Consider the following 72089-nt stretch of genomic DNA (forward strand, 5'->3'; position numbering starts at 1 on the left):
AATTGAGAATAAAAAAATGTATGGGAAAATAATTTTATATATATATATGTGTAAGTAATAAGATAAATATGAAAATTAATGATCATTGATGCTGAGTCAAAAGTATCATCCCCTGTTGCAACTAAAGAATCAAAAAACAATTGACATTTAATTGTAAATGTTAATAATTGTTGTATCATGTAAATATATGTTTTTTTTTTTTTTTTAGTGTCCAATGTGAATACGTGTAATTAATTAAAATTAATGATATATTGTTACAAATGTATTTATGTGTTGCTTTACTTTTTTTTTTATAAGCTGTTTCAGAAAAAATGATGGGGATCGGTAGCATATATTTAAGAGTAGGACGTTTCTTTTGACGATCAAAGGGGTTGGGTTTGGGTGAGGGAGGGGAGTTTAAAGAAGAAGCTCGCAAACCGCAACTATAATAGTCGGGTAAAGGAAAGAGGAATAACTGGTAAAGTTATCGAACGATCGTGCTTGCTGCGTTCATCCTCGTATTTACGAGAACCGATTTGGCAAAGCATCCCACTGGCTGCAGACGCGAAGGAGACTACGCAGAGGAGTTTTCACAAACTTCCGTGCCATTTTATGAGGAGACACTGAAGAAGACGAAAAAAATATATACGATGAAAGGAAACAAAATATTGTATCTATAATATACGTATATATACCTATATATAAAATCATTATCGATCTAATTCGAATTTCATTTCGTTTACGTTGAGAATATCGAATGATAAAAACAAGGATAAATAGAAATGTAAAAAAAGATCTTTTATTTTCATTACGTTCTTATTCGAATATCGACGAATCACGTGTTTTCGGATTAATTAACGATGATAGGAAGGAATTGATGTGCATTGGTAATGATCATCGAGACTAACGAACCATTCGTCTCTCCTACGTTCAATTAAGGAACCGTTATGGTTAGTTCGGAAGATTAATTTATTAAATTAATGTTTCCTTTCTCTTCGTGCTTTTCGTATTATACGATTCTCGATTAAAATCTACTTTTCTTATATTATATTCAAAGAAGAAATTTCCAACACTGCGTTCTTTTTATACGTGCCGATAATTTTTAACTCGATTTAAAATTAAACCGATAAAGAGGATGATCGTTAAAATGAAATAAGAAAGAAAGAAAAGAAAAAAAGAAAAAAAGAAAAAAAGAAAAATGAAAGAACATTTTTAACAATAATTATAAATGACATTCTATAAGTCTAACAATAATATTATCATTTTATTCTCTCTTTTTTTCTTTTTTTATCATTTTATAATACTTGATTTTTGTTCAACGAATATCTTCGTTTAAAATTGGACCATCATCGATCGGTTATCGTCGTATTATATTTTCATTCGCACACCATCTGTGGATGGCGTAATAATAGTTAGACGATAACATAACTCGTTAAACTAACAATTAATTTATTAGATATATAAAATAAAGGATAATGTTGAACGTATGCTTTAGTAAATTTGTCGTTGCACAGACATTTTGAGTAGTAGCTCGAATTTTATCCTCGATTGAAGGGAGGTGGTATGGTTGTGAGAGAGAGAGAGGAAGGGGTGGGGATGATGATAGTATTCGTTGGAAGAGGTAAAAGGCAGTGTGCAGAGGGAGGATCCAATTTATCAAGGAATTTTCGTAGTTAATCGAGAGGAAATGATAGACGTCCGAAGTGCCCATCAGCTTCTGACATTTTTCGAAGCTTCCCGGTTAGAATTTAACCCCTGTCTCTCCTAGTCGTCGTTCTCTTTTCATGCTTTATCGTCGCAAATGGTTGTTGAAGAACTAAACTTTTGCGTATTGTTCGTTCGTTCGTTCGTTCGTTTGCGAAAAAAGAAAAAGAAAAAAAAATGCAGGCGATTGAAAAATCTTACCGGTGGTTTTAAAATGAACGAATGAACGAACGAGTTCCAATTTTCGCGTAGTTACGCCGATAATCGTTCTCCACTTTACAGCAAACTGTTACGGGATCGAATGTCTTTTCTATCTCGGCAATTCTCTTTTCTTTCTTTCTCATTCCACGTCTTTCTTACGGACCCATTCCTAAAGGAAAGAAAAAGAATAAGGGATGAAGGAAGAGAGAGAGAGAGAGGAAGATAGGAAGATACTGTCGTCGCCAGCCGGTCGGGCGAACGAAATGAACTTTATCACGCAGTTGGAATCTTCATTGGAAACGTGTGCCGACGAGAAACTTCTTCCTATTCTTCTCTCTCTCTCTCTCTATCTCCCTTTCTTCTTCTTCTTCTTCTTCTTTTTCTTCTATTTTTTTTAAACACCTTTTCCTTCGTCCAGTAGAAGTCCCTTTTACTTACTGCTTCACGTGCAACGATTCATGATTTCTAACTCTCTTACATCGTTCACCTTCTTCTTCTTCTTCTTTTTTTTTTTTTTTACATTTTTCTATTGAGACACTTTTTGGCTCGAGGTACCAAATGAAATTTTCTTACTAGTCAATTTTTTGTACCACGTTCCAAGCTGACTTTGATTTTAGTTTTCTTATTTTGTTGTTGTTTTTTCTTTAACCAAAAAAAAAAAAAAACGATTATTTCGTTGAAGTATACGTTTCGTGTTTCTGATACGTTAATAATATTTCTTTATTTGTATTTAGTTCTTTTCCTTTTTGATCAAATCATTTTCTTTTCTATGTCATTTGTCGACTAACACAAGAAGAGCACATTTTTTGGCATCGAGTTATTTCGAGTTCACTAAGTTCCAATTTCTATGCAAATATTAGCATCATCCGGTCACAAATATTTTACAATCGCGTACTTTTCCAAACAAGGAACATCTCTATTGTATTTACAGTGAAAATTTTCTTAGAAGAAATCTCGAAAAAATGAAGTTGAGTGGTGAGGGGTATATGTCGCGTAATAGTACGAAAGAGTAAAACGAGAACGTAGAAAGAAATAGGAAATTGTTTGGAAAGTTTTCACCAAAAGTCCGATAGAAAATGGAAACTGTATAAGTTACGGATAAGATGTTGCTTTGAAGTATAAACTATTTTGGAATAATGCTTAAGGCGACCTAGTAATAGTTAAGGATCATAGTTTCAACGCTGCAATAACATTTTTAACGTTAAATAAATCTTTTATTTATTTTATCAATATTTTAATAATACTTTGCAATGGGGAGAAGGCGTATTATTAAAATCTCACGAAACGTTTGTTAGTAATTATCAACTCTAACAAAAGTTTCACCTTATATGGGATATTATACGTTAATATAAATGATCAAATTTCTTATATGATTTTCTATTAAAGTTAAACAAGAATATAAAGTCAAGTTTTTCGGCTCGTTCGAAGAAAACTTTCTGTTGAAAATAGTAAATGGTAAAGTTTGTTCAAAACTTTTTCATAGAATGTATTAAATGTTCAACAAGTTCATTATTTTCTAATTCATTTTATTATCTACAATAGAAAATAATCATTTGAAAAGTTTTCATAAATATGATACGATTTTAACTTATTATTGATAAACAAAAATATTTAGAAACAAATAAAAAGTGATAATCAATCAGTATGATTGGTTCTTTTGATAATTGTAAACAGATTTTCTTTTTATTTTATTTAATTTACTTGTTACTTTTGTACATTATTTTTTATTTTACTCTCTCTCTCTCTCTCTTTCTCAAAAGGATACAATTATCAGTGGTTGGTTCGTTTGATAATTGCAGACACAGATTTATTTTTTATTTGATTTATTTAACTCGAATAATGTGCTACTTTGGCAGATTGTACTGGTCATTTTTTTTTAATTTATTTGTTATTTTACTTTCTATCCTTCTCTCTCTCTCTCTCTTTATAGTTGTTCGTAGTTGGCACAGTGTTCTCGCTTTGTCTTTTAGCGGTTCTACCGCGAAAATTCGGGCAACTGCTCCAGTTAACAATCGCGATTAAGATCTCAAGATCCCAAGGAACGCCCGAACTACGGACATTAGCGGGAAGATTAACGTCCGTTACGTACTCTCGGTCGTTAAGAGGAGAAAGCAAAATTTTATAAGAGAAAGAGAGAAAGAGAGTAAAAGGTAGAAGCAAACAGAATGAAAGAGAAGAAGAAGAAGAAGTAGTAGGAGCAAAAGCTCGTTTCTGGGACAATAAACGAAGTATGCTTCAACGCGTTCCGATTATGTGCCGAGGATGGCAATCGAGTTATATCGAATCGAAAGGACTACCCAACTCCCTTTAGATAGGATTTTCCTCGAGAGAAAAGACCAGAAAAGGTAATTTTGGGGTTTGAGTTAAATAATACATATGCTTTGGGAGAAATAAACTTCTTGCCACAATTTTCGTTTTTTTTTTTTTTTTTTCATACACATACACACACTGTAATTTTCTTCCTTTATTCGTTATTAATATTTATCAAGAATAAAAAGAGAGAGAGAGAGAGAGAGAGAGAGATATGATGGTTGGCAATTTGATGAAAAAAAGGTCAATCGAAACTATTTACCAATCTCATTCGTCGAATGGCCAATTTCTGATCAAAGGAATAAAACGAAATAGGATTCAACTAAAATAACACGAAAAATGAGAATTGTTCAAACAAATGTCAAAACGTTTTTGTTTTCTTTCTTACGAATTATATTTCTGTATTTTCTTTTTATTGTTATTTTTCTTATCCCTGCGAAGTCTGACCTAAACGATAACACTTTTAACTTGTCGATATTTCGAGAGAAAGAGAATAAGACAAGTCTCTCTCTCTTTGGTGTTTAGGAAACGTTTCGATAAGCCGTGGATTATCCTACGACTGTCTGTTATTCGATAGGATTTTCTAGTGTTTCTATTCACAGTAGCTATGAATAAACGTAGTAACAATTTTCTATGATAATCCTATAATATCAGTTTTTCGTATTAATAACAAATGAAAAAATTAGTTTATAACATTTTGTTGAAACATTTATTTTCAAATGTTCGATCGACAATTACAGTTATGTTCAACGAATGAACGACAGTATTTGGTTTGGTAGTACTGGTTTCTGGTAATGGCATGAAATTAGTGAGAAAGAGAAAGGGAAACCTGTTCGGAAGATTAGAGTAACGATTATGAAATGCGTAGGAGATGTTACTCATGACGCAATGGTTTCAATCAATCGATTGATCTATCGATCGGTTCAAACGATTTGATGCGAATCACTGATCGAATTAATGTCTATTGTTAACCATCTACTATTACTACTACCGGATTACCGTTGGTCTCCTAACTAGCAGAACATAGTTAGAGAAATGGTACATCCGGTCTTTTCAGATGTGAGTCTGTATTACGCAAATGTGACCCCATTCAGGGTTGCGCGTTAATACCTGCATGACGTAATACGATGCACCCTAAGAACGGAACTTGAGACCGACGCGCCGTGATACACGCAAGCAACCCTTCCTCAACAAATCCCCAACCCCATCTCCCTTCTTCCCTCCACCATCATCATGATGGACGAGTGCAATGTTACTACTATGATATTCCGAGTAATTACAGCCCAAGGGGCCTCTTTTGCTAAAACATACCAAATAACTTTTGAACACTTTGATTACCTTAATTATTAATATCGGATCATTAATAGATACTATTAGATGGTTGGTTTACCATCGAAAGCGAGTAAAGAGAATATCCATTTGATTTGTAGTAGACCTTAGTAGTATCCCTTACAAGTAGAGAAAAGTTGATTATGGTTGAACGGTAATCTAAGCTTTAGTAGTAGTAGCAATATCTATATGTGTACAGAGATGATAGTCGAGATACTCAGTCAAGTAGACGCAACCCATGTTATGTTCAGATAGGAGATATCACTCATGTTGAGAAGTTGTTTAATCAGATATGTATAAGTATATATATATTATATAGAGTAACATTACGGTAATAATATTATTATATAATTAAAATTTACTATTATTTTGATATGACTGTTATTAAATAATTTAATATATTGTGTACCTATGAACGTAAAATATATCAAAAATAATATATATATTTATATATGTGGAAGTATTTTATTAATGTTTATGTTTATGGGCTAGTAGAAATCCGGCTTCGTTTTTTATGAAGCCCAGTGCATTATTCGATGCAGTATGTTATGCGATAACAACGAATTATTTGCTGTTTTTCTTTTTTCTTTTTTTGATAGATAGGAATTTTTGTATGCGTCGAAATGGCTCTTGCAAAGAGTGATCGATGAAATAATGACTTTTGAAATACCGACATATATATATATATATAGATAGATAATTAATTTATCGATAAGGTATTATTTATTCGTATTACAAACATTTCATAAAGTCACGCACCATTTAAATGCGTTTAATTATACGTTTATTTTCTACACAGCTTTAAAATAATTTAATAATGCGATTTTATTCTACGTTGGTTTATTTATATATATATTTATATATTTATATACGTGGCTATTTCGAAACTCCTATTACAAATTCCCAGAAGCTTATAGACCGAGCAGATAAAGTTTTGAATGAGAACGCGTTTAGGTAAACGTACCGTGCCGCAAGTAAAATAAATTCAAATCAAGTATTTAAAATATTCAACTTTTTCTGCTGAGTTACAAAAAAAAAAAAAAAAAACCGAAGTTACCGAAGTGAGCTTTAATTGAAACTAAAACGAAAAAAAAAAAAAAGAAAAAAAATAATATAAAAATATAAATCTGTCTTCAGTTTTTTTTTCTCTATCTCTACTTTAAAGAATATTTTATTTAATTTTATGTTATATGTGTTAGTTAGTTCACGAAACAGGTGTTTAATGTTAACAGAACATGCTGAACAAGTAAAATGTTAGAAACTAGAATGATGTTTGTTATATCGAACAGTCTTCATAGTTGAAACCTAGTATAGATTTCTATTAAAATCTTTATCTATACTTGGTTTCCACTAAAAGCCTTAAGAGCTTGTAATAGAAATTTGGTAATACTCTCTCTGTATAATATTTCAAAACGTAACATTAAGTTATTGTTAATATATGATAACAGTAAATTTCATTCTCTCATAAGTAACTTTTAATATATACATGCACACATATATTGTTAAATATATTAATTTAAACATTGATAATACGATTATATGGGCAGGTGAAAAGATTATTTTTATCCGTAAAACTTTTCGCAAATTATTTGCGATGTGAGAGAAATAATTCTAATAAATATAAAATGAAAAATATATAATTTGGTAATATTGAAATATTTACGCATATTTAATATTAATATTAATTTTAATATTATTTCTTTTAATATAATAATATTAATATTATTTTAATTAATTCAATATATTAATATATACAATTTATTTAATTTACAAAAAAGCAAATAATTAAACGTTCAAAATAATATAACAACAACAACAACAACAACAAAAATGTTTTATCATAAACCAAAACAATTTGATTTTAAAAATAAAATATAAATAATAAAATACTTATGTAAAATAATTTCCAATTTTTCATACACAATGTGATCGATCTTCGATTGATAAGAAAAGGTAAAATGTTTGTAAACTTATCGAATGTAAGCAAAATGAAAGACGTAGTGAAGGGGTAAGGATGAATGGGTGGTAGAAGGGGTAAAGGATAGACGTATAACGGGATCGGTAGAGAGGTTAGTGCGGCTTATACTAAACGCTAATTTGCATCACATCTGTATGCGCCATCGCGCATATCCCTGGCTTACGCAGAGTGCTTTGCTCTTAATACTTCGTTAAGCTATGCTGTAGCTATACTCACTCCTAGGCCTGTGAGTGTTATGCCAACCAACGTTATTCGACCAATGGGTGTTTCTTTTTCTAAAAACCGCGAAAAATCTCTGAGAAATAGAACCATACTAAATAAAATCAGCAAACCTTAACCTTACCAGCAAGATTCATCATACTTTTGTGTGTTCTGCTTTTCATTTTACTAGTCCCATCATTTGGTCATTTTTACATAGGTGTTTGTAAGATTCATTTATTGAAATATCGTTGATTGTTTTAAATTGATAGTAGTGGCAACGAATAATTTTGTAATTTTTATAATAATATTTGTTGTTATCTCACATTTCAAAATTATTTCTCATCGTATTCTAATTCATTTTTTCGTATTTTTTTCTTTTCATATTTCATTTCAGAATAATTAATTTTAACCATTTACCCATAAAATATATTTAATAATTCTAAAAAAAAAAAAAAAACAAATCTTTACGATCGTATTTAATATTCATATATTTTTTTTTTAGGGTAAGAAGAGAAAAAAACCCCATAAAACTTGTTTTTCGTTTGAAGAATAATTGATCGATGAAATAGTAGACAGAGAGAAAAGTTAATAGAAGGTGGTAAGAGAAGTTAAAAGATACAACGTAACGTTAAAAAAAAAAAAAACACAAAAAAAAATAGGGGAAAAGAAGAAAATAATAATAATAAAAAAAAAAAAACGAGAGAAGTTTATGGTGTTGAAACACAAGTGGCCCGTGTGATTTAACGGTAGAAGAGTTAGGGATATGTGGGCCCGAGGCAATTTCTCGTTCGCTCGTCAACAAAACTTTTGCTGGGATACGAAATAGGGTCACTCTAGTGGGAGTTCTACTATCGAGGCTGTATAATAAATTCTCTTTGGAATTGGGCTTGGGATATCGAAAGCTTAATCGAATATACACTAGCCCATGGTCATTATATTTCAAGGGGTTTTCCTAATACCATACATACATATATATATATTATACATGCGTGTACATTTAAGTGTTTTGAAAATTTATCATGAAATAAACCAAAAAACAAAATATGTATATATATATATTTCTCCCCATACCTGTTTTTTTTCCCCACCATTAAAATAGATATTGGAAATTAATTTTTATCCCTTGAAAATTAATCACAAAAATTCCACTGCAAATCGGATACGGAAAATAAAATAACAAAAATAAATCCGTAAATCTATTATATTTGTCATTTATTTATTCCTGTTACCACCGCCACTACTTTTTGTACGTTTTGGTAAAAGATTAAAAAAAAAGAATAAAAAAAAAAAAGAAAAGGTGAAAAAGAGAGTAAAGGGTTGTAAAATAAAAAAAAAAAAAAAGAAAACGAAACAAAAGATAATAATTATATACGATAATAAAATTGTATTAAATCTCCAGGTAGGTGAACGTGATATACAAGGCAAAGCTTATTAACTTGAACCGAATGGAAACAAATGGCCTTTAAACGTGACTCCGAAGTTGCTCGGAGAAAATCCTGGTTGGTATCACTTCGATTTTATTTCAAATCCTCTTTTCTTTCTTTCTCTCTCACTCTCACTCTCTATCTTTTTCTCTCACTCTCACTTACTCTCTTTTCCTATCTCAGGCCGTTTCTTCGTTTCATTCGTATTTCGTGAAAGGCAAAGTTTCCATCGAGGTGCCAAAGATCTTTCAAGTCAACGAAAACTTTAAACGAGATGCTTGCGAGGTAAACTCCGTAAGAAAAGGATGAAAGTCTCTCTCTCTCTCTCTTTGAGAAGACCCTACTCACTCATCCACCTTGTACCATCCTATCTGCTTCTTCGAGCTTGACGTTGGTAATTGAAAAAAGTCATATTTCAGTTGTACATTAATCTAAAAGAGAAGAAAACGAATAAGAAAAAATTGAAGTAGAAGTAGAAGTAGAAGAAGAAGAAGAAGAAGAAGAAAATATTCGAATAGATAGAAAAAGAAAGAGTGAAAGGAAGAATAAGTTTAAAAAAAGAAGATGGAAATTAGTCGGTTCGAGTCAAATGCCCTCTCTTCCTCCTCCTTCTCCTCCTCCTCCTCCTTCTCCCACTTCCTCGCGTTCGGAAGTTTCAAGCGTAACGAGTTATGGCATTCCTTCGCGAATTAAGGACGTGCCCGTTATCACGAAAGACGACGAGACTTTCGTTAACCCCATGGAAGAAGTTTTCCCGTAATGATTTAAGTGTTCAGACGATAAGAACCGACGTTTTACCGCTTGGCAAACCATTTCTCTCTCTCTCTCTCTCTCTCTCATTCTATCTTCTTTTCTCTTTTTCTATCAAAGGTATTCTCTTTCTCTTACTTCAAACTATTTTCTCGATTCTTTGTCTCACAAGTTTCCTCCTACTAATCCTGCAACGTGATCGGAAAGATTTTCGTCTGGCACGAGTCCTTCCTAAAACGCTTTCTTCTTCCATTTTCCCTTTTTTTTTTTTTTTATTTATTTTTTTTCTTTTTCTTTTTTTTTTTTTTTAACGCAGCCACACCAACTCGTCTCGTTGAGGAAAAAGGTGCACTCGAATAGAAGGTTCCACTACTACTGGAGAGTTTCGTGGCGCGTGATATCGAATGTTGGTAGATCAAAGCCCGCATCCAGGACCCTTTTTGTCCCTTAGGACGCGTGGATGGATGGTCCCACCATCCCCTTTTTCTATCTCTCTCTCTCTCTCTTATACACTTTTCTCTTTCTTTTTACTCTCGCTCTACCAACATAGTTAGTCCCTAAGGAGTACCTTAGAAACGCGTGTGGATGTAAGTGGAAAACTCGTAGGGCATAGTACTAACGCGTTTCTCGACCAAACCCCCAAACCCCTAAACCCCCAACTTCCATAAAATGTCAAACAGGTTTATCTTCTTCTTCTTCTTCTTCTTCTTTTTATTTTCTTTTATTTGCTAATGAATCAGGATGTAAAAAATATTTTTAATGATACTTAACGTATTCCTTTGTTCGGGATTACGAGTTCATCACCGAGTAATTCAGAATTCGTTTGTTAATACATTTTTTTATCTGTTTGCTGTAATTATTATTTTCTTGAAAACAATGCTAATAAACTTTATGCGAGTTTTATTACGTTAATAAGTGTTACGACCATGTTAAAAAAGGGATATACATTGCTTTGTGTGTTTTTTTTAGTATAAAATTACGACCATTCGCATTATTAATTATTTCTTTTTTTTTTTATTGAAGAATATAATAAAAACAAAGAAGATTTATTTGTTTCTCATTTTTTAACGAATAAACTTTATATCAATTTAATTTCTCTTTTTCTTCGATTCATTAATTTCATTGCAATTTTCATTGAATTTTATGTTTAAAATGATAATTAATATTTTCATGCTCGTATCTGTTTACCGACATACGTAAAAAATTTCTTTTACGAAAATAATTGAAAATATTAAAAAAATCGATGTTAGATTTATGTTAAAAAAAAAAATAAAGACAGATGTATGCAGATCACACACGGTAGAAGTGAAACCTTCAAGGATAACCAAGCTTCAAAATGATTGAATTGTAATACAGCGGCATCTATTTAAAGAACCTTACAGCACCTAGATAGCTTATGAATAAAAATTTTTAAATTATTAATAAAAAATAATAAAAATAAAAAACACAAATCGCGATAAAAATTGTGCCATGTGCTAAGTTGGCAAAAATCACGTGTGAAATAAAAGCAAATTTCATTAAGATAAGTTGAGTAGTTTTGAAATTATTAGTGGACAATCATATCTTGACACTGAATTTTTATATATAGAATTTTATTAATTAATTAATTAATATATATAGAATTAAATTATATATTGAATTGTATTAATTAATTAATTATTTTTCTTTCATCCGTTTCACGATTTTCAAATCGCCCTGAAATTAAAGAAGTTTTCACTTCAAAAAAAAAAAAAAAAAAAAAAAGACAAAACAGAAAATTCGAAATATAGTCTCTCTCATCTATTTCATTTTTCTCGTTGATTAAAATTACATCGATGTGATAATCTATTGCAACGATGTATCAAGATAATCGATAACATCCAGGTGCACCGGTGCATTATGATTTGGGAATGGGATAAAAGGAAACGCGTAGACTCCGTTCTTGTTAATTAATCGCTTTTACCGGAAGCTTTGGCATGACAGGAAAAGGGAAAAGGGTAACATAGCAGCGGGTCAGGTCGTATATAGTACTTCAGTATATTAATTCGCGTATTAGCTTCTGACAACCTATCTATTTCCTGCAAAGCAAAGATACTAATTATAGCCTTGAGCTAATCAACTCTTACGACGAGTTTCTCAAAGATGTTCTTGGTTACAAATTGTTACGAAAACTTACTTACTTACTTACTTACTTACTTACTTACTTCATTTTACACCAAAGTCACGAATATATAAAGCTTTTCAACCTTAACGATATCTTATTAACAATATATATATGTACTTGTTATACAGCAAAGAACCTTTTCACAATTCTTAGTTCAAATGTTTCGTTAACAAATTATCAGAAATTTCAAACGTTATTTGTTATACATTCCCTTCATTCTATTTTAAACGAACTAATTACCTTCTTCAAAACGTTTCATATGATTTTCCCTCATTTAAATAGATTCTCCTATAATTTACTTCGTTAATAACAATTATGAAAATTTAGAAACCATTATTTTCGTGATATCATGAATAACATTATAACAGATGTACCACCAAACTATTTCTATAATTTGTTCGCAAAATCGTACAATGTTGTTTAAACTACGTTTAAATACGTAAGAACTACTTCAAATTGATTATCTCTCTGATCTAATGAAAAACAAACACGTATTCATTACGTTGAAGAAGAATATTTATCAAAATTATTAATATTCAAATGTAGATAGTATAAAAATTAAAGAATTAAAAAAATTGGATAATTTAATTCATTCATTTTTTTTTTTTAATAAAAACCATTATCAATGTCTTTACTTAATGATGACAAAAAAAAAATAATAATCGAGAGACGAATTTAAACTCTTTACGTGTCAGTAATGTACTACATTCCTTCTCTTTAAGCTTCGTTGAAAGTTACGTTCGAAACAATGTTCAATACTTGCTAGGTCGTTACTTGTGGAATGAGGAAAGAGGAACGAGGAAACGTGGTAAACCTAATGCGAGATAAAGACAGAGAAAGAATGAGAGAGAGAGAGAGGGGAAGGGATTGGCTAGGACTCTCTAGAGCAAAGCATGCTAATGAACTTGGACTGCCATTATCTAAACTGCAGTCACTGTGCCACTTGGAACATTTAGGTTTGTAACGTAGAACTAACGAATAACTAGCCTACTGAGAAACTACGTTCGCTTTCTGATTCCGTTCTCTACCCTTATAATGTTGATTGCTCAAACGGTTCAGCTTTAAGCCAGTCCACTAGGGTGGGGTAGTAGCTTGTAGGGTGAGCTTTCAACGATGACATTGGTTTACGATTGAAAAGCTTCGTGATACTCCATTTCAAATATTCTACAAAATCTCGGATAATCAATGATACCCGGTGTGATGCAAGGTGAGAGAGTGGGAGTAAGAGATTTGGATTTACGAAGAACCTCTTTTTAGTTTTGATTATACGTTTTTTAAAAAAGGACGGTAAAATTTATCTACGAAATTTGAAATTCGTATTTTTTTTATTAGATGATAAGAGAAAAATTGGAAGAGAGTGAGAGAGTGAGAGAGAGAGAGAGAGAGAGATGAAAGAACGTGACTTCCTTGTCGTTTGAACGTAGCACGTGCTCCCACGCACCGGCTGGAATCTCGCGAACTGAAATTTCCAGCGAACACGGCGATCTAATTGAAGCTAATTGAAAATCGATCGATCTCTGGCTGGTGGTATGCGAACTACTACCAGTACCATCACCACTACCATCACCATAGCTATCACCATCATCACTACCAACTCAGATAGGCGGTTGGGTTGTTGCCGTTGGTCGGCAGCCGCTCTATTGCTTCATCCTTCACTGAACAACGGATCGTTGGAGTATGCAAATCGAAAAGGGAGAAAGATAGAAGGAGAGGGAAGACATATTATGCACCATGGTTCACCAATCAGGAATTAATAACGCTATCCCTACCAAAATCTTTTTTTTTCATTCTCATTTCTATATTTAAGCTTTTATATATAAAAGGGTGTATCAAACAAAGGGTAGATACAACCATGGGGGGTTTATTTAAAAGAGTTAATTTGCATATAAAAATAAGTCGAATCGATGGTAGGAAAATTTGCATACTTTTGGGGACCCATTATTTTTCGACAATTGTTTGCATTTGAAATAAAAAAAAAAAAAAAAAGACAAAATGTGCAATATTTAAATCGATATTAGAATTGTAATTGGATAAGAACATTTGTCTAAATCTTTCTTCGTAGGTGATTGGTACGTCAATATGACGTATGTGATCAATATGTTCGGTATGATTAATATATTCGAGCGTTAACGGTATCAGCATGTTACACTATCGTCAGATGTTACAAATATTATCGAAAAACATGATCATCATTCGATATCCTCCTCGGCATTATCAAATTAACGTTATTTAAATCGTAGTTATTACTAATGCTAATAATATTCGTATTCGTTATTATTTCCGTATTAATGTTACATCAGTGAATCACTATTAGCACCAAAACTCATATTCTATCCATTATTGATAATATCATATATAATGCTTCAGTTTATTAAAGTTAATAACGAGACATATATATACTAGGGGTGCCCCGCCACCCGTTGCTGTGAGAATCTTCTCGAACTAACAGAGATAATCATGACTCTTTGTTAATAAACAAATAATTGCGATTATAAATTGAAATATTAACTATCTTATCTTTTAAGTTGGATGAAAATGCACACAGTGTGTAAAATTTGATTAAAATCGGTTCAGTAGTTTAGGAGTCCATTGCGGACAAACAACGTGACACGTAATTTATATATATTAAGATATATATATTTATATATAACGTGAATAAGGTTCTCCCATTGTACAATATACATTTATAATAAAAAAGAAAAAGAAAAAAAAAAGTAGGATAGATTTCTTAGGATAAAAGTTTAATCAGTTTCTAAGAAGTAAATGGAACTCTTCGAATATATTATTCAAATAAAAAGCTAACAGAGGAGTAATTTAATATTTTTTTCATTTGTTCGTTGAGAATGTTTGGTGGTGACTATGAAGATGAGTAAGTAACTTTTATTCGTGCTTGTATGGGATTTATTCGTGGTAAGTTAATTCTTCGTTGCGTCAAGGTTTAGCTCGTTAGAAGGAAATCACGTGAATCGAGTTGTACGGAACAAGTTCTTCTTTTTTTTTTTTTCTTTCCTGAGAATGAGAAAAAGAGAGTCTCCACTGTGAGAAATAGAAAAAGAGAGAGGGAGAGAGAGAGAGAGAGACAGAGAGATGAAGAGAAAGTTGAATGTGAGGGTGAGAGACCACTAGAGCGTCATAAAACTTCGCAATTATCCGTGAACTCTGAATGTTTGTTAGACGACGATGGTAGAAATTTCTCCGCGAATGGTCCCCGAGACCGGCTACCATAAATTACTTTCCACCGGAATAACGTGTCTTTAAAACCAGAAGGAGGTGGAGATGGTGATGGAGGTGAAGGAGGAGGAGGAAAAGGAGGAGAAAGAGCTGGGGGATTCTCTACGTGACATTCAATATTCATGGCACGGAACTTTAAAAATTAAAAAAGACGAACTGAATACGTGTCTATTAGCATCGAGTAATGAATCCCTGGAAAGTAATTAAAGTTTCTACGTTAAGGGCAAATCTTTCCTAACCACCTAGGATGGATATACCGTATTTTACTTCGACCATCCATCCCATTTCTTCGATGTTGCTGTATCTTTCTTTCATCATCGTCGTTGTCGTTCTTCGAATTCTTACGATTCTTCTTCGTCATTTTTTTTTCTGTTTTTTTTTTTTTTTTTTTTTTTTTTTACTTTTTTATCCTTTTAAATAATTTCATATCATTCGTCAAAGCTTTGAAAAAGTGGGAAAAATATTCCCCATTTTCTGAAACTGTAATTATACTCGCAAATTTTGTAACTCGTGTGAATTTTAAATCACGAATTAATTTATCAAGTTACGTAATAACTTTTATTTAACTATTAACATTTGTTGTTTATAACGATTTGTATTTCATTCAGTTTTGTTTTCTTCTTCTACAAAGTACAACGCATATTCGCACAAGTTTTTATCCAAGTTTTTTTTCCTATCCTCCTTCTCCTCGTTCTTTTTTCTTCGCGAGAAGGACAAACGAAAAAGGGAAAAGGGATGTTGTGACTTGAGACAGAATTGGAGAAGGTACGAGAAGAAAATAGCATGGACAATTGAACGTTCAAAAAGCCGTGTCAGTGAAAACGAATAAGAAGCAGAAACGAGAAAAGAGCGTGTACAAAACGAATAGTAAGTGTGTGTGTGTGTGTGTGTGTGTGTGAAGGTTTGGAGGAGGAGGAGAGGGGGAGGGGGGTAAAAAGAGAGTTAGGTGGAAAAAGAAAGACAGACAGGATAGCAAAAGAAGAAGAAGAAGAAGGAGTCCAGGACAGATAAGAGAAACCGGACTCAGGAAACAGGCTACGATAGCTGGATAAATGGGCTTGTGTTGGTATTGGAGAGGTACCCAGATGGATCCTATAACAGAAAAGAAGGAAGAAGAAGAAGAGGTGGCGATGGCTCGACATTTAATCTAGGAAAGAGCATGAGATCGGCGTACGTTTTACTTTTACCTATATTCTATCATGGTTGTCTAAGAACCAGTGGTTCAGAAAACTACTGAAACTCGTACGCGTTCAAACTACCAATGAGATAGTAGAATAAAAAGGTAAAATCAGAGAGAATATATATATATATATATATTGTTTAATTGTATATTAAGTATAATTAATTATTTGGTACTGTGATACTTTATTGCTTAAAAAAATATATAATACATTTATTTATTATGTATATATTAAATATTTATAATATTTAATTTTTAATTATAATTAAATTAGAAATATAATAAATTGATTGCATGAAAATGAAAATATTTTTTAAGTTGAAAAAAATTAATCAAAATAATGGAAGATTATTTCAAAGGACACTCTAGAAGTGCGATCATTTGATAAATAAAAATGTTAAATTTGTTCTTCTTCAATTAATTGTATTAATTGCTAATCTACTAATTGCTAGTAGAAAAGTATTCAATGGAATTGCATTGAACGAAGAGTTCTCGATAAGTTCGTGAGATTTTTGGTGACTCGAAGATTAATGTCTCTCGTAGTCTTCGAGTATTCGTGCAGAAAAAGAGAAAGAATAAGAAAAAAAAAAAAATAGTTAACAAAAATGGCATAGACAAGAACATTGGAAATTCTTCGAGAAGTTTTTTCTTATTTCGAAAGATGTCTTTGTTGAAAGTTTCGATAAAAAAGAATCCCCTTTCTTTCTCATTTTTTTGTGTTTTTTTTTTTTTTTTTTTAAACTTGAACTCGAGTTAGGTTTTAGAAAAGTAGTACGTAATCAAGATAGGTAGGATAATTAATCAACGATAAAATCGTCAATGTTATACACCTGATTTGGTCTATTATTTTTACACTTTATTCTATGAAATGATAGTAATAGTAATAGTAGTAGTAGTATTGATTTATTCGAGTTACAACGATCGGATTTACAATAGTACAGTGTGTCCGACAACAACGTGTGCAACAATAAATGTTTCTGACAGCATGGGATAATTTAATGCCTCGGCAGGCGGTAATCATTTTATGAGCAAATAATCATTTAGTACAATAAATCCAGAACAGGAGCTTTACATATCGATCCCATGGTTGGGTGTAGGAGATACTACGTCAAACAATTTACTACTTTCTCGAGAGTTTAAATGAGATTGTTGACCAAAATCTAAAATGAATGAATCAAATTTGAATGAAACCTTCGAAAAAGAAAGAGAGAAGTCCCAATTACTATCAATCTCGTAAAAATTAAAATCAATTTCTATGATAATAGAAGAGATTATTAATAGTTAATAGATGAATGATTAAAAGATGAAAAGCAATGACATTATTTGATCTCATTCACTTATTCTCTTTTTCTGTCTCATTCAAACTTTTTCTTTCAATATGATCTTCGAACATAATAGTGGCATCTAAAGTAACACTAAGTTTAATTCCGATTTACGGTCGCGAATTACACGGGCTTTTGAATTGCCCTAGGCAAGAAGTGTAAGAGGAATAGAAGGAGGAACAGAGAGAGAGAGAGAGAGAGAGAGAGAGGGTTGAAAGAGAGGAGAACATCGTCCAAATACCGCGGATGCTCGAGTTCTAGGTTTACTATAGATACGTTTGCTTCAAAGAGAACGTTTTAATTAATGTCGAGTTGGTGAAAGCAAGAGGATCGACCTGTTCGAACTTCTCTGAGATAAGAGAGAACGAGATAAAGAGAAAGATCGGTCAGACGTAACGCAACTAATTAAGGAATAATCCATGCGTGCGATATGTTCATCATTGTTATTCAAGAAACGATCTTTTGTTAACGGAATGACAAGTTGATACAATTATTATCTATAGGAATTATAATAATTTCTTATTAAAGGATTTCACATACACACATACAACTTATGTTAGAATTATACTTATAGATATAAATTAAAAATTGTAATTAATTATACAGTTAATATTTATTTGAATAAAATTACGAAACAGGTCAATTGGTTGTTTTTCGCATTAATCAAATCAAATATAACATATAATAAAAATATATCAAAACTTTGTATCATAGGGAAGTTGGATAAGTAAAAAAATCAGAACATATTGTTTTGATCCTATTAAACCTTTCGTCCTGTTATCAGGTGTGTTCAAAATAAATTTGTGATACAAAGTTTTTATCAAAAAACAATCTATTAAACTATTATCGAAAGAAATTTTGTATTAGAACCAATACCAAAGAAACCAAACAAAAGACAAACATTGAAAATCCAAAATCCTGATGGTAGGTTTTCAAATAACGTACAGTCAAGAAAAAGAAAAGGTTGTATCTATTCAGAAATTTCCCGTGGCTTATTTCGTCGGGTTGCTTTTATACCCATAATACGTAGAAACGTGTACACGATTGCATCAAAGTGGCGAACTTTTCGAACGAAAACCATGGATGGCAAACCCTACTACCTTTCTCTCTCCCACTTTTCTTTCTCTATATCTATCTATCTCCGTCGGTCTTTTGGTTTCTCTTTCGTGGAAGGAGAATCTCGAGTGTAATTTACGGGTTCGTGCGTCGGAAGGTAAAGGGTTAAGGACGAGAATGCCAGACGGAGGCTCAACGACCTCTCGAGACGGCCTCTGCTGCATTTGTGAAGCGAGAAACCAAGCCCAGCCAGCTTGGTAACGTTGCGAAAACTTTTCCACCTTTTCCCTCCTCCTCCTCCTCCTCCTTCTCCCATTCCTCCCTGTTTTTCCTTCCTCCCCCTTCTCTCTTTTGCTTCTTTTTATTTTATTTTATTTTTTTTTCTCTCTATTTTTTCTACTCCTTCACCTATCAAGTCGCACTCGACGCTTTACTTCTACCTTCTTCTACCTTTTGGTTTATCCAGGTTTATCTTGTCAGTGTGGAAAAGACATTCGAGCGTACGCTCGATGTCATCTGAAAAAGAAGTCGAATTTGTTTCACGTGTCTAACAAACCGAATTTTCATCACCCAAAATGATGAATTTCAATCGGAGATTTTAGTAAAGATATTTCTTTTTCTTTTTTCTGTGTGTGTGTGTGTGTGTATCATTTTGTTGAACATTTTTCTTACAATATTTGAACACGTTGATAAAAATGACGTCCAATCTTTGTGTTTCTGAGTTACGATCTTCAAATGAAAATTGTGCAGCAACGTGTCAAATATACTTTACAAAAATATGTTGTCAATTTTATTTATTTGTTCTATGTTTTTTTTTTTCCTATAATTTATTCCTATGATAATACAATCATTACTGTAAGAATATATTGAAAAGAAAATAATTTGAGGTTAATCTTTTATGAAAAAAAAAATGTTCAACTTAGAAGAAAGTATCTTATTCGAAACTTCGTAGAACGATCTTTGTTTCGGATAAAAACTCAGACTACGAGGACGTTTAAATTTTCTTTCTTTCTTGGTAAGACTTTGGATAAGAGTGGTGGATGAGGGTGTGTGTGTGTGTGTGTGTGAAGGAGAGGAGAGTGTGGGACGAAGAAGTAGTTTCGATTTATCTCACACCGTAGTCGTTACGATGTTCGTTAGTCGAGAAAGCTCGTTTAAAAGGGCTCATAAAAATGTTCGGTTGTAGTCTAAACGTAATCGCGAGAACCAGTTACAGGCTAGTTGATTTTACGATGCTACTTTAAAACGAAATAAAAGACTCCTCCTCCAACCTCCTCCTCCTCCCCTTCACTATTCCCACTCCCCCTTCCACATTCCGTTCCTTTCCTTTTCACTTTTTTTCAACTTTGAGTGGACTCGATCGAATGCGTTGATAAATTTCGAATTGTGACAACAAATAAAAGAAAAAATGGTTTGGGGGTTAAGAAAAAGGGGAAGTTAAGGTTATAGAAAAAAATATAAATACGAGTAGGGTTGTTCTTCGTAAGGTTAAGGTACACGTGTAGGGTGGACGAGTGTGTTTCGTTGTGGAATACCAGACGAACGAGGAGATGCATCTCTAGCATTGCTTTACCTTTTCGTCGAATGAAATTCCGTACAGAATTCCGTATGAACGAGAAAAGAGGTAGAGAAATAAAGAGAGAGAGAGAGAGAGAGAGAGAGAGAGAGAGAGAGAGAACACTAGGGTTAGTAAAGGGTGGAAAAAGGAACCGGGGGATGCTCGACGTTTCACATATGCCCTCGGCTTTTCCTAATATCGTTCATGAAAAGAAACGTACCGTTATTAAGGCAGACGGGTGTTTTGCTTCGTTATTTTTCGCGCCCACGACAACGAAAAAGATAAAAAAAAAAAAAAAAAAAAGAAGAAGAGGAAGAAGAAGAAGAAGAAAAAATAAAAATATGGAGGATAAAAAGAAAACAAGAATGAAAAATAAAATAAAGAATTTATCCAGCTGCTTCCAGAGATGACTTTTCTTTTTCTTTTTCTTTTCTTTACTCGACTTAGTTTTTACTAAATATTTTATAAAATTGATTGTGTGTGTGTGTGTGTGTGAAAGTACCCAAATATTTTTTATTGTAATCGTTTGTTATATTATGTATTTTATTATATTTGATAAAATCAAATTAAATATTCTCAAATTAATTATCTTAATATATATGTATATGAATTACGTGTCACGTTGTTTGTTCGCAATGGACACCTAAACTACTGAACCGATTTTAATCAAATTTTGCACACTGTGTGCAGTTTCATTCAACTTGAAAGATAGGATAGTTTATATCTCAATTTATAATCGCAATTATTTGTTTATTAACAAAGAGTCATGATTATCTCTGTTAGTTTGGACTGATTGTGAGCCACAGCAACGCATGGCGGGTAATCCCTAGTTTATTTATATAATTTTGCAGGATTCTTTTGTTAGTAATAAATATTTCAAAAATATATAATTCATTTAAATGGAATTTAAACGATAATGAAATGTTAAACGATCATTTCATCAAATACAAATCTTATTGTACACAAAAAGTTATTAAAAATGATTACGTATTTTATGTTTTTAATTGTATCTTTAATTGAAATAAATATTATTAAAATGTTTCTTATTCCCTTTGAAGAATTTTTTTTTCTAAATGAACGTAGTAGTAACAACACCGATGAAAATGTTTCGTTAAACACTTTGAAAAAAAGAAAGAAGGCAAAGATAAAAAAAAGATGTTTCAAGTTCCCTTCGTTAGCAGGAAAAGTTGCTTCATTATCTTTCTTATCTCAAGAAGCGAAACATTTTTTCTTTTTTTTTTCTTTTTTTTTTTTTCATGAAGGAATTAATTGTGTCCGAACAAGATGGTCGTAGAAATGTAAGTCGACCAATCTCCATCGGCGTAATTAATTGAAATTAAAGAAGACCAAAAAAAAAAACACCGATGACAATCTTTTCTCCCCTTCTTTTTTTTTTTTTTTTTTTTACTATTAAACATATATTTGTCTTTTTCTTTGGTCAGAATAAAATTAAAATTATAAAATAAAATTCTAAAGTAATACGTGATCGATTTTAATTTGAATAAATCACTGGAATGAATTTATAAATAAATTTCAATGTCCCCGTTATTTTTTTTTTTGTTTTTTTTTTTTTTTCTATATAAATACGCTTGACCACGAGTTTTGTGAAATAAATTTTTGTGAAGTAATCGTGAAGCATTCTAAGGAGGGTTATTTAAAAGAATATCCTTAAGGATCCTCCTCCATTTAGAAACTCCTTTTCAATTTGGTTATTCCATTGGAAGAAGGGTCCCTTTTCTCCAATGGAAAACCAAGTAGTAGTCCGACTTTTCTTTTAACCGTTTACTTCTCGCAATCCAGGACGACTCACCTCTCTCATTCCTTTTCCAATTTTTTTCTTTTCCTTTTTTATTTTCCTATGTCTCAAGATCCTTTCACTCGGTTGCTGTCTCTGTCTGTCTCTGTCAGAATCCTACTGGAAGACTTAAAAAAGAGAAAAATAAAAATAGCGAGAGAAGAGAGAGAAAAAAATAAAAGGGGAAAAAAGAAGAGAAGAGGAGTAGGTTGAAGAAGAGAGAGAGAGAGAGAGAGAGAGAGAGAGAGGGTGGGTGGGTTCACGGTGGTGGAAATTCCTGTATTTAATTTGCCGCGAGGCTTTTAATCAGTCCTCGCTTCAAACGACCACTCGGATACCCGTCTGGAAACTGTCGGAGCAACTTAAAAGGAGCTTTTTGAAGATTTAAGGCGACCTACCATCCTTATTTCTTTCTCTCTCTCTCTCTCTCTCTCTCTCTCTCTTTTTCTCACACACATATACTCTTCGCACTAGGTCCGTGTCGGAAGGAGTTTCCATTTCGTAGATCTGCACTTTGAATTTACTTACAGTTACGAGAAAGATATCTTTATGGAGTACCAACCGTTGAGAAAGAATAAGAAAGATGAAGTACAACAACAACAACAACAAAAATATGTTATGTATTTGCTTATAATTATGAGAGTGGTTTAAGTGAAAATTTAAAAAAAAAAAGAGGGGGTTTAGGGGTTTATCAGTTATTTCACACCATATTATTTTAAATTAAATTAATTTAACGTAATTGGAAATGTTATTGGAAAAAATCAATTGTTAAATAATGTTTGTTATATTAATATTATGTAGAATTTATATATATATAGTGTTCAAATGTAATACAATGTGAGTTATTAATATATATAATTATAATATTATTATATAATATATTAATATATTATAATAATTTAAATATATGACTTTAAAAGACCACTTTAATAATTTTATGGGCACATTTCTATTTAATTTTGAAGCGTCCAGTGTCAGAAGAGTAAATCTTTCGAAAATATGAAATGAGAGAGTAATGGGTTGGTTGGTTGATTTCTTTTTTTTTTTTTTTTTTTTTGATCAAGTCCAACGTTGGTAATATTTCGTTGATTATTATTTCTCGAGTTAGGAAACAGGTTGTGCCATGATCTGATGGTAGAAGTGAATTTTCGATACTTATTCCATGCGAGCGCGCCTTAAATCAACGCGATCGACGCTTAGTAAATGGGATTCGACGGAGTTTGGGGGTGCGCTACGTTTTCAAGGGGGTTGAATGTGAATACGGGTATATGTATATGTATATGTATGTGTGTGTGTGTGTATGCGTTTAATACGAACGGACGCTGCAGATGTTACATTTAAATCAAAGCCGATTCCCGAGTACTACCAGCACCGCGGAAACTATGTCTTCCCGTGTCAAAACATCTGTGTTTAATTAAACGCACGGAATGAGGAGCAATGGTGTCAAGCCCTTATACGAAGAAGGAGAAGGGATAGGAAGAAGAGTCGTAACGTTAACTTCATATATCTTGTCGATTATCGAAATATTTATATGAGAAATGTTTTCTTTTTTTTAACTTTTAGAAAAGGAAAATCTTATAGAGAAATTTTTTTTTTTACACTTGTTTAAATAATATTTTGTTTCTTTATATTTTTATATATTATTAAATATACTATATTTTTTATATATTATATATATATATTATTTTTTTATATTATTATAGAAAAATATTTAGTTATATTTTTAGGTAAGTATATTTAACTATTTATCGTTTTTTTTTAGTGTTATCAATAGTCCAAATATATATTATTTTTATATTTTTATAGCTAAATATTTTTATATTAATTTTATATTTAGCTATATTTTTGTATAAAAATATTTAGTTGTACTTGTAGCTAAATATTTTTAGCTATTTATTTTTTTTAGTGTTATCAATAATCCAAATATAAAAGAAATAAAAATATATATATATGTGTGTGTGTGTGTGTGTGTGTGTGTGTGTTTGTAGGAAAAAAAAATATATATATAGTGTATCATAGAAATACGATCCAATATATTCCCGATCGTGAGAGAGATAGTACTTGAAAAATCTTATATTTCCTAGGAAAGTGAGTGCACGGTAAACTCTTGTTTTATTGAATTTTTATTTTCATCATAGAATGACGAGGGGAAGAAGGGGATCGTCGTTGAGAGTAACGATGAGATTCTAAGGTTTCCTAGTGGTGTTAGAAAATATTCATGGATTCCTTGTTGAATCGTGCAGAAAAGGTCAATGTTTGTGGAGCATCGGTTAATCTATCGCGGAACGAGTTGGGATGACGCGTAAAAATCTTTTCTCATCATTTTCTTCTTCTTCTTCTTCTTCTTCTTCTATATTTTTTTTTTACTCGTAAAAAAAAGAGTTAATAAAAAATTCTCTCTCTTTTCGCCGATATTTTCCACAGTCGAAGGATTTTTACACACATAGACGGTGGTTTGAATAATTTTCTTCTTTTTTCCGAAAAGGATGGAAGGATTTTTATTACACCTAGGTAAAACCCATTTTACTTTGTTTTTTTTTTTTCCTAAACTTCATCGAGATCGTTTAACGTATTATCGAATATATTTATATATATATATATATATTATTTTGCATTCAAAATGGTAATAATATTCGAATAAAGTACTTGAAGTTATTCGCATCTTTTTAAAAATGTACAAATTTCGTATGATTTTCTACGAAGCAATCGTGAGACCAACAAACTGAGAAAGGGTGGATGGGAGGATGTGGGTTGGGTTTAGTCGAAATAGTACTACGTTCCACACTACGTTCCATACTACGTTCCATACTACGTTCCCACGTAGACATGGGCAAAGCGGTGAATTGCTTCAGTTATCAGTGGTCTGCAGCGCTCACGGGCTCCAGAATATTGGACGAGGGGCTGCTGGCCGATGCAGTAATTAATTACGAGATCGATTACCCTTACCTGGTTGTTACTAAACGTCCGATGTTTTCATACCATTATAGAATTAAACTATCTTTCAAAATAAGTCACTAAACAAATTTTCTAATCATTTGTTCCGTGTTTAACACCCCAATTGATTCGTTGAGTTGAGGATATGTTTTTCTTTTCATTTTTTTTTCATTTTTTTCATTCATTGGTATCTTTCGTATACCTTTGAGTATCAGAAAATATTTCTATGCACTTTTAATACAAGTAAAAATAATTTCGAAAAAAATCTTTTATAAATGACTAAATAAATAAATTTCGAAATTTTGTCGAGAATAAATGAAAAGTATATTTATGAGAAAAGATGAGATTTCATTACGCAGTACTGAGTAGTCTAGTCTAATTATCGAAAGTAAAATCCAAAAAGTTAGGAGACTGTAGAGGTAAGAGAAATGCAGCGATGTTAGGTGAGGTACCGCATTGTTTTGTAATTCATTAAAATTCTGCTAACTGTCTGGGTTATGTCGAGTAGCTGAGAAACGGAGAGAGAGAGAAGTGGTAAGAGGGTGAGCAAATTGGAAGGGTTTGGTAGTGCAAGATCCAACCTTACTGATTCTCTAATTAGCGTAATTGTTCGCGGTCGCGGAGACATAGCCGTGCCGAGCGTAACTGTGCGGAATGAATTTGCGTTGCTGAGGTAATACTCTGAGTAATATGTATCAAATCTTTCTATATGTGAACAATCTTTTTCTAAATTCATATATTTATCAATCTTTTCCATAAACAATTTGATTATTAAAAAAAAATAAATAATACATTTATTTTTACTCAATAACTTGTTCATATTTCTCATATGTAGTTTTAATAAATAACACGTTTACGTCATATCGATGATCATTAAATTGTAAAAATATTTTTCATCTGCACACGAATAAAAAAAAAACGTGATATTTGTATTTTTAAAATAAAGTTTTTTATCTCTCATCTATGATGTTTCCTTGCGAGAGATATAATTTTTTTTTTTCAACCTAGTCGTTCGTAATTTCAATGAACGGATGATGGGATGATGCAAGGTACCAGTCGTGGTAAATGAGGAAAAAAATGTATTTACGATGCAACGCTGACTCGTCGCATAAATCATAAAAATTTATAATAGATCACTATGCAATGTATCTACTTAAAGAAGAATTATATGGTTAAGTGGGTCACTGTACCTAAGGGTTCTTATATATTCAGTAGATCCTTATACCTGTGAAGTAGATATTGCCTATCTTTCTGTTGAAATTAGAGATAAAATGATAGGCAGACTTAGTTAGACTAGTTGCTTAAAACTATATTTAATTAGTACGAATGTGAGTAATGCCCGAGTAGGTTTACACAAGGAACTACAACAACGTAATATCAAGTACTCCTGTTGTTACTTCTTAAGACAGGAGATTGGGAAGGCGTATGTGGTGGGGAGTTGTTACGTCACGCACTGTTTATTTTCTTATTTACGCAGTAGATAGTACAATATTTATTTACATTTTCTTAACACTTTCAAAGTAGAAGTTTATATATCTAATTATATAAAATTGTACATGCTACACAATACTACACACATACACATATCTTAATATTTTAGTTGGCGAATAAATCATTTGTAAGGATAAAGATTTACAACGTCGTGCACGTTTCTCTTTAAACGTTTCTTTTTTTCTTTTTCTTTTTCTTTTTTTTTTTTTAAACTCCCACGACGATAATTGCTCCTACGATGGAAAGTCGCATGGTCGCACTTCGATTTACGATACGCTTGGGATTTTCTAGTCCGTACTTGGAACGACGTTTCGCTTCTAAAAAGGTACTTCGGTTAGCAGCACTGGAAAGAGGAAGAGTAGTAGTAGTAGTAGTAGTAGTAGATGAGTTTCGCGAATCGTTTGACTGATTCAGCGTATATAAATGATCGCGTATATCCTTCGAAAGATCGTGTTATCGTGTATTTCATTAAATTCAATGTCGTTCATTTTTCTAGTCTCCTCTTCCATTTTGTGTAATTTCAAATGGCAAGCTTTCGAGAGTATTGATCCAGGTTGAGAGCGAAAAATATTTTTATATCTAACACATACACAGACTCATCGTTCTGCACGATACACGGTTGAGATCCTACCGAACAAGAGACAGAGAGAGAGAGAGAGAGATGAACGTAAGGTTCTCTAGGAAAAACATTTATCTCTAGTATCGCGTAACAGCAATCATAAATTACAGTAGGTAGCAAAATGATAGATCCGTTTGTCTTTCTAGTTAACTTTTGCATGGTTAACGAGAGCACGCAGAGAACTCGTGAAAGATAGAGAAAGAAAGTGGAAGAGGAAGAGGAAACCTAGGGCCATCTAGTTTGAAGGGAGGCGTAAATTTTCATGTATCGAGTCTTGGTGGCTAAAACAGCCGAGGGCCAGATTTATGTTTCGACGATGAGGGACTCTTAACGAAGGCAAGATCGATGGCCACGCTTTCCACGGAATATTGCGAGCGACGAGGAAAAGGGTTTTGTAGAAAAGGGAGGATGAAGAGGAATCAAGGGGACAGAGACGAATAAGGTAGAAGAGCGAAGGGATCTCGCGAAATTCTCTGCACAACCGGGCTGGTTCGCTGGTTGGCTGGCTGGCTGGCTGGCTGGTTGGTTGGATGGCTGGCAGCATTCTGCTTCGTCCAAATGCAATCTAGGAATAGCACATAGTGGTTTTCGGTGAGTGACGGTCTATAAATTACGATTTTGTTCCATTTTGAAGAGTCGACTAGAGTGCACTCGAAAATTCACCCTTACGAATGACTATGATGATGATGATGATGATGACGACGACACATCTACGCATTAATATCATAACTTCTTTCTTTTCTGCCAAACACAACGAGCCTATGAGTGCGTAAAGGTACATACCCAACACTCACCATTCTTCTTTTTTTTCTCTCTCCCTCTCTCTCTCTCTATCCTGAATTATTTCTAGGATTCATCGGTCTATTCCGTATAACATCCGTTCGTTCGTCCGTGACCTGCCTCGGTTCGTTTACGCGAACGAATGGCCGATCCGTGAGTTTATGTTTTTTACCGTCCGAGGGTGAACGATCTCTCTCTCTCTCTCTCTCTCTCTCTCTCTCCTTCTCTCTCTTTCCTATTCTGGTCTGAATTTATATATATCATCCTGCTTATTCATCATCCCTGTATCCGTTCTCCGTCGGGACACGTATTATCGAGTAGCTCTAACGTAGAAACCCTGTCGATATTTCCGAAACGTTCCTCTTTCGTGTATTTTCTAGATGAACTTTGTTTGTTACGTGTATTATTTAAACGAAAAGTTTACAATATAATAATAATAATAAACACGAATAAAATATAATTAATATTATAAAAATAAATAATAAATAAACTAAGTTTTGATCATTGATCATTGTGTCAAATAAAATAGTTCTGATTAGAAGTAAACCCTTGAATGATAGTTTAGTGTTTTTAGACCACACTAAGTTAGTCAAACTAATCCACATATTTAATATCCTTTATTTTATTTTAAATAAACAAATTATCCCCGGCAAAAAAATTCTTCCTTTTAAAAAAATATAAAATCGTTATCGTATTTAATAGAAAAAGATTCGATATTAAATTTATAAGAGAAAAACGCGTTGTCTTTATCCTAAAACGTGAAATGCCAGAAAGAGACAGGGGTAGAGAATGATAGGAAGGGGGATTGGGGTAAACTCTCGCGAAGAGTGCTCTCGTCGTACTCTACTGAGTGCGGTTTCTCCTTTGGAAGAGGGAGAGAATGAGAAAGAGAAGGACGTGGTGGTGGCTTGCAAATTACGTTCGTCGACCCGAACCGGTCCGAGTTTGTTCGGTCATCGTCCGCGTATGCGTGTTCATCTACCCATGGAACGCGACACGTACCTACATATATACCTATATCCATATACATATACATATATATGTATATATCTTTCCGACCCTTGCAATCGTATCTTTCTCTCTTTCCATCCTTCGTTCGATGGGGGATGCTGCGGCAAGAGTTGGAGGTGACGAGCGTGCCCGAAGAGACAGACCCGCGCGCGGGTTCCAGGACTCGCAATTTCCTACACAACTTCCACAGTTCGTTCCAACTTCCGGGACACTTATAATTGGTTTCCTGCTACAACACGAGAACCAAAATAGAAGAAGATATAGAGATTAGAAGAGTACGAGGATAAGAGAAGGAGGAGGAGGAGGAGGAGGAGGAGGGAAGATACGAAAGGGGGCAAGAATAGGGGCTCGGTTGAGTCGGGGATGAGTGTGTAAGTTTTCCACGAGAGAAAGGAAAGGATGCGATTTGTCTAAAAGAGAAAACGGAGAAGCGGCAGAGTATCCTAAAAGTGGATGATGGTGGTTGGTGGTGTAGTTGTAGCAAACTGGGGGAGGGGAGTGGTGGAAGCTGTAGAGTGGGGAAGAAGAAGGGCTTGCTCTGCTTTCATTGTAGACGAAGGGAACCCGCCGGTAGGGTTTTCCTCCTACCGTTAACTCTTTCTCTATGCAACAGAAACTAAGCAGACGTAAATATCCGCGGCTGCTAATTAGTCGGGGCTAACTCTTCTCACCGGTTGCCGTTGCTTTCTGCTGCTGCTGCTGCTGCTGCTTTCACCGTTAAAATTTACCATTTTAATTACCCTACGTTGTATTGTTATATTGCTAAAGCAACGTATGTATATATAGATATATATATATTTTTGAAAAACCTCCAGGCGTTTTATATCTGCCGTTCGTCTAATTGAACGAGAACGTCTGTACGAATGGAGAGATAAAAGGCTACAATTTTTCTCTTTTCCTTTTTTTTGCTACCGTTCTTTATTATTTTTTTTTAATTATTTTTTGTTCTTTTTTTGATTCATCTGTTTTTTTTTTGACTTTCGTTCATCGATACCTTTGCAGTTTAATCGTCGAGCAGAGTACCGACGAATGGGCGTTATTATCGATAACGATTAAGGAAAGAAGAAATGAAGAGGAAAGATAAAGGATAAAAAAAAATAGCATACTCGAGAAGTTCGCGAGATTCCTATTGCAAATCCGATAGCTATAGGGTATAGGGCCCGGCAAACCACTCGAATCGTATACTCGAATTTCAAATTCGGATTTCGTTCAGTAAGTATGGAACAGAAGTGTGCCGTCTTTGAGTGGGGCTTTTAGGATGAGACAGGAAGCCGGATATCTCTGATTCTCTCTCTCTCTCTTTCTATCTATTTCTCTTTCCCTATTTCTCAATATCTACATAGAGACAAAGAAGGAAGGAAGGAAGGAAGGAAGAATGAAGGAGAATGATGTCTATGGTTTATCGATCTCGTTCATATGCATCGGCTACTACTACTACTACTACACCATTCATCTTTTTCTATCTACGTTTGAAACATCAAAAGAAAAGAAAAGAAAAGAAATGAAAGAAGACGTTTCAAGGGATAGATAAAAATAAATGGATAGATTTTCTTTCTATTTCAATAGAGTGAACAAAAAAAGAAAAATAAAGAACAACTAGAATGGGAATATTTTTATGGAGAATTATCGTAAGGAAATATCTGGTTGATTTTACGACGTGAAACTTTTTCCGAACAATTTACGCCTGGATGGAAATTGAGAAGGAAAGTGTTCGTTCGATCATGTATACTCTCTCTCGTTATTGGTAATGTGCCATTGTAACATAATACGATCGTTCGTTTTCGAAACGAAACGACTAGGGTGCATTAAGGCCTCGACTCGACGTACGATTCCACGCCCGACGCGTGTAAACCGAGCTTAACGATCCCTCGTAAATCGCATTGCGAAATATATATATATATATTTATATGTGTGCATGTATATATATATATATATATATATATATAATAAATAAGTGTGAGTCGTACATGCCACGTGTAGTATACGCACGTTTAAACACGTGTGTACACACGTACATACATACATACGTGGTTGGTATCGTAAGCATGACCAGTTACGAAACGACGCGAAACGATCGAAATGGAATGTCCGAGACCCGTCGGTGACGTAAATTCATGGGGAAAGTGAAATTCTACGCTCTATACGAATAAAAGGGGAGAAACTCTGCTGAATTATCCTATTTGAAAAGGTTGCATGCCACTATCCGTTTCGATAGTCCGGAAACGCATTTGCCCTTACGCGCGAATCGAACTGTCAATATATTCCCAACAGAAGGGGAAAGAAAAATAAGAATGAGAAAGATTGGGGAGGGGGATTAGGGTGTTATTTTAAAATGGAATCTTGATAGAATTTTTTTACACATTTTTATTCGTTCTATTTATTATAAAATATTCTCAAATTTATATTGTGGTAGGTAGGAAGGGTTGCAAAGTAATTTTAGTAGATGGCCAAGGGGTATTTTCTAATGTGTACCACCCTCGTTAATTAATAACACAAGAGCATACGGTGTGACGTGTGAAAGCTATAAGCAAGAAACCCAAAATTCTCTTTCTAAGTGAAAAGGGAAAGTTGATGATGGAACGTGTTGGGTGCAAACTTATTGTTCGCGGCACGTTGTGGTTAAACCGCGAAAGTTGCAACCTCAGATTTTAACAACCCCTTTCTATCTTTCTTCTTTTTTTTATTCCTATCTCTTTCATTTTCTCTTTTTTCCTTCTCCTCTTCCTCCCTCCCTCCACCCCCCTCTGGCCCCGTTTTTAGCGATCCTAATCCGTGGAATTTTATTTTCTATTCTTCTTATCACCAAATTACTTTTTTTCTTTTTTTGGAAAACAAAAAAGTTCCGATTTTAATCCAATAAAATGCTAATATTAATAAATTATTTAAAAAATGTTTAATATTAACAAAGTTTCATAGGATTCAGAAAACGTACATATAATATCATAAATTATTATTATTAATTATCATATATATATAATTAAATGATATTTAACATTTAATTAAAAAGATAAAAGCAAACCAATTATAAATGGTGTGGCTCACCTTTTTCTATTTTTTGTTTTGTTTTCTCATACGCTTATAAATGCATTATTATTATTATTATTATTATTCATTACGATCATATAATATTCAAAGAATAAAACTAATTAGTTTTTATTTGCATTGATTATAAACGATTGATTATACGCGAATTTCGTATATTTAAATTAAATATTTGAATAAACAAAATAATAAAATTGCACGTTCTAGATGAAAATTTCTAGCTATTTCTCTCAAAGTAACTTCCGATAGTAGTCCTTAGTAATCTCGTCATGGTATAATTATCATCGTCATTTTCTTAGTAGTCATCTTCGTCGTCGTCGTCGTCGTCGTAGTTGTCATCGTCTTCGTACGGAAACGAAAATGGTGCATCACATCGCGACGCCATTAATCGACCATTTCCTGCGATTGTTGGTAAGACAATTTTCGTCTCTTCCTCCGTCATGCTGTGCTCGTAGCATAGCAATGATGACAATGGTGACGAGAAGTAGAAAGAGAAGAACGATAGTAAGATCATTTTGGTCTTCCATCTCTCTCTCTCTCTCTCTCTCTCTTTCTCACTTTCAACGTTGCATTCCTTCTCGGATCAGAACGCATATCAAACGTTTCGATCAAAATTTCTTGCGAATGAATAATCAAGGCTTGAACAATTGTTCTTCCGTTAATGTTTGCTTAATAGAAACAAAAAAATAAAAATAAAAAGAGATGGGTGGAGAGGGGGGAATCGGGGCGTACGGAATTATATCTAACGTCTGACGCATTAACCCAGATATATAATTCCTTGCGTGCTTTCTCAGAGCATTTTCAATTCAATTGGTACGTGATCATTATTATTATTATTATTATTACTACTACTACTACTTCTGTTAAACGTATAGGGTGTCTCTTAAAATAATGATTTAATTTAATAATTAGAAAACAAAAATACAATCTGTAAAATGTATTTTATACGAATCATTTTCAAAGTTAACAGAATAAATGATAAAAATTAGATTAATAGTAAATATAATTGTAAAAATAGTTTGAAATAATAAGACTATTCGTTTCATGAGAGAACACCCTATAAAAAGGGATGAAGGAATCGTTCGCGCCATTTCTCCTAATCTAGGTGGATCTAATTCCCTTAGGTGTTCCAGATCAGACGATGTCGTAGCGTTTGAAATCGATCGACTCCTCGAACAAGGTACCCACTACTCTCGTATAGTCACGGAAATCGATTCGAGTACAAACCGATGCACTTTGCTGACGCACTTAATTAGGCGTTGATTAACGGATGTCCGCGGTGACGGGAGCAGAATCGGTAGGTGTGTACACGCGATTGGTCGAGCGCACTACGATAGCGAGGTTAACGGAGAATTGTGTATACGTATGATAGAGATAGAGAGATTGCAGTGATTGCTCGTTGAGATTAGGTTGTTCTCCCAAACTATTCGGTCCTATGCTTATGTCTCCTCTCGATCTTCCTTCCTTACACAATTAATATCTATTTAGTTTAGATTAGAATACTAAAACATTTCAATCTCATTATTATTATTATTATTATTTTGATATAATCATAGTTTAGAAAATAATTCATAGTAATATGTTTGATTTTATATACGTTTTTAGTTATTACATAAATATTGGCTTGACAACTAAGTAATTACGGATTAAATATCAAATTAAATTTAATATAAAATTAATATTTAAAATAATTAATATCTCAGTTTAAAAAATTAGATAATAGTTTGGTTAGTTAAAAAATCTAATTTAGTTTATTTACAAAAAAATAATTAAAAACAATTAATATTTATTTAGTTTATAGATTAGAATCTAAAACACATTTAAATTTTTGATTTTATATACAAACAAGAAATTATAATAAATTAATATAAGTGTGTAAGAGATTAACTGGAAAAACTTCAAAGGAATGATTTAAGCGGTTGTTACAACTTAAAAGAAGCTTATAATATTTTTTGAAAAATCATTCTTCGCGTTCCAGTGTAAATTATATATATATATATATATATATATATATATATATATATATATATATATATATATATATATATATATATATATACATATATATGTACATATAAAAAGGATAAAGAATGTTATTAGTTCCGTCTTATAAAGCGACCACTTCCGGCAATGTAAATATAGATACGTATAGTCTCACTCGGTCGATCAAAGAATAAATTCCATATTCTAGCACTGAAATATCATGCGAAGAAAAATATCGAATATGTAAGGAGGCGTAGAAAAGGTTGGATAAAAGAAGTAGACAGACAGGAAGATAGTAAGAGTGAGCGAGATAGATATATACATATATATATATAGAACGAAAAGGAAGGAACTTTGGAACGGAATATCAAAGAGAATGCGATGAGGGAGGGTAGGAGGGTCGAGGGAAAGAAGAGAAGTGGGGGGTTTGGCAGAAAGTGGAACGCGCTAGGAATCTCCGATTCTCTCTAAAGTCAAAGGTTGCCAACGAAAAATCGAGCGAGACTGTTCTTTCCACCTTTCGTTCGTTTCAAGCCACCACCTCACCTTTTTCAACCATAGTCCTCATCCTAGTCGTCGTCGTCGTCGTCGTCGTCGTCGTCTGAGTAAACATAAAGAAAGAAAGAACGGTTTCGACTTTTCGAAAGAACTTTTAAGGGTAGGGGTGCTTACCAGTCTCGTGGGTTCGCTCACGTGTAAAGTCTTTCTGGGGGAAGGGGGAAAGGGAAAGGGCAAGAGGTTAAAGTTTAAACGTTTGCTTTGTAACGGGGTCTACTCAACCACCACCCATCCACCCCATCACCTCGACTAAGGCAAGGTTGAAACGTTATTACCGTTTATTACTTGCTCAAGTAGACAGTGGGAATCATCATCGAATTGTGGCAGCACGCCTTTGGACGTTTCGGCCTTCCCGAACATCCTCGTAATAATCGTACGCTTACAGAGTTTCCGGCATTAGGCTAAATTACCGTGAAACCGGGCCGAGACTGCAGGAAATTTGCATTCACGAGGCAACCTGCTTAGAACAACTTCCCCATCTCTACTCTCTCTCTATCTCTCTCTCTTTATATATATATATATATATCTATCTCGTTCTTACTCAACGTTTCTGCACTTGACCCAAATTGAGCGAGTATTAGTAATACTATTGCAAACGTCATTATCCGTGGTTCACCTAAGGGATTTCCTTAGATAATTTTCCTATGAACAACTGATGAAAATGAGTTATTTCGTTGTAATACAAAAAGTTCATTAACGTCTTATTCCTTAAGAATATCCAAGAAAGTTTTTGATTCGCGTTATCGTAGAAAAGATAGAATCCGGTTTTCTTCTTATCTGTCTTCAGCTATAAATTCGATTTAAGTCCTTATTTACTACTTTCTTCGAGAAAAGTTCCAGTCGAAACCTTCGAAAAAGTTTTCTTTTGTTGAATTCGACTCCTTGCGAGTTTCGAGTTGAAGTAAAAGAGAGAAACTGGCTCTCTCTTCACTTATATATCAGCAATCGTCCTTGACCCGAAACGATTCCTGAGAAATTCTTGAGGATTTAGCTCATAAGAACCCCCCATTTACTTTTTTTTGCCTTTCCCTCATTCTAAATTACATTTTCTTTTTAATTTTCTATTACTTAGTATTAGTTAAAAGTTTACAAATTTTCTTTGTAAAATAGATCAACGTTTAATAAGAAGGTATCAGAATAATTGGTTATAAAAAAAAAACACATATATATTCTATTGAATAAGGTATCTTTTCATGGATGACTCCAGCACATTGGTGTTCAGTTAGCACGTTCTTAGAGTTGTATTCTTCAATGCCTTTTAGAATCCTTCAAAAGATTGATCTTTTTGTATCGTACTACGTGTCTTTCGTCGTAACATAACGATGTTCCTTTGATATAAATCCGATGTCTTTCCCATTGGATCCTTTCGTGCTTTTAAGAAAGTCAAACGTTGATAAAAGAAACGTGGGCTACGTTGGTTCCCTAGTTTCTATAGGATTCTCCTATACAATGTGTTAAAAAATGTGTCACATCAAAAAAGAGAGAAAGAGAGAGAGAGAGAGAGAGAGAGAGAGAGAGAGAGAGAGAGAGGGAGAGAGAGGTCATCACCTCGAAATGAGTCGATTGATCGATTGAAATAAATCAAAATCACGACCTCCTTTTAACGTCATTCTGTTCACGACAATTCCCATTATTTTTCTCCTATTCACAAATGGCGAAGCAAAACGATGTCGTACGGTTCGATTTTCTTTTAGACAATTCTTTCAAGTCGTACACTTCTTAAAGATTTTTTTTTTTAATTTATATTTGTTATCAGTTTAATCATACAATGAAGTTTTAATTAATTTCTACGTTTGACTGAAAAAAAAAAAAACCAAAAAAAAAAACACACATTGGAGATTATCAGTTCATGTCAAATCGCTAAAATCAAATAAACGTTGATGTGGTTAATAAAAAGAATGGATAACCTGTTCGCAGTAAAAGAAAAAAAAATGTCGGGTGTAGTTGACCCCAAAGAGTCTGTCAAAAGATTCGACTTTTTTTTTATTAGTAACAGTATTGCATAAAAGTAAAAAGGTGTTCGTAGGGGAACGGGGACTGGAACTACGTAAAAGGTACAATAAAAAGACACAATAAAAGAAGCGTATAGAAATAGAAAGAAGAGGAGAAAATTCTGTAAAAACTGATGGAGAGAAAAAAAAGAATAAAGGGTACTAAAAAAAAACATAGTACCTATATATACCCATATATATATATATATATATATATATATAAAAGTAAAAGGAGTACAAAAGAAAGTAAACAGAAAATGGTCGAGCACAGAAGATTCGATTAATTTTTTAATGTGAACACATTGGGTCAAAGTGGAAAGCAATCCGTTTACGTGCCATTACGGTGTCACGCTCCCAGTCGGCCTGTGACGTCACGGAGAAAAACAATTGGAAAGACCCTTCGGGATAGAATCCGGTTTGGTAGTAGCTCTGCTGCTGCTGCTGCTGCTGCTGGGTTGCTCGTCGAGGACTGCTAAACGAACCGACAGATTGACTGGACCGTCACCATTGGTCGATAGTTTCTGCTTTTCTCTTTTCATCCCCTCACCTCTCTCTCTCTCTCTCTCTATCTCTTTTACTCTTCATTCTCTTCTTCCTACTCTTTCCAATGCTTCTGCTCAACCCTTTTCGTTAAACGATCGTTCGTAATCACTAAAGCCGCAGAACCACCAAAGTAATTAGCCTCATAACCGTACCCAGCTAGCTTGTATCCTGTTTCCCCTCTGTTCCCTTCCTCCCTTATCACCCGACCCCCATGGAGATGCAAAATACCAACCCCCGTGGTTCTTCCTCTATTTATAAATTGTCATCGATGGATTGAACGAGAGACTCTCTGCTTTATATATATATTTATACGTTTTTCTCTCTCTCTTTCTCTCTCTCTTTCTCTTTCTTTCTTTCCTTTTCTCTCCCGTAGCGATGGCTAAAGTAAATAATTAAATTAATTTCGTGCGAGAGAGTTACCTTCCTCTTCCGCTCTGCTATTTTCAATGCACAAACATAATATGCGTACGCAACGGTGGTCATTAGTTGCAATAAATTTTATTGCTGAAACTCGGTTTGTCCCATGGCATCCTCTCTTTCTCTTTATGTCTCTCTCTCTCTCTCTCTCTCTCATTTTCTACCAACCACATTCGAAATTTGCACTAACGATGACGTAGCTGGAAGAACCACGCGCTCTGTTGTGTTCGTTCGTTTGAATTTATTTGTTTCGATATAGCAGGTTTTAATTAATAATAGTAGAATTTTTAAATCAGTACATCGAACGTTACGGTTACAATGGTCTACCAATGGTATCCATAAATAATTATTCTGATGTTACATATGTTATTGTAAAAATCTACGTTTGTTATTAATTTATATTCATCGTAAATATAAGCCAGTGTGTGATTTATTTTATGGTAATCTTTACGATAATTTTAGTCATTGATCACATTAGAATTGAAATCTTGTTTTTTTCTTCTTTCGAATTCTTTAGGTTAGTTTATTCGACTCAATGTCAAAACAAAAATTTTACGAAGAATCAAAGTATTCGATCGTTTCGAAAAAAAATGTAACCATTTTCAGTTAGATTGATACTCAAATCCATCGTAATGGGTACTTGAACACGTTCAAAACCAAACTCGCAAAATAATTAAAGTAATTCGTATTATTCCTAGAAATATTACAACCAAAAGGGGGTGGTGATGGTGATGATGGTTGTGGTGGTGAGAAGGTTGATGAGTGGTAAAAGAGAAGAAGATGAAAAGATGAGTCAATATAATATGGTTTTTACAAAAATATATCGAGATATATACAAAAATATATCGAAGCACATGAATGCATCGGAAACTGAATATCCGTTATCCGTTTTTTTTTCTTTTTTTTTTTTAACATTCGATTTCCGATTGAACAGGAAATATCCATCGGTCTGATAAACGTTAGAAGATTGCTCCTCTCATATCATTCGAAATGATTTATACCATTTATTGCCATAGCCGATAATTAATTTATAAATCAATGTTATAGTCAACTGGGTTATTACGAACATATATATATATATAGAAATAAAATCAAGATTAAAAAAAAATTACGTCGAATTTGAAATGATCGTTGACAATTTCGAGATAAATAAAAAAATATTATTAATTATTATAAATAAAAGTATTACATAATATATAATATAATATAATATATAAAAATATATATAAAAGTATTATCTTAATATATATATATATATATATATATATATATATAAATTACGTGTCACGTTGTTTGTCCGCAATGGACTCTTAAACTACTGAACCGATTTTAATAAAATTTTGCACACTGCGTGCAATTTCATTCAATTTGAAAGATAGAATATTTTATATCTCAATTTATAATATCGGTATAAGGTAATTCGTTGACGTGGCGGGGCAGCCTTAGTATAATATATAAATATAATAAATAAAACTATTATTTTTCGAACAAAAAGAAACAAATTCACGAAAGTTTATTTCAAATAGCATCAAGTTGATTTGTCAATTTGAAAAGAGAAAATATTTTGTATTATGCTTAAAATTCGTAAAGGAAAAATTAAAAGGAATATAGCCCAGGATTTGGGTGTAATAACGATCGCACAACAACTCTAACGATGGTACACGCAAAAGGTAGGATAGGTAGAGTAGTAGAAGGGCGTTTGCTAAGCGGATCCCTTTTAAAGCGTGAGAGAAAATTGCAGACAAGCTCTGTGTGCTAATTTATTGGTTCTCTCTTTCTCTCTCTCTCTCTCTCTCTCTCTCTCTCTCTCTGTTCAGTGCTTTCGATATCATATAAACTCTTATTCCCGTGGTGCAATACTCCATGGCTCGTTCTAACAAAATGGTCTACTACAACGGTGGCCTATTACTACGATCCTTCTGAAGTAGATTGTACTCTCTGTTATTTGCACTTAGACTCTTCTCAAAGTATAAATTACACGGAGGTTGGTAATAGTAGTAGTAGTAGTTGTAGTAGTACTAGTAAACGAGAGAAATGCCTCTAACAAGAACGTCTTTATGACTATCTTACTAACGATCCTATCATATAATACAAATATTAAATCGATAATGTGTTTGAATTTTTATTATCCTACGTAAAAATAAAAAAGAATATTATACATAGAGAATATAAATTATTAATATAAACTTTGTATCATAGGGAAAGGTATGACATAGTTGAACATAAATATATAGTTATATAAAATATAACATATACATTTACATAATAAAGAAATTTATATTTTATATATTGTTTTGATCCTATTTAAAGTTTCGTCCTTTTATTAGGACCTCATCAGCAACTCAATCATCAATGTTTATATATATATATATATAGTTTTTTTTATAACACATAAACTAATCCTAGCACCACAATAAATTTTGATTAATTAAAAAATTTGTTTGTAACATCATAAAATTAAATGAAACATCAATATTTGCATACCTTTGATCTTGGACAAAATTTGAGATAACAGGTTGCATTAGAAAAGAAAAAAAAAGATAAGATGAGATAATAAAGAAAGGAAGGAAGATAACAAAAAGTATATTCCAAGGTAGAAGAAGATGTGGTTCAGATTGCGAATGAATTGGCAAAACGAGCGTGACAAGGTGACGAAAGGAAAATGGTACCTACGGAAAAACGGGAAAAAGGGATTCGAAAAGGATCCTCGTACGAATCCCTCCTGCTCCTCCTCCTCCTCCTCCTCCTCCTTCTTCTTCGTAATCTTCGTACCAGTAAGATATATCGTTCGTCGATTCGCGAGAAGATCTCTCTTCTACGTGGGCAGACTTTTTAATGGTGAATGATCTTACCCTTTTTTTTACTCCTACGTATGTGGGATAAAACATAGTCGTGAATTTTGTTATCTTTTTTTAAACATTAATATTCTATATGCGTACATTGTCATCTGTTTTTTCACAAGGTTCCTTTTTTTTTCAAAGTTGAATTGATAAAAGGAAAGATACATATATTTGGAAATATGAAAATAATATCTGAATTATATATATATATATATATATTTTGTTATCCACTTTAACTTAAAAACTTCTTTCCTTTGACTTTTACTTATGAACACTGAATTCATCGAATTTTTCCAATTTTAAGCGAGTCGTGAGGTGCCCTCTCGCACACCTGCCAAACCTTCTCCTTTTTCTCAGCAAAAGGAAAATACGATCGGTTGTCGCCAAGTGGAAGTGGTTCGGTTGGCGTTGATAAAAAAAAAAGAAAAAAGAAAAAAAAACGAAAAAGTTGGACAATGAGTCTCTGAAAAAAAAAAAAAACGAAACTAAACGTGAAGATAGAAAGAGAGAAAATGAGAGAAAGAGGGGAAACGATACAGCCGGTTGTTCAGTTCTCTCCTCACACCCCTGACGACTTTTCCGAAGCATTTTCCGTAGTCGGAAGAGAGAAAGAGAGAGAGAGAGAGAGAGAGAGAGAGAGAAGGTAAAAGTACGCAGGGATGGGTGTGAGGGGTAGAAGGGAATGGGCAGGAACGGCTTTAAACCGCTTTCGAAGAGTTATTGCGGTTCCTCCGTTACGATTTCACGCTACATTCGCCACCGCTTCCGTTGCTTTCGCGAGCGAGCCTTCTCCTTCTCTCCAACCATCCACCCAACCCTTCACAGCCCTTCGTATCTCACCTAGAACTCTCCGCACCTTCCTGCATTTCCACTTCCTTCTTCTCTTCCTCCTTTAAACGTTCCTCGGTCCTCGTGGCAAACCACGCGTATTTCTCTTTTTTTCTTCTATCTTTTTTTTTAAATCTTATTTTTATTTTTTATATTTGAAAGAAATAATAATAATAATAATAATAATAATAATAAAAAGTAGGAAATAAGATGGAAGTATGTATATATGAAATAACCAAGGCTCTTAACGTGCACGTTTCACCAATATTAACATTTTTCAAAGGGTACTACCTACGAGACCCTTTTCTCAACAGCAGTTTGATGCATCAAAAGGAACTAAAGAAAAAGAAGAAGAAGAAGAAGAAGAAGTTTTAAGAAGCATATTTTTTTGTATAAAAAAGAAACCCGTAATCATTCAAATTCGTCACGTATCGCGTGAATATAAAAATGGTGGATTAAAAAAAAAATTGATTGGAGAAAGTGTGTACGCGAGTAGTTGATTCGCATATTGAAAAAGCTTTACAGTGTAATATACGTATAATAAGTCTTTTTACGTTCTTTAATAGAACATTCCAAAAGGGAAAATGATTTTGCGGAATTTTGTGTATTTTTTTTTTTCTTTTTTTTCTGTTCTCGTCCAGTCTCCAATAAAATTAATCCCTTTTAATCTAGTTGCCTTGCCAATAACGTACCTTTCGTACTTTTATGTGCTTTTGTCACACGATGTATACATATATATATATATATTATATATATATATCGAATGTAGGAATATCGATCTATTCCAGTTACAAGGTTTTGCGCTAATGGAACTAGCGAGGTTTACGCGCAATATCGGATAAATTTACTCCTAGTACTACTCCCTACCTAGCCGACCTTTATCCCTGAACATTTTCTATAAATAAAATAACCAATGAATAATCTCAAAAGATAAATAGACATATCTAATACATCTCAAACTAAAATTCGAATATTTGCGTATACATTTTGTACGCATAATTTTCACTTCACAATAGATCGTATATATATATATATAATCTGATTAATCTGAAATGAAAATTTCAAATGTAAATTATTCGTTTATACATTTTTTTCTTCTATAACTTTTTACTTTAAATAGTATGAAATGATTTTTACGAGTACAGGAGAGTTTCATCAAAATATTTTTCAGTTTTATTATTACTTCGTGCGACACTTTGCAGAAACATAAAATGCAATTTACATAAGCACGGAAGTAATTTCTATGGACCATAGAACGTAAACGGTGTACAGGTACGGTGCACATCTTTATTGCATATAGGAAGATAGTGTCACGTTACTTCAGTGCTAACCATCATTGCCCATATTCCAACAACTTCATCATTTTCATATGAGACATATTACTCGTGTTACGAACGAGAACCTACCCCACTCTCATTCATGCATCAATGATTAAAAGTGACACAATAAAGAGATAAAAACAGAGAGAGAAAGAGAGAGGGAAGGGAAAGGGATTGAAAGGAATAATAATAATAATAATAATAATAATAATAATTAAAAAAAAACGATTTTTCAATTTTCAAATACGTCTCTATATTTTCCAATGGACTTCATTCAAATAAATTGCATTTAGCGAATCGAAACAACGAGAAATCGTTCCTTTTGTTGGTGTTCCGATAACGAATTCGCGTATGTGAACAAGAGAGAGAAAGAGAGAGAGAGAGAGAGAGAGAGAGAGAGAAAAAATATATATAGAAAAGTTTTAACATACTTTTTGAAAATGTAAATTGTTTTACGGATGTGGAATTCGTTAGAGCGCGCGCGTTAAAAATTGTGTTTGATAAAAGATTGAAATTGATGAATAAAAATATAAAAAAAAAAGAAGAACAAGAGAGGAAGAATAATTCGTGAAAATTTTGTATCGTATAAGTATTATAATATAAAGAATAAAAAAAGAAAACAAAGTATAGAGAGGAAGTGAAGTCAAAGATTGAATTCAATCGAATTGTTATCGTTTATCGATTTGTTTCAAGTAATAATGACAGTTTGGAAGGTAATTCGAATAATATGATGGTCGTTTTACGACTAACTGCGAAACGGATGGAAGGATTCGATTCAACATCGACACCCACGTATCCGACGACTGGAAACTATTTCATAGTTAATGGGGGAGTTATGTACTTACGATTCATAAATTTCCCAATGAAGCGCGACTGCTATCTAGCTAGCTAGCTAGCTAGCTACCTATCCTCCAGCAAGCAGTCTCTCGCAATTCGAGTTCAATGAACTTCCTTTTCATAACGATCTTGTGATCATAACACCACACGTATTATGATTTTTTTTCTTTTTTTTCAATTTTTAATCTTTCGATATTAGATATGAAATGTTCTTTTATTTTTGAAGTGAAAACTTCTTTAGAATTAGGGTGATTTGAAAATCGTGAAACGGAACTACGTGAAATGGAACTACGTGAAATGGAAGAAGGTGAAAACGATGAAACAAAAATAATTAATTAATTAATAAAATTCAATATTTAAAAATTCAGTGTAACAATATGTTTGTCCACTAATAATTTCGAAACTACTTAGCTTATCTTAATGAAATTTATTTTATTTCACACGTGATTTTTTCCAACTTAGCACATAGCACAATTTTTCTTTTTTTTTTAATTATTTTTTATTACTAATTTAAAGATTTTTATTTTGAGGTTATCTGGGTTTTGTAAGGTTCTTTCAATAGATAGCTCTGTATTACAATAGAATTGTTTCGATATATTCACTTCTCGAAGCTTGCTTTTCTTTGAAGGTTTCACTTCTACCGTGTGTGATTTGTTTTCAAATATTTTTTGTTTTTTTGTTTTTTTTTTTTAAATTCAACGTATATGTATTGATCCGAGTTAAAAATATTAAAAAAAAAATAGAAAGGGAAAAAAATGAAAAACGAAACGTAATCAAAATCAACGTGTTTTGTCAGTTCGATACGAGATACGATTTGACGAGTCGATAAAAAAAAAGGTAGATTAAAAAAACGACCTTTATGATTTTATTATATTTGTAAAATAGATAATAGCAAAAAAAAAAACAAAAAATAAAAAAACAAAACGATGAGTCAATAGGAAGGATTTGATAATGGGACTTAGATAAGCTCTTTTTCGTGTTTTTCATTGAAGACTTTTTTTAAATGACCATGGATGATGAACAATTTAAAATGTGGCTTATAATCGTCTCTCTTTACATTCGGAGAATATCGCGGGACATTCTTTCGAAAATTTTATACCAACTGTCGCTTTATTAAAAGAAGAAAACCCCAAGTCAAGTCTGGGAAAAGTTCTCGAGTAGACTAAGAGAGAGAGAGAGAGAGAGAGAGAGAGAGAGAGACACTACTTCTTCGTTGTGTTACGTTCACCTTTGTGATGAGTTTAATTTAATTAAAAGAGTACTTAAAAGAAAGAGAGAAACAATAAGAAAGAATAAGAGAATAGAATAAAGTACAATGAGACAGACAGAGAGAAAAAAAAAAAAAACAGAAGATAAGAAGAGGTATGATGAAACAGAATAGGAAAGTAAATGGTTGAAATAAAATGGTTTACTAGAAGAACAAAAAAAAAACAAAATAAAATCGTCAAGGATTTACTTATACTTTATACAAGAATACTCTTTTAACGTGTACGTTAATCCTATTCGCTTGATTAAAATGAATTACAAATTTATTCGTTTACCTGAAACCAATCAACCAATCAACTACTACTACTTGACTAAACCAACTGTTTAATTTTAGTATCATTTTTATTTTTTTTTAATTTTATTCCAAGAGTCAAGGAAGGACGACGAGGCTTGTTAAAAGGGGACAGAAAAAAAAGGATCGAATGAAACGAGACGTCTTGACATCTTATATTGGTTTTGGTTGTGTTGTATCGAGATGGGGGATTGAGAGGGAAGGTGGTGAAGGGTTGGGATGATGGGGGAATAGAAAAAGGTTCGATGAGGACAGAAGAGAGGTAATAATCGATGAGAAGAAGTGAAATCGGAGGTCGACAAATGAGACCAAAGGTTAGAGAGGGTTGTCTTGAAAAGTCTGAAGGAAGAAAAACGAAAGGTTGTTCCATCGATAGAAATCTTTTAGACCATCTCTATATAATCCTGCGTGTGTGTGTATATATATATATCAGAAAAGAGTAAGAAGGAGCAAAAAAAAAAAATACAAAACGAGGATAAAGGGGAAGATAAAAAGAGTGAGAGAGAAATTCGTTACCCGGATTCTCTTTGAACGTGACAACTCAAGCGGTCCAATCGATTCACACCTATCCTTTCATCCTCCTATCGCTTTTCTTTTCTTGTAGACTTATTTTCCGATGGACCCAACTACCTTTCATAGGTACCATGCTTTTTCTATCTTATACATATAGGATTTCTTAAAAGGTTGCGAACTAAACTTGTATTACTTAGCTACTAATAGTAAGATAAAATGTTTGTATAAACATTAATGCCTAAAAATGTTTTATTAAAATGATATGTGCATTTATAGTTACGAACAAACATTTTGTAAACAATTGTACCTGTATTATAATCTTATCTTTGTTTGTCCACAATGGACTCCTCAACTACTGAACTGATTTTAATAAAATTTTACACACTGTGTGCAGTTTCATCCAACTTGAAAGATAGGATAATTAATATTTATAATCGGTATAAGGTAATTTGTTGATTTAAAGACGTGTGTATCGGACTGATTGTGAGCCACAGCAACGCGTGTCGGGGCACCCCTATTTATTAATAAATTATTGTAGTTGAATTTTATAGGTAACTTGAATTAGTTTCTGTAGATTACTATTTATGGGATTACGTAAAAAAGTTAGTTCATTAAAATAAAAATTGAAAGAGACAATGAACTTTGAGAATTTATTTGGAATATTTTCAAAAATTTGGTCAATTACTTAATTCGATGAATGAAAGGTTTTTATTCTTGAAGAAGGATAAAGTATTTTTTTTGGACACCTTCTATAAATGTACATTGAAACGTGTTTTAAATACATCCACTCTTTGAAAGTTCATCAGATAAAACTTTGTTTTTATAATTGAGAAACTCGATATTTGTTATTTTCTTTCTTTTTTTTTTTTTTTTTTTTTTTTATTAAAAAACGTAACGGCATTGTACGCTAACGAGAAAAATATAACAACGGTGTGTAGTTTTTACGGTGAATACGTATGCTAAAATAAATAAATAAAAAATCTATATTCTATATTTATTTTATTATTTTTTATTATTAGGAACAACTTTAGTATCATAGTGGTAGCATACACCATTGATTAAAATAATGTAACAACAACAACAACAACAAAATAGCGATAATCGCGAATATCAATCTGTCCGTGGATTAAACAAAAACTATTTTGGTGAGATTTTTCGAGATGATAACGAAAAAACGAAGAAAATGAAAATAAAAAATAAAAAAAAACAAACGAAACAAAAAATGGAAATTTTACGATCGAGTTTGTACGTAGAGTTTCAGAGAGAGAGAGAGAGAAAGAGAGAGAGAGAGAGAGACAAAAAAAATAGTAGAAATAGGGGGAAAAAAACGGTTCTATATTAATTTCGATGGCATCGATACCGTGTTGAATTTATCGTGATACACGCCTGGAATCGTTTTCGGGAATGACGAAACTGTACAAGGTTTACGTAGTAGGTACCTGGGTATTGCGTTCGAAGGTATCGATATCGGTTCCATGCATGCATGCTTCCACCTAGTAGTAGACCCAGACGACAATGTCAAACGAGTTACACGTTACGTCAATACGTTCTCAAATACTTTCGACGTGCTGACTTTGTTATATGGTAACATAGATGGAAGAAAATAAACAAAAAAATACTTACTATCACTTTTTCTCCGACATCGACGTAGAATAATTTTATTTGTGCACTCTATCTATCTATTTGTGCCACGTATGCATCAATTTTACCCATTTTCTTTTTTTTTTTTTTTTTTTTTTTTTTTTTTTTGTAATACTCCTTTAAACGAAACTTCGCAAACTTTGCATGTGATGAAACACACTGTTTTTTTTTTTTTTTTTTTTTTTTTAAGTCTTTTGAAAAAACCAAGTAATGGTGAAATATTTATGAAATAGATTTTTTTTTTATTAAGAGTAGAATTACACTTTTTTTTTTTTTCAAAAAATTTATTTGAAAAGAGAAGAATTTACTTCTATTCTAACATTGTCTACTATTGTCTATTCAATAATATAATTAAATAAAATATAATTGATAAAATATAATATAATTTATTTTAAAATATAATTTTATATATTATATAATATTTTATAATTAATATTTTATTATATTATTTTATATTATTATATTTTAAAATATTAAAATATATCTTAAATAGTCTAATTAATTCTATTATATTATAATATTAATAATACTATTTATTATTATTATTATTATTCTATATATATGTAATAAATATTCTAGTTTTTTTTTTAATTCTATATATATTATTATATATATTATATAAAATAGATTCTTTTTTTTAAATTTAATATTTTATTTTAATTTTTATCTATATTATATTTTTATTTATTAAAATGTAATCATTTATCTAATATTATTTTACGACATACACTAAAAATTATTTCTTCCTTATTTCATTTCTCGGCCAATTAGTTATCGGTTTATTCATTCCAGTAGACTAACAGACGAAAACAAGCTCGGAACGTCTATCAGAACGACGACTTCTGTCAAAGGTCGGGAAAATAATTTTCTTCAATAGAGTAAGGTATTGGGCGCGAAATTTGGGATAGGGTTTTAAGGTCGTATAACCTAAGCGCGCATTCTCACGTTCATAGGAAGCTCAAGCATTCGAGCGTAAATCGTTTCTCGACCTCGATTTCCTCCCTCTCTCTCACTCGTAATTACTGGTTTCTCGAGGTAGATTTCCATTATATTAAAGTCCAACGTGTCGTCAGGGTGTGTGTTGAGGACCACCGTCGAGTGAGGGATTCCAAGTGGGTACTTCGGAGTACAGTCCCTTTCCCTAAGCGAATCTCGAATAGTAAATTGTGTTACAATTTCGTGTAAATGTAATCCTAATGGATAGAATGAAGATAATTACTAAGAATCGTCGAATCAAATGGAACGTTCACACATTGTAAGATATTGTTAAATTTGTTAACCTTTCGTGTCTCAACAAATCAAATATGTTGTTGTACCTTAGAAATCCCTAATTCTTCTCCACCCCCACCCCACCCCCCTATCCACATATTTTCAGATTCCATTTGTTCTTGTTTCTAACCTCCCAATTGTGGTTGGGGGAGTGTGTGAGGGGGCGGGGGGAGAGGGCCTTTATCCTTTATCGTAGCAAATTCGCGCTCGCTTTAACGGGTTGCGGATCGATTGCTTTCGGTGCGGTTAATCAAATTGCTGCAAGGAGGTAAATCAATCCACGTGCTATGCATTCTCTACCCGAAGCTTCGGTAAACGCGTGTTACGCGACGCCAAGCGTATCGACGGAATCCTATTCCTTCCCTAAGGCGAATTAGATTCGTCGCTTCGGGGAGGATAAGACGTTATATCGATGTGAATATTCTCACAGTTCTCTTAAATGACATTATAACTTTGCTTTAGAATTTTTAAAACAAACATATTAAAAGTAATCACTGTTATTCTATCACAATTATATTTTTATACAGAGTTGTAAATTGCTGTAATGTAATCATTGACAATTGTATTTTGTAAGAAGTGTTAATAATGTGGGACGAACGCATCCATGCCAAACTTATTAAGCATTCGTGAAAAGAAATTGATCGGTGGGGTCTGGATAGCTCAATTGGTTAAAAGAGCAATCGCCCGGAAAGCAAAAGATCCGTGGTTCGAGTCCCCGGTCCAGTTTTTTTCTCGAAGCTTACAATAAGTTCATTGGAACGTCGATAAATGATATTCTTTATAGATACAAACCTATACTTTTGATATATACATATAAATCTTTTAATAGTAATCGTAAAGATCTTTAACACGAGTCACGTATACAAGTGAAACATCCACGTCACGGAATCCTTCTAAGTCGTGAAATGTTCATTTCCGTTTCAATCCTATTCTACGTATTTCCTTTCTCTTGTAATTTTACTTTATAATTCTATGTCTTCTTCTTATTCTTATTCTTCCATAGAATTACTAAAGGGAAGATCTTCGCATGTCTACCGATCTTCTTACTCTCTCTCTCTCTCTCTCTCTCTCACACACACTCTCTCATTCTAGTGCTGATTTAATGCTCTTAGCTAATCCGAAATCGACGAGCCTCTCTAGGAGATCTCGCCTCGTGCGAGACGATAATGCAAGCTACTTAATCCGCCCAGGTACATCAGATTTATGGTTCGTGGATCGGTGAAATCGCTCGGTTATATCCTTAAGCTTAATCGGTACTCTCTCTCTCTCTCTCTCTCTCTCTTCTAGCAAGTCCGGCCAAGAGAAATCGGTTCTTATAATTTACGATCGTCTTAAGATCATTCACTTATTTCTATCAATGTTTTATCTTCTTATTATCCAATATTGTACAACTCGTAATACATTTTTTTTTTTTAAATATTAATACACAAAACTCTAGTTTAATACTAAAATTATCTTTTAATACGAATATACACGTCAAATTGATGGGTAAAGGAAAAAAAAAACATATGGGACATACAAAATGAAAACATTTAATAACCTGAGAGAAGAAAATAATTTTGTTTAAATATTCATATCATTTGATGGATAAAAGTAAGCAAAAATTCGTTGAAAATAATAATAATGATGATGATGATGATGATGATGATGATCATGTGATTTTTAACATTTTCCAACATGAAGTATGAAAACTCGTTAAATTAATGGATAAACTCGTAAATTTTCTCAAAGTGTTAATATAATATCAAAACTTTTATCAAATTTTTAATTAACCATGGTTTAATCAAGCGTGTAAATCATTGGAAAATTTACGATTTTTCTTAAAAAAAAAAAAAAAAAACAAAGTAAACGTTGCTCAACTTCCTTTTATCTAATGACGCGAAATGACATTTTTCTCTTTTTTCTTTTTTTTTTTACCTCATAATAAAAATGTCACAGTAAAACGTAAAGCACGAATGCATTTGAGCTTTCTCACTCTCTCGTTTGTCCTTGGTTGTAGGTGGAGGAGTTCGCGTTTGATTTATGCTGGCAGTTCCGCGGTGGTCCCTGATGGCATAGAACCCTAGGCAAAAACGGCCATTGTATCAGCGAGTTCACCTCTGACCTCGCCTTCTTCATCGTCCATTATGGCGACCCACGGTCCCCTATGACCGTAGACGAAACTTTCTCTGTTCCCCTTTTACTTTTCCTATTCCATTTTTTCTCTTCTTCTTCTTCATCTTCTTTCTTTTACTAAAGAAACATTAGAAAAAGGTTCGAAAAGAAAATCGACCTCCTTTTTTTCCTCATTAGTCTTATCCCTTTCTTTTCTTTTCATTTGTTTTTCACGTGTCTTATAAAAAGAAAAAAAAAGAAAATAAAAAAAAATGGCGCATCTCATTTAAATCGAACAATCTTTTCTCAACATCCTTATCTTTCTTCACATTGAAAATATTTTTCTTCGTAAAAAAAAGAGGATGGGACGGGTGGGTTGGTTGGGGAGAGGGGCAAGGGGGATCAAGATAAATAATCTTGCGTGTTCGACATGCTCGAGAAAATTTGCAAGCACAGGATCCTGGAGTATGTGTACAGGAGGGTTACTACTATGCTCTTAGGTTACTGAAGGAGGGGGGAGAAGGAAGAAGGGAAGGGGGTTGGAAATGTGCCGTAAGGGGTGTGCCGTAATTTATGCGACTGGAAGAAATATTACCTACGAAGGAAATCTCGCGCGTGCGACGCCGAACGAACGTACGAACGAACGTACGAACGAACCTACGAACGGTTTTCCAATCGATCGAGAATGGCGAATGCCACCCCCTTCACCCACCTCCCCGCGAACTCTCCAAGGAAATCCTGAAAACGACACACGTCCAACCAAACGATTTCGACGATGCGGACGAGACGAAAGCGGAGCCCACGTCCACTTTTCTTCTGCATTTTTGCCAGCTGACAAGCGTTTCCCTCCTCTCATGCTTTACCCTCTTCTCGAGGGGATACACTCAGCTCTACGGTCCTCGGGTTCCCTGTTAAACGCGTAAAGCGTGCGTTTTCGATTGGCAGCGGTGAACACGAGAGGTTTAGGTGAGAGTGATGAATGGAAAAACGGGTGAAAGAGGGTGGGGGGAGGGCTGGGGGTGGATGAGAATACATACACTATCTAACACCTATTCTATTATTTGTATATGTAATACGTAATGTATACTTTTACACAACTGAAAATAGTCGAAAGGGTATATATATATATATATATATATATATATGTGTGTGTGTGTGTTAAAGTATAGGATTCAGCTGTTAAAATGTAGCGTGTATGTGTGTGAATTCTACTATATTATATCACACATATATATATGTGTACGAAGTGGGAGTAGATGGAAGAATGAAAAACGTCTATGAAAAGGGGTGCCTGTTAAGGGCAGGTGTGAATAAAGGTGCCAGCTAAGGGAAGTACAATTTTGGGCCTACTATAGTCATTATTTATAGACTAGGGGGTGGAAATTCTCGACGTTCCCTTTTATATATGTGTTTCTGCACTTTGTTCGAGTACGAAAAATGTGATTCGTCTTATTCAACGAGAAAAATCATTTACTTTATCGATAATATGCGTAAGTTCGATTGTAAAAGAAGAAGAAGAAGAAGAAGAAGAAAAGAAACTGACTGTAAGAATAGTTGGATTTTGATTATTTTTTTTTCTTTCTTTTTTTTTTTAATTTTCCTCTTCATTCAACCATTCTTCTTTTTTTTTTTTTTTTACAAGTCATAGGAGAACATCTGGCGTGGTTGAAATACGAGACATTTTAATCTCATTTCTTTCTAGTGAACTATACAACCTGTTAGGTTCTTCTTTCTCCTCGTCATAGTCGTTGTCGTCATCAGCCGAAGATGATCTCAGGATTTAGAAGGAAAACCATTATCCAGCTGCAACCCGACGACGCTTGATAGAGGTCTCCTTTCTGTCCAATCTCATTTCTGTTGAAAGTCCATTATCTCTCTCACTCATTCATTCACTCTTCTATTCTGAACCTATATCAACTTTTCTTAGTATACTTGTCCATGTACAGAAAAGATAGATATATACATATATATATCAACTATGGAAAATGAGAAGATAAGGTTATGCGATTAATCCGACCTTGTCCGAATTTTTGTCGTTCGGTGGTTTCGCGAATAGGCTATATGAAAAGCGACGGCTGCCAGGTGGTTGGCAAACCAGCAACCAGGCAGCTGGTCTCTTTGGGAATATCCAGTAATGTTCTACTGCTTTTAGGATACTATACATCGATATGAACTACGTACGTGTATATATATGAAAGAGAAAACGAGAGAGAGAGATAGAGAGAGAGACGAGGAAGAAAAGAAGAAGTTTCAGATAAGGGGTTGGGTAAAGGAGAGAAAAGGGTAAGGATAGTAGAAACATCCAGAAACACTTCGAAACCTAGTAATCCCGTTGGAACGTTAGTCTCCCAAAGATGAAGCATCGACCTAGGTCGTTTTAGGTTACGTTATATCTTCTAGCAAGGAACTAGTACCCCCTTTTGTACCTTTTCATATGAGAGAAATGAGAGAGAAAGAGATAGGAAATGTTGATGGAATCACGAAGAACGTGTAACACGGTGTTATAGAAGGAGAGATAAATAGAATGCGAGTAAAGATAGAAACGGAAAAATTCTCATGGGACTTGTTCGTACTGGCTGTTATCTAGCGTAAACTACGAAGCTGGAAAAACTCTCACTCCAATGGTGGATATTTCTTTTCTAAGAGTGCTAGAGAAAAATCATTTTCCTTTTTACTGTACGACCTTCTTAAAGTAGTTTTCGTAAAAGAAAAGACATTATATAAGAACGAAATTGAAAAATAAGATTATTGATAATGTGATAATCGATAAGAATAATATACTTCTTTGGATATTTCTTTAATGTTTCAGTGGTTCATAGGGAAAAGGGGTTAATAGGATAGTTTTGATTTATTATTGAGAAAAATGATATCAAAGTTTTTTCATAGAATTTAACTATGTCGAATTTAACTACATATATAAATAATAATATATACGTATAGTATATGTATTTATAAAATATAAATTGAAATATAAATATATATATATATTTAATTATGGTAATCGTATGAATTTATTGGAATATTGTTAATGATTTTTATAATATTATTTTCTTTATATTATAAAATAATTATAAATATATATATAATTATTATTATTATATAAGATTTAATATGTCAGAAATAAATATTAATTTTTCCAATGATAATTAATAAATCAATTTATTAAAATCGTAATGGAGTAATAATCACCGTTTAATTTGAAATATCCATAGATTCTCTATTACGTTATTGGATATCTTAGAAACCTTTCGTCTAAGGGAATAGAACTACCAATTAGTATCTAAAGGTACAAAGGGAAGCAATTATGTTTGAAGCGTCTTTTAGCAAGGATGTTTCGTCAGTCGGGCAATTATCTGTCCGTCTGCAGAAAGATAAAGAAAGTTAGAAGGAACAAAAAAAATGTGAAGAAAAAAAAGAAAAGAAGTGGCCGTCTCATTTTTTTTTTTTTTTTTAACCCCTTTACCAGGTTCGTCTTTCTCTTGGGACGTTGTTACCAAGAAGACTGTGAAGAAGAAGAAAAAGAAGAAGAAGAAGATGAAGAAGGAGAAGCAGAAGAAGAAGAAGAAGGAGAGAACGTTTAAATTTTCGAGTTGTGCGAAAACCGTGAGGAAAAATTAGCGAGCGAGATCGTAAGCTTTCGAAAGCATGGCTGGTTTGCTGCTGTTAGAAAGCAGGCCATGGGAGAGAGAGTTTCGTTCATCATCGGTTAGCTTCGCAATAAAAAACTAAAAGCAACGAAAGAACCGGAAGAAATGGAAGAAACGGAATATAAGCTCGGGAAGAAGGAAGAAAAATAACCTTCTTCTTCTTCTTCTTCTTTTTTTCTTTTCTTTTTCTTTTTCTTTTTTCCAACAGGCGCCGAGTACTTAGTTAGATATATATATACAGGGTGTCACAAAACCAAACTTATATTACGTATTAATAATAAAACATTTTCCGACATAAATTTATATAAACTTTATCATTAATTTTCATCTATTTGATTTCAGTAATATTTAATATTAGTTTCATACTAATATTTCTTTGGACACCCTGTATATGTTATATGATATATCAACCTTTAAACGCGAGTCTGGCCAAATTTTCTTACAGTTTTTTTAAATGACACGAGAAATGAGATAACATTTCTCGTGGCATTTAAAATAGGTGAGAAAATAAATATAGAAATATTATTTTTGGAGAGAAAAAAAATTAAAAAAATAAAAAGAGAAAGAAGAAGAACCATAATCGTTGAACTCTTGGCAACGATATCTTTTTCATCCAATGAGAAAATTTCAACTTGTTCGTTTACTAATCTTCCCCGTACAGCTATGAGCGCGAGTTAATCTCATTTAGAAACTCGCCACGAAATTTTCTTCCAATGTTTAGCCGCTGGCAATGAGTATAACGAGATTACTATATCAAATTACTTTTAGATCGATAGATCGATCGATCGATCGATCTACCGATAAATTGAAAAAGAGCGAATGAGAAAGAGAAAGAGAAAGAGTAGTTGCAGGTATCGGGCAAGCAACCATAAAATTTTGGCGTTACCTTGTCCTCCGGCTAAATAAGGGAGAGAAAGGGAGAGAGAAAGGGAGGGGGAAGTGGGGGGAGAAGGAAGTTGTGTTCACGCTTTTCGCATCTATGGGCGCTCCCGTGAAATTGAAAAATTGCGAAAGCTGCGATACATCAAGCGGACTCGGACCAATAGAACAGACTTTGCTAGAAGCTTCGATGAAACGCGCTGAGCCGTTTCCCCCCATCCCCCCCCCCCCCAAACTGGCATTCCCACCCCTCCACTACCACCCTTTGAACGAACTTCAGTCCTGGTAAAAAAAAAAAGAACCATCGGTTCCATGGACCGTGGAAAAATTATTCCATGGGTAGGTATAGAATCTTTCGGAGGTTGGGTGAGAGGAAAAGGTGGGACGAAACAGATGCGTCACTTTTTTAAAAATTATTTCTGAAAAGAATAATAGAGATGGTCATCATTTTTGTTGAAATATTTTTATAATTATTTCATGACGATTTAATTATAATTAATTATTATAGATAAATGAATGAATAAATAATGTATGTTGAATTATTATGGATGAAATGGTATGTAATAAATATTGTTGTTTAATAATGGAATGTTTTTTTAATTATTAATTAATAATTATCATAAAATATTTTATTATAATATTAAATATTTAATAATAATATTTTATTTTGTTGTTTAAATAATGGAATATTTTTTTAACAATTTACATAGGTTTCGATTGATACAATGACATGAAAATAAATATATATATATAATACGAATACACGTATTTTATTATATAAAATATTGTATATAAATATTTTATAAATAATATAATAATAATAATAATAATAATAATAATAATAATAATAATAATATAAGTACGATCGTAATATGGTTTTAGTAAAGATTGTAAGTCAATGAAAGTATTATACAAGACACTTATCAGAATTTCTAATTACGTAATTCTGACAAATGTCGTCGTCATGTATGATAAAAGAAAACAGAATTATAGTCTTACACGAATTCGTTTGAAAATACAAATCGTACAGCAAATTGATTTTCTTCCGAAGTTATTCCGACAACGAATACCGTTTCTTTCTTTTTCCCAACTTTCACACGTTACGTAAAGTCGTGGAAAATAAATAAGAAAAAGAAGAAGAAGAAGAAAAAAAGCAACACATTTGTTGATTTGTAAAAAAACAAGTAGTCAACTAAAAGGTAAAACGAGTCGGCACCGATTCGAATCGAGAACGTACCGTTGAGTTTCTATCTCTCTCTCTCTCTTTCTCTCTCTCTCTCTCTCTCTTTCCTCATAAGGTATAAATACTTCCTTTCATCGTTCTTTTCTATTTACGCAATAACGCAACAAACACAACGCAATGAAGAAACTGAACACTAGGGAGCATTTATCGTAGAAAAAAAAAAAAAAGCAAAAGAAATAGAAATAGAAATAGAAGAGGAATAAACGACAGATTACGTCATTGCTTTTCTAAGAAAGTTTATCTCCTTTGGACAAGACTCGATTCAATGAATCGTTTATAGTTCTTGTTCTTTTATTTTTGTTTTTGTTTTTTTTCTTTGCTGACGTTATACGAGTTTTATGCGAAAGGCGTTGCGATTAATCGCAATGTTGAAACCAACCAACAACCGACTAGTAACATTTAACTCGTCAGATCACGTTTCTACTATTATGATAAACAAGATTTATGTTAAAACGTTGTCGAAGGAATCGTTATGACATTTTATAAAAAATAATATAATCAAACGATATATATATGTGTGAGTTCATAGATGGTAAAAGATTGCTTACTTTGCAAATATGATTTCGATGACTCAAAAGAAACTAAAAAAAAATAAAGAGAAAAAGAGAAAGGAAATAAAAAAAAAAAAAAGAGAAAGTTAGAAGAAGTCAAAGAAGAGTCAACGAGGAGTAGCACCAGTAGCATCGAAGTAAATTTAAGTTTAAAGCCGCAAAAGTTAGAGAACTTGATGAGGACATAAAGGTAAAGCGAAAGGTTGGGATGTAGAAAGAGGGAGGGAGAGAGAGAGAGAAGATGACCCTGGATGTAAGGGATGGAATGAAATGAAAGTGGGGTCAAGTCAAGGAAGAGAAGAGTCGATAGACTGACTGGAGTTAGGGTAAGGCTTTCATGCGAGTTCGTCGATGCCAGAGACCACATTTTTCTAACTTAATTATCAGCACGAGAGGGCGACGGTAAAGGGACGCGGAAGTTTGTCCCATCAACTTGAGGGGGTAAGTTCGGGGTGCAAGGGTAGACTAAACTTTCGAATCAGTCCTTCTCTTCCTTCTCCTCCTCCTCCTCCTCCTCGTCGTCGTTCAGTTTGTTCTCTCTTTCATCTACTTGGTGAATCATCAAGGAGTATTTTCTTATACCAATTTTTATATACAAAGCTTATAAGTCAGATCTTCCAATTGGTGAATAAGAACTCTTATGTCTGATCGAATTATAACGAGGTTACCTTCTCAGTTAAAAGTAAATCGAAATATACCTCATCTGAAGGTGTCTCATAAATATGATTGGTTCTTAAGAAATAGCCAAAACAGCCACGCCCGCGAGCTCGAGGAATTGTCACCTTGCCAGATTCAAGATCGTTAAATATCGTGCCAAACCTTTCTCTAGTGATATTTCATATAACCAGGAAACTTTCTCGTTATGGAAGAAAAGGAAAACGCTTTAGTTTTGCCCGCGGAAAGGAGGATGCCGTTGAATGCAAAATAATCATAATCATAATAATAATAATAATAACAATAATAATAATAATAATGAAAATAATCATAATAAATAGAAGAAGAAGAAGAAGAAAATAATGAAGATGAGAGAAAAGGGTGGCAAGAACAATCACAAAGAAAGATCTCTTTACAAGTTGGATGGTAAGACGCTTAAAGGACTAGGTGGTACTGTCCTAGATGTGTTTCTTTATATTTCACAGTAATGTACTCGGCACTTATTCAGATTTGTAGCATAAATCTTAAGCTATTTTCTACCAAGGTACAATATTTCTTCTCTTTCATTTGCACATCTAAAAGGGTTAACTTTGTTACACGTTTGAGAGCGGTCTCTTTTTTGGTCCCATTATTGAGTACAAGAGGGTTCTGTTGCCCTAATGAAACGCTTTATACCATATTAATGAAACTGTTTACACAAGAAGATGTATATATATATATATATAAAGAGAGTGAGGGGGAAAAGAAAGACGATCGCAAAATTGTTTGCTCGCTTTCACGTCAGTTTTCATATCAAACGAAACTCGTTTTACAAACAGTCCTAGTAAAAAATAAGAAGAAAAAAAAGACAAATTTAAAAAAGAAATAAAACGAGAAGATGACGAAGAAGAAGATGAGGATGGGGTGGGGGAGATGGAGAAAACGAGTCGTCTAACTTATCGAAATGAAAGACGTGTTTTATCTTACACGGATACTCGGTATATCGAATTCGGTTTCGCAAGATTCGTCTCGTCGACTCAGATTTGCTTGTTCGTACGAACGAGAGTTACGTGTCACGTTTCTTGGATATGTTCTCTGCTGAGAGAGAGAGAATCGAACACGGGTATGTATATATTTATACGAAATATATATATATATATATATATATATATATATATATATATATATATATATATATATATATTGGAACAATGATAAAGCTCATGACGAGGGTCCATCTTCTCTGCTGGGAATTTCAGTAGATACAGTCACGTACTAATCAGACTCTGAGCTGAATTACCAGGCGTCTATCGTCCGATATGAATTCAAAGTGGGAACTGTCCGTAGTATATTTTGTAAAATGGAACGAACGACCATAGGATGAATAGAGAAAGATAATATAAAGAGTGAGAGGGAGAGAGAGAGAGAGAGAGAGTAGGAGGTAGAAAGATGTAAATGGTTACTTACAACGACTTTCTTTTATCCGTGGTTTGAAGATAAAGCTAGCATAAAAGAAAAGGATTTTTTAACAAGGATGGAAATAAGGTAATCCCCGACGTCTTGCCATTTATGCACGCATTTTCATCTTACTTGTTTTTTTTTTTTTTTTTTTTTTTTTTTTTTATATTTCAAGTCCTTTATATACACAAAACTAACTTTCTTTTCAGCTAGATTTTTATTCGTTCTGTTGTTAGAATACTTTCTGTACATTGATCATAGTTAAAAAGTTTCTATTAGATGATAAAAAAGAAACAAAGAGACTAATATTCTGCTTTGACGATTCGTAGCCCTTTTTAGATTGGAATAAATCGAGACAATGAGCTGACATTCTTGATTCTTATATTCGTCCATTTTTTCTTCGTTTTTATTCACAATACTAAAATATATATTCTCGCCAAAATTTCAACGCTATAAACCGTCTTGAAAGACGTAGTAGGGAAGCATGTCAGTACCCTGTAGTCGCCAGGGAACTCTCCTTTTAGCCCCGCAGTTGCTACGACGGACCATAAATACAAACATGAATAAATGCATCAAACTCGGCTCGATCGTTCCTCCAGCCTCTTTACTCTCTCTCTTCATATATATATCATATATATATATATATATATACACACAAATTCGTTCACATATATATTCTCTGTGTTGCGTCGAGTGAAGGTAGGAAGGACTCAAGAAGGGACCCTACCATTGCGGAAGCTCCATGGGTGGTATTAAAATTCAAATATAATCTCGGTTAAAACGGACCGCTTCGTAAGGTGGAGCAAAGATGGTAAGAGCAAGTAGTAAGCTAGTGAACGTATTTATATGTGTGTATGTGTTTAAGTGTGTGAGCTCGCATCTCATCTCATCGCATAGCAGCAGAAGCAGAAGCAGAAGCAGCAGCAGTGCCGGCTGCGTTTGGCTATGGCTTTTGGCATACATAAATCGCTACCGAAGATAGAAGAACTTGTTATTGCGAATCGAATGACTCAGCGAATCTGTGATTCCTTTGTTATATAGACCCCCATATGCATTGAGAATATTTTAGCGATATGCCGTTCCCCGCCATGTTCCCCGTTCCCCCGTGCAAAAGCGTCCTCCATGTAAATCCTTTAAATCGTCGAACGAAGTTGAAACGTTCGAGGAGTTTTATAATTCGTTCGAATATTCTTAAGTGGATGGGAAGAGATAGGAAATAGAAAGGGGTGAGAGTAGATGAGTGGAATGAGAAATTTTTTTGTAGGAGTGGGAAATGCTGATACTGTGAAAAGATTATCCCTTAGGTGTACGTATTGGATTCCAGCGATTTAGCGGGAAATGAAAAATGTATTTTAAATTCTTACTCACTATCTAGTTTGCTATTACTTTCTTTAATAAAAAGTGAAAATTTAAAATCTTTTTCTTTTATTATACAGTTCATATATACAGTTATAATATACTTCGTTGAATCGAGCGAGTTAAAAAAAATATATATATTCCTGGTCAGAAATTTGTCTTCGTATTATTTCATTTCCATTTGATTTTGTATTTTCTCTTTTTTTTTTTTTTTTGTTCGTTCGTTCATTCGTTCGTTCGTAGAGAGTTTACGTTTATCGTGAACAGTGTCACATCGAATAAAATCGAATATCCAAGTTCGAAGTCAAATACGATCTATGAATGATGTGGGGGAGGAGGAAAATCTCTCGCGGTTCGTGTGTGCGCTTTGAGTTCCAATAACAAAGTTTTCCAAAACCAAATCGTATCAAGATCAAAGTGAAACTTAATCAATCGAAATAGGAAGCTGCGCGTGTCCGATTCTAATATTACAAATTATTATTAGAGGTTGAATATTATTCAATGAAAAAAAAAAAAAAAAATATAATACTTTAAATGTTTTTCTAAGAAAATAATATAATACAAACTAATCGATTGAAACGTTTGTCAAACGTATGATTTTTTTTATTTATTTTTATCAAGTTTACGGTAGAAAAATTCTATAGAAAAAAAAAAGAAAAAATTATAATCATATCCTCTTTACACATACTCCACCATGAACTTCACGTTCAGGTTTATACTACGTACAAATCGACAAAACTTTTTTCCAATAGTCTTATCGGTTCCAAACGACTACAACCCGATAGTAGACATTGAAAAATTTCCTCTAGCAACCTATGGAATTATGTGAACGGTTTAAAAGACCTACTCGCTTAAGCGAGAGATCGTTAGATTATTGTTTTTGAAACTATTGACTTCGAAACAATCCATTGATCCCCTATCGATCCAGATTAGCCTTTACGTATCGGCAAACTGATTCTCTACCAGATTCTGTCTAAACTCAAGGACGTTGGATTTACGAGAGGATTATGTTTCTATCTTTTTTTCTTTTTTTCTTTCTCTTACTTTCCATCCAACCCTCTTCATCCTCTCTTTTATTCTTTTTATTTTTAAATTCCTAATTCTAAAAAATAAAAAATTGGTTAAAAAAAATACTCATTAGAAAATGATTAAAAATTGGTCTTTAATGTTTGTAGAATTAAATTTGTAATAATTTTTTTTTCTACAGATAATAATTAAAATAAGATAATATCGTAATAATTATAGTAGATATAGATATTATTGACTTTTACATGCCATTAAACTACCAAGATCGTTTTGGATTATACTTCCACGGGATTAAAGTCGTTCTCCGCTTACTTAGGCATACTCTCAAGAGTTTCCTTACAGATCGGGATAGAGTAATCACTGGAGTATAGTATTATATTTCATCCTATCCGGCTCATCGTGGTCTCTCTCTCTCTCTCTTTCTCTCTCACTCTCTCTTTCTCTCCCCCCACCAAAGTAGGAGTTCTCGCGATGACTAATATTCCTCGTAAATAGTGTTGAATTATGGAGATATCACCTCAGAAATCCTTAACAAGATCCGCTCGAAGTACTTGTCAGAAATGTATCCCATCAGAATACATCGTCTTGAATATCTTCTCTATGGTTTAATATACAGTAAGACTTTCGGACGTTCTATCGATAAACCCCAAATGTTTGAAATGGATCTACGAACGATATACATGCAAATTTGACCTAACTTGACAAATATTTTGACACATGCGCGATAGATTTGATCTAATCTTTATCATTTGAACAACCAACAAACCAATTATTTTCTTTTATTAACTATAATAAAAAAAAAAAATTAAATCCAATGATAAAAAAAGTGATTGCTCAGATTTAATCTTTTCAACAACAACAAAAAATCCCATCCATGCTGTTCTTTGGTTAATTACAAACTGATACCAAAAAAGAAGGGGGATGGAAAGTTAACGATAACAAAAAAATAAAAAAAAACTTATCCCTTCGGATAGGAGTTTCTTCGAGGTTGGGAGTTAGTTAAGGAAAACAAAAAAAAGAAAGGGGGGAAGGGTTTTCCCTACTGGTAACGATCGGGGGCTAGTCAGTCAGTAGTTTCGGTCTATCAGATATTGGAAACTCTTTAGGATTAGAGTCGATCGTGAAGGCTGTTACCAAGTCGTCCAAGTGACTTAACCGGTTAGACAAGGCAAAGTACTCTGATGCGTTTTAGATCGTCTATCGTATTTTATCACCTGACAAGAAGTTCCATAATAATATGTCAATTTTAACTAATACCATGTGAAGCCTAATTCCATTGGCGTATTATAGTCTGACTTTTTGATCAAACTTCTTTAACCTTTTCTTTTTTCTTCTCGTCTTAGATGGATGATGATTAATTTTTCCAAACTTTGCAAACTTTCTTTTTGCTTTTGACATTAATGCATTTGGTAGAAAAAAAAAGTATTTGCGTTTCGTATTCCTATGGATCGTTTCAACGAATTTACCTTTAGACTTAGAAAAGAAAATAAGCTATGGGGGGGGGGGTTTACTAACATCGCAACTCGCACGTAACGTACACCGACAATGACACGTAAAAGTCTCGAAAGGGATTCGAAGAATAGAGTCTTTCTTGAATACAGATGTAAGTAAGAGAAAGAAAAATAAGATAGGATGGAAAAATAGAATGAGAACTTGCAAGAAAATACGACAAAGAGAGAGAGAGAGAGAGAGAGAGAGAAATAGATGCTTTTCGCCCCAAGGATTTTTCTACTTTTCGCAAACACGATTGTTACCGATGCGATCGATGAACAACGTCTTCTTCTTCTTCTTCTTCTTCTACTTCTTCTTCGAAAATCTTCAACTATTCTTAGTTTTCTTTCGAATGATCTAAATAAAAGAATCGTTCACTAAATTGTTAAAGTAAAGATTGAACAAATTGATGAAAAGAATGTAAATATCGTCCATATTTCTTTTCTTGAATACTTAATTAGACTTTTAATTGTCATCGATGCACTTATTATAAATAAACTAATAAAAATTAGAATTAAATTAATTAGTGAGTATTTAAAACTAAACAATAAAACGCATAATATTATCCTTAATGTACTCAGTAAGATAACTAAAGAAAGAGATGCTGGTTGCACCACGAGACTGCTGGAGAATGCATCATTCTGACTGGCTTAGAATAAGTATGGGAATGCAAGAGAAGGACAGAGAGAGAGAGAGAGAGAGAGAGAGACAGAGAGAACAAGAAGACTCTCACAATGGCCGACTACTACTGGGGGTCTGATGCATGGCAACGAACTTTTTCAGCAAACAGTGCATCCGGGATGCAATAAACAATGGGACGGGGGTCGTTATTGTTGGTGGTAGTGCGAAAATGAGTAAGAAGGAAGAGAGGAGGAGTAGTAGTAGTAGTAGTAGAAGAGTGTCGAGCAACGGGGGTTATGTTTGTTGATGATAGTGGGGTAGGTAACGTTTGTTGGTGTGTGTTAGTGACATACATTGGTGGAGGGGGAACTTAAACTCTATATTTTAGTAGTATCTTTCTCTCACTCTCATACGATGTTAGCTATAATTTTCTCACTCTCTCGTGTACTTCCTCTAACCAATGATAACACACATACACATACACACACGTATATAATATAATATATATATAAATGAATATACGTAGTTTTGCTATGTTATTACACATGACTGGCAATGTATAAGAAACGTACGAGAAATAATTTGAAGATCGTTTTGCTAAAAAAGAAACCTTCTATGTTTCTCATGTGTGAGAAACATAGAACAAGATCTAGGAAATAATAGGAAACAGAAAGGACTTTCATGTCGCATGATTTAGTTGAACAATTTAATAACGAGAAAGCATTTCTCGTGACGATTTCTTCAATAGATTCTCGCTGTTTTCGAAATTGGTATCGTTAGGTAGACTGGATAGGATGATCAAAGGCAACCACCCCTTCTACCTTGTCTCTCTCTCTCTCTCTCTCTCTCACTTTGCGAGGTTTACATTATCCACCTTTATACTGTGACGACGAGGGACGCGTCATCGTTTATGAAAGGATGATAACGATGCACCAACATTATCACTACCACTACTACTACTACCATATCATCCCTGTTTTCGTGATCTAACGCTTAAAGGCTCATCGATGGGAATTAATTAATGAATCTTTGAAAGAGAGATGCCTAGTGTGTGTATGTGTGTGTGTGTGTGTGTGCACAGTTATTATATTATATCGTTGCAAAATTGTATGGCAATATTTAAATTGAAAGAAAACTCTGTGTTGAGGGTGGAAGGGGTGTTAGAAAAGGTCGAAAGAATTAATGACTGGGTGTTTTATTATCACCAAGGGCCTGGCCTGGCCTGGCTTGGCCTGGCCTGTCGTTGTCGTCTCTGGTGACCCACTGAAATGGGGTCGAGAAAAAAAAAGATATAGAACGTTGGGAGAGAAGGGAGTAGAAAAAGGTTGAACGAAATGGGGGAGAAATTAGTAGACGACGGCGGCTGATGGAAATCGAAAAAGTGGAAAACGAGCTGGCTCCAATGGTTGGTTGGTTGGTTGGTTGGTTGGCTGGATGGCGAAGGAAGAGGAGGTCCATTGTTCCTCGGAAAGCTCGTAAGTATCTATGTATGTGGACGAAAGCCAATAGTAGGTACCTACTTTTATTTAGGACACACGATGTAACTTTTCTACCTGCGATGACTCGGACCTAAACGAACTCAATCGAACCCTAACACCGAATCGAACCAATTTTTGTAGGTTTTCTTATTTTTTTGTCTTTTTTTTTGTTCTCACTCTTAACTAGCAAATCTTATTGGGAGTCTTCTTTAACCGCGTATTTTTTATCGGTGAAAAACTTTTTCCAAGTTAAGGGTCGAAGAAGAACGGGTAAAAAAGGGTATGTGTTCGTAGTTTAAAACGGGAAAGTAAAGCTAAACACACGCTTCATTCTCTCGTGTACATACATACGTATGTAAGAAAACGTAAAAGCTTAGCCTAGTTTTCTTCCTTCCTTCCTTCCTTCCTTCCGTTCAATTTCAGACAACGATAATACAATCAGAGTAATCCGGTACGTAAGATTCCACCGTGTGCAGTATTTTCCCTTCAGTGAAATTGGGGAGGGCCGTCAAACGAGCACACCGGCCGAGATTGCGTCGCCATTTTTATCGAAATTTTTATCGAAATTTACCAACCCTTTTCTTCCACCTTCAACTAGGAACTTTTTCCTTATCCCTTTCCTTTTTTTCATACTCTCTTTCATACACACACACACACACACACACACTGTAAGTATGTATTTTGTATCGCGAAATACGTACGCTTGATTTATCTTTTGCAAACAACTTAAAACATATTTTTATTTAATTAATTTGAAATGTGGATGCAAATATTTTAGAACGTAATCTAATTGAACAGAAATTATACGAGATGTATTTAACGAGAATAATATTGTTACACGTTTTATCTAAGATTTATTATAAATAATATGATAACGTATCTTTTAACACTTACAACATTACGTTGATCTAATAAGACACCTGAAGGAAAATCAATGTAAATTTAAAGCGACTGCAATTTTAATTCGTTACCAAACGCTTATATATATATATATATATATATATATATATATATATATATATATATATATATGTACATATATATTGTTCTGGATAATCCAACGATAGTGAACTTTCCAGGCCGATGATAATCAGTCAAATACATACCGCGTTGAAACTTTCCCTAACTAAAGTTTCTATTACAAATTTGTGAACGGGAATGGGAAAGGGGTGTCTAAGGTTTGCGCATCTCATGGAATTAATTTGAAATTAACGAACTCTTCATATTCCGTAGACGTAGGGGGTGACTTAGAGCCCATATTCTATCGTCGTCGTCGTCGTCGTCTTTATAACTTGCAAAAGCAAATAATCTGACAGAGAGAAAGATATTTCTAAACGAAAACATACACTGACTGAGTAAGAAAGAGAATAACAGAATAAGAGAGAGAGAAAGAGAGAGAGAGAGGGAAAGTGTTCCTAGAAGATTTTCCTATATCGACAAAGTTTCTGTAAAGTGTCTTCCAACGTTGCAAACAGGAATCCGTAAGTTCAACCAACCGGAGTAGCCAACTTAGCAGTAATTAGATATTAACGTTAAGAAGAAATGTGCATCCGCCCATCTTGCGTATCGTATCGGTTTTAACTTTATAATTTTATGTGCAACGGTGCAACCCACTTATCACGTATACGTCAATTTAATATTATATTTGTGATATATTTAATTTTTTTCGTTTTAAATTACATATGAACAATTCATTGCAATTTTTATTATTCTTATTACCTATACCTTTTCATTTTTACATTATTTTATTTTATTGTACTTGTATTTTTTCGTCTGGCCTTTTTTTTTCTTTTCTTTTTTTTTTTTTTTTTTTTTTTTTTAACTTTAATTTCCAATTTCTTCCACACGAAAAAATTCCAACATTTTTCCCCATATTCGTAGTATCACGAAAGACAATTCAATTCGATCGCAGGAAAACATTGTACTACTTTTCCATTCCAACTGATTTCGGATACATGACATTTGTAATACAAATGCAAGCCTCTCTCTTTCTCTCTCTCTCTCTCTCTCATTCTCTATTTTCCTCTTTCTATCTCGATTTGATTTTGCACGATAGATTGTAATTTCAAATTTATATAGAAAAATCAACAAGAGAATGGCCCGACAGGCACGCAACGTTTTTTTTTTATCATAGTTTTCCAATCGCAACCCTCACATTTTACTGATCGTTGTATTTTAACGAAGTATTTTTCTCTCTGATTTCATTTGAAATCACTGATACTGGGGATGAACGAGTTGAGTTAGTTGGGTTACGTTTATGTTTAAAGCGAATTTTAGAAGACAAATTTGTTATATTTTGTGCCTACAATTTTGTGTATTTTATTTTTTTTTTTCTATAAGTTTTGTTTCTTTCTTTATGTTAACATTATTTTCATTCAAAAAATATAATGGATATTCTGTGTAATAGAAATCATTGTAGAAAACATTCCATTGTATAAGACAAAAGGAATTAGTTTTGTTCTACTATTTAGAAGTTTATACGGTAATATAATTAAATTGAAAATGAAGAGAGGATAGGCGCGAGTATAGAGTGTGGTACAAATAGAATGTTTGTAAGTTGTTTAACTAATTTTCTCTCGAACGTTGGTGGGAAGGATATTAATTGACGGAAAGTAATTAGAAGTGTTCGAAACAGTTGCTACTAGTTTAAATGCACGTTAGATATCGACGTGTATCACACGGTTGCTCTTAAAGAAGAAGAAGAAGAAGAAGAAGAAGAAGAAGTAGAACTACAAGTAGAAGTAGAAGTAAAAGAATGATGAACAATTTTCAACATAATTGGGGTGTTGAGAATTTTTAAAACGATGTTAAAAAACAATCAAAGAGAATGACAAAATAAAATAGAATTGGCAAATATACAAATGAACATAATATTATAGAAATGAAAAAAAATGATTAAAACATTTTCATAACAATTTCGTAAAATTTGTCAATGATTTCAAATTATCTATGAAAATAATGAAGTGTCATCTAATTGATATGACAATTTATCTTTTATTAGATAATACCGTGGGGTCCTTTGGGTTCTGAATAAACGTAAGCTAATAGCAAAGCGATATCAAATAATTGATCCTGGATTAACTTGAAGCTTTGTGCCTTTCTAAAAAAAAAAAAAAAGAAATAAAAAAAAAAATATAAAAAGTGAAGAAAAAAGTATCTCAAGAGCAGTAATTTCGACCGCTAATCCAATGCACAGGATCATCGTAGATTCCGCGTAACGAACATTAATCCAATAAACTCTCAAAGGTCGGAACCATAACGCACGGGGAGTTTTGTACGTCGAATCGAATCTACCGTGACGATGGGTGAAGTGGGGGGTTAGTAGTAGATAGATAGAGAGAGAGAGAGAGAGAGAGAGAGAGAGAGAGGAAGGGTTGAGTACATACACACCAGGATCACGTATATATTTCTTTTTCTTTTTTTTGTCTCTCATTTATTGCCAGGGCTGTGCGAATCGATGCGAATATATTCGTTGAAAATTTTTTTTTGAACTATGGAATAGAATAAAATTTATTGAAAAGTTTTTTTTTTTTTTTATAAAAAAGAACGTATATTGAAAACAATTTTAAAGATGAAATTATTTTCTCGACATTTGACAAAATGAAAAAGCACAAAATCTTTTTGATTATTCAAAGAGAAACGTGAAAGTTCCTTTTTGATTAAAACAACATTTTCTTGATAGAAAAATGAAATAATTATTATAATAATTCAACAATTTTTCTCAAAGAAATAACCAAATTAAAATGTACGATACATCCACAAACATACAACACAAACACATGTACTCTGTGAGCGTATAATTATTTGTTGAGTAGTCGTAGAACTCGTAACCCGAATGCGTTGCGTTTGGAAAAGAAAAAGTGTAATTCTCGAGGAAACGTTGGTCGAGTTGCTTTAAAAAAGCTAAGACTTAGAGGCTTTTTACTAAATAAAAAATAAAAAATAAAAAATAAAAAGAAAGGGCACTGCGAATGGTTGCTGCTGCTGCTTGCTTATGACAAAGGGTACTTTACCTTAATTTTCTTCAAGAGTAACTCGCTATTAACTTTAAAGTAAATTCAATATACGTATTCATTTTCAAATAAATTGATTTCATACTCAATTTTCAACATTTCAAACACATTGTCTTACACCCTTTTTTACAAATTATATGTTTCTTTTCATTAAACAAACTTTTGATTAATCTGCTTTGATTCTAAAAAAAAGAAAAAAAAAAAGCAATTGCTTGCTTGAGTATCTTCCTTGAATTGAAGACCGAACAAGATTTAAATGAAAATATCCCCGAGGAAATTTTCATTGACAAAAATTCTTTCACCGGATCACTGATTTTCTCGTTTCCGAGATCCCGTTGATGTCGTTATATATCGAACGAAAGAAATACAATCGATAAATCGAAATAAAGAAATCACTTCTGAATTCTATATATATATATAGATATATAGTCGACAATAATATCAATGTTTCTATGTACGTAATAACTTCTCAAATTTATTGAATTGAAAATCGTTTTTATTACACTCGAACGATCACAAAGTCATTCCGAGTTTGTTAAAGAAATTTAATGAATACTCTTTTTTTTTTTGTTTGTTAATAATTCAAATCAAAACAAAAAAATTATAATATAAAGTATTTAATACTTGAACAAACATAATATGTTTAACCTAATAAAAAATCATATTATTGAAATATTACAAAATTGATGAACACTTGTCATTAATAAAATAATCCACCAATAGAAACGATATTCCATTTATCAACCCAATTTCCTTATCAAACGTCGATTAAATTTACAGAAGCTTACAAATTACAAGTTGAATTCTGAGGAATATGATTGTAGTCTTTGAATCAGAGTTGTTGTTAGTACAGACGTTACCAGTCGTCGTTTTCTTCATCGTCGAATAAAGGTCACGGACTATTCTCCCATTTAATTTCCTACGCGTTTCTCTGAGGCCGCCTCTCTTTCCCCTCCCCCCTCCCCTCCCCCCCAACTCCACTCCACTCCCAACCCTTTCGTAGCTGTCTCGACACGATTCACGTGCGCTACCTGAATTTATTATCCGCCACTTTGAATTATTTGCATGCTACCTAATCCTGTAGCGTGTAATCCCTTAAGTCACCATGTCTCTCTCTCTCTCACTCTCTCTCTCTTTCGTTTTGTATCTCTATCTCTTTCTCGTTTCCAGGATGGTCCAGCAGAATGTTTCAGTCGCCGTTGCGTCTATCGCCAATGGATCTGCACGATGTAGGAGAAATTTCTAAAAGAGAGAGACAGAGAGAGAGAGAGAGAGAGAGGCAGACAGACAGACAGCAAGTTAATGTGTGTGTGAGTGAGAGAGAGAGAGAGAGAGAGAGAGAGAGAGAGAGAGAAGGGGCAGATTGGATAGAACGGATGGACTTTTCGCGTTTAACATACGTACACACGATGGGGGTCTTAGCGAGAAAGCCACTGTAGAAAATTTATATTCCCGCGGCTGGTGTCTGTTACGTTGGAAAAGAGTAACCTTCTGTCTTTCTTTTACCTTTTGTATTTTTGTATTTTTCTCATTCTCTTTCTCTTTCTCTCTCTTTGCCCTCGACGCAGTCCCGATACGTGGCATGCAAATTGAATGAAACGGATAAACTCTTTGTATTCAACACCCATGTACTCTCTACGTATCTACCACCTTTTTTTTTTTTTCATTTTTTCTTTTTCTTTTCTTTTCTTCGTTTATTCCCTACGAAGGCATCAACCCCATTTTACGTTTCTACGAGAATATCGTATGCACCGTAAGAAAATGTCAGCCAACTTTTATTACATCCTTTTTTTCTTGTTAAATCTAATTTAAAGAATCTACAATTGGTGATTAAACTTTGAATAAGTTGCATCGAATATTTTATAATTTTGTTATTTATTATTATCTACTTCTTGTTATTGTCGTTATTTAAGCAATTCAAGAAAAAAGAAAAAAGTTATTAAACTATAAAGGTATTAAATTTGATTGTAAAGAAATAAAAAAATTAATCCCCATATATATATATCTTCCTAATAAATAAATTTCTATATATATATATATTATCAGGTATATTGAATATTGCAAATATGATTCGCCTCGTTCCATCAGCATTCGTTAATAAATTAATCGATATTGCGAGTTAATCGCGTTTCATCCCGAAATCGTGAGAAAATATTTGTCAACGTATCCGCGTGTAACTTTTAATAATAATTAAACGCGTAACTCAAGCGAATTACTTACCAACCCCGAACCACCTCCCCCCCTCTCTCTCTCTCTCCCTCTCTCTTACACCGTAGGCTAGGGAAAATCTGTGATCTCGGGGTTGGATCGATAATCCATTTAAAACGAAATACATAGTTCGAATTACGCGGCTGGTGCGGCAAAACGAATTGGAACGATTAAAAATAATCCCAGGGACGAGAGCTTAACGATTGTTCCTTTTTCTTTAACCGACTTCGAACATGTTTCGCGAGCCACCACCACCACCACCACCACCATCCAAAGTATGGTACGCCGAGCTGCGAAACTATTCAAATTAAGTGAATTTAATTCCAAGCAGCTTTTAACGAAGGCTTGTATCTTTGAGAAAATCCCATGGATGATTTCACAAGCTTGCTCTAGCCAATGGGAAGTAGAATAAGAAGAACATTCCACTTATAAATGCAATATAATTCTGTATATCTATATATAACTGCTTTATTAATTAAATTATATATATATATATATATATATTTCTATAATAAATATTCTTCGTACAAAGATTACCAACTTGAACGTGTCATCCTATTCTATAATCCTGATTTACTTGCTTTATATTATATTACATTTATCTACTATTACATATGTGTCTACCTATATATATATAATATATATATTATAGAATATTTCGTAAGCATTAATGAAAGGCCTGCACAATCTCAACTGCGAACTCTCTGCTTTGGACAGAATAGCCTTGAGCACGGCACCTACACCACGCTCTATTAATATCATCGGCCATTAATCAAACAGCCTGGGATGGAAACTGCATCGCATGATACGTACGGTTATATATCCCTCTTGTAGAAACACATACTACCCCCATTGGTCGATCGTACCCGATCACCTACCTACCTACCTACCTACCTACCTACCTGTATAGCTTCTTTCTAACTAAAACCATTTTCTTCATTCCCCTTTCTTTTTTTTTTTTACACTCAATTAATCTGATTTTATAAAAATTAACATTGAGAATATTGGTCGAATAATTTCGAATAAATTAACTGTATTGGTAATTTGAATTTTCGT

General features: G+C 33.2%; 1 long non-coding RNA gene across 1 annotated transcript; it reads right to left on the bottom strand.

The window, feature by feature from the left end:
• Window positions 1–26428: 26428 nt before the first annotated feature.
• Window positions 26429–37041, bottom strand: LOC149030778 (uncharacterized). Its single transcript, XR_016178288.1, has 3 exons — window positions 36907–37041; window positions 28988–29225; window positions 26429–26929 (listed from the first exon to the last, which is right to left on the bottom strand). It is a non-coding gene; the product is annotated as an uncharacterized LOC149030778 (long non-coding RNA).
• Between the last annotated feature and the right edge of the window lie 35048 nt (window positions 37042–72089).

The sequence above is a fragment of the Polistes dominula genome, unplaced genomic scaffold (assembly GCF_049000335.1).
Source record: "Polistes dominula isolate Pdom_NZ unplaced genomic scaffold, Pdom_raw_medaka contig_24, whole genome shotgun sequence".
Lineage (NCBI taxonomy): Eukaryota > Metazoa > Arthropoda > Insecta > Hymenoptera > Vespidae > Polistes > Polistes dominula.